The sequence below is a fragment of the Anopheles ziemanni genome, chromosome 2 (assembly GCF_943734765.1).
Source record: "Anopheles ziemanni chromosome 2, idAnoZiCoDA_A2_x.2, whole genome shotgun sequence".
NCBI lineage: Eukaryota > Metazoa > Arthropoda > Insecta > Diptera > Culicidae > Anopheles > Anopheles ziemanni.
The window spans coordinates 47,392,673-47,451,725 of NC_080705.1; the positions used below are offsets into that span (position 1 = coordinate 47,392,673).

A 59,053-nucleotide genomic window follows, 5' to 3' on the forward strand; every position below is an offset into this window, starting at 1 on the left:
AATAGCATGTTTCTTCAAGCATGTTTGATTGAACACACAGTCTCAGATACAAGACACAGTCAGACAAACGTGTCTAGCCTTAACACACTATCTCATTTATTCAGTAAAGCGTGCGATGGTACAGTCGAGATCAGAGGTCGGTAAAGTCCCATACTTTCCTGCACAATATTAATTAATTAGAAAATTAATCTCAAATTCTCATTGATTTACCTGAAGCTATACTTACAGATGTACTAATTTGTAAAAATGTTTGTCATTTTGAATTAGTATTTTTATATCCGTCATTTTAGGTTATAAAATTGATTTGACAAATTTAGTTTGATAGAAGCAAAATGTAATATGTTGCTTTATATTGGAACATTTAACAAAATCTGCCAGCACCGAAGGATAGCCAAATTTTGTCGGCTTCTGATCTAGAACATCGGGTGCTCGTGCCCAGAAAAGCTAATACATGCATAACAGAAACACTCTATTGCTGACATCGGACGCGACGACAATGCTTCGCATTTTGTGTTTACGTTTGACGCTGTCTGGTATGAAAATAGAATATTTTTGATCGTAATGCTACGGGTGTATCCGGGAAATTAGTGTGCGTATCTTGTGCCCTTACATCACAATACTATATAATACAAAAAATTCATTCAGATCTGTGAGATAGTGTCTGTTTGTTGATTACATGTTTGGTCACTTGACAATTAGGATGAAGTTCTGCAATGAGAAGCCGTTTAGAAAACAAATTAAATTGTTTTTCCAACTTCTTTCCGTGAACAGATATTATGTTAGCTATGAAATATATTTGTCAACTGTTACAACTATTATTTGTTTTATTAAAATAAATTTTATACTTTTTTAAATTGATTCTGATTGTATTAGTATTGTATTTGTATAACAAATGACAATGTTCAGGCACTATCACGTATGAAGTGATAAAGTTTTTCCAGTGACCATTAGCACTGTGAAATGGAGTATTGTTTGGATCTCTGAGATCACATGCCGAGGACAAGTATGCCATATTAAAACAATAACTAAAACAATCGCAAGACTGTGATCCAGGACACCGGACGGTCAAACTGCGATTACAACCCGCTTCATGACTGCTATCTGCGGCACTTATCTACACTATCAGACAACGAAAAGGGAAAAGCCTTGTACATCTTTAAAAAGGTCTCATGTGGAAATGTTCAACCTCGATTTTTGATGAAATCATCGGGGCTTTGTAAAAGAATGATTTTGGAAGTACAATTTTTCCACTTGTGCATGGGGCATGCTTACTGTAACTCCTTATATCGCGCTAAGAATAGTGAAAATGTGACTCATTGTCGACTGAAGTGTTCGGCATGAAGATTATACATGATTCAACTCAAGCCCTTATGATATATTGTATACCTTTCCAATCAATAAATGATTATTAAAAGGACTCTGCACAGTCAGTGGTATAATTTGAAATTTTACACGATCTTCAAGACTATTATATATTTATAACATAAAGATTCGTCTAGGTTCAAAATATGCTAATTTATCATGATAATGAGATTAATTCATCAACATCGATAAAAATAATGCCCTTTCAAATGCATAGTTTAACAACCACATCTGTTTGTAAATATTTGTCCTCGAACGATCATTTAAAAGAAGTCCGTTGCTCTTTGGAGTCTCGTGTATTTTTGAGCAAAGCGATGAAGAACGTATACCACCGGTAGATTGTTACCTGACCCATTCCGTAAATAACAATTCGTCATCCTGAAGTCTTGTCGTTTCAGTTTGAGGCAAAATTTATGACACTTCGAAGTGCTCATCTTGGTAAGAACAGAAAAAAAACATATACGGCGAGGTTAAATACCTGATGTGTCAAACATACATTCTACGGACGAATTGTGAAATCCTGTATGCGTGAAATTTGATATTCACAATGACATTCAATCAATAATGTTGCGAGTTGCTGCTATTTTCTATACAGTATATATGTTTTTAAAGAAATAATGTCAATGTTGATATAGTTCAAGTGTTAAATAGTTCCAAAAACCTTTGTTTTCATGTTTCATATTTTTTTAATTATAATTGGACAGCATGTACAATACCACATTGATACAACCACAAATTATAATAACCTTTAACGAATGCTCAAAACTAAGTGCAGCGTAGGCATTTCCTCTGGGAATCTATGGTTGTATAGCTGCTAGAAGACGAATACAATGATAATATATATAAAGAATAAGAATCACTGTAATGAAGTAAAATTTGACTTCAGCTGAAAATGACAGTCGTCGCAATATTTCGATGCTTAACCAGCCTGGTTAGATCTCTGCAATATTGCAATGAAATGCGCGTAGTAAAACTGCGATGACTTTCATTTTCAGAAGAAGTTTCAAATTTTATTTCATTGCAGTGAAACATTGCATTTGTCTTCTAGTACCATAACGCTATCCCGGGTTTACTCGGTGGGGAAAACGGTTCGTTATTTCTTTTTTAAAAAAGGTCATTGCCATACCAAAAGTATTCGTTCAATTCAAGTTTGACAAAGTACTTCAAATGTCATTGAAATGGTGGAAAGAAACTGTTGGATTTATTCAATGACTTTATGACACATCCAGTCTGGGTGTGATAATTGAAAGTAAATTATTCTAATACACCTAAGGTATGTTTGCACGTGCTTACGTTTTCCTTGGGAAGGAAAAGCTGTTGAACGGGAGAGAATCCCACACGGGTTGACGACGACAAACCAACACCAACGCGTTATTTCGATGTCGCTGTTACACCGTCGTTGTCATTTTTGGCAAGAATCTGGTGTCATCAGCTACATGTACTTGGCACGCCAACGAGCGCCCCGAAGACAATCTAAAAATATCGAACTCTGCGCACACATGCACTCGTGAGTTTTAGGTAATGTTAGTACATTTTGAGAGTGGTAGCCGAAACGGCCTGATCTCCCTTGCAGATGCCACGTCACTATAGATCTGGGATGACATGTGGTGATCGAGTCGGGCAGCACCTCGTTTTGGCATCCATCGCATCGTTCTGAAGTTCACATTCACACACACGATGCCATGTCCACGTGGTGGCAGTTTCAGTATCATCTGTCGCCAACCGTAGTGCTTGTGGTGAAAATGATTTGTTGCTGGAGACTGTAATGATGATAATCACGATGATACAGACCCGTGAAATTCGTTTCCGCACCATTTATGGTGAAGAAAGGCTTAAATTTGTACTAAATTGTACGTTATTATACAGGGTAGATGAAAGAAAGTAGGAAAAATTGGACACAATTTTTTTTCATGAGCTCTATAGCCAACCGGGTATTTGGTTAATCTTACCTTATGTCAGTCCTTCCCAGTCATCGGACATGCACATTTTGTGCAAAATTCTACTAAATAAATCTCGTTATAGAAACCTTACAATTGTAGTGCGATTTTTATTTTTAAATCATCCAACAGTAACACTTTCAAGAACTTGTAGCACCAGCGTACTAATAATGTCCCATGGACATATTCTAGGCATCCTCCTCTCGCCTTAGTTAAACATGGATGATGGTCGAAAAATGTTCGTCTAATCATCAATTTCCTCTTCCTTCAGTATACCAAGTCTCCGAGCGACACTTTTAACGTTTGATATTACTTCTTCCTGCACTAGATTGAAGCTCATAGCCAGGAGTGCAATACCAAACAGCAGATACAGTGAGCAGAGAGCTATCGAGATTTCTGAATCATTTTTAACCCCCTGTGCCGGTACGAAATCGCCAAAGCCTGTAAAAGAAGATTACAAGTATGATAAAAGAATTTAGTAAACATATTTTTACAATAAAAAAAAATAGGGTAGTTTACATGGTTACGCTTCAAATGTGAATGGAGCAGTTTTGGAAATATAATACTAGAAGGATTGGGTGATGTAATTTCATTTTGCATAATAGAAGCAGTTTTTCAATTATTTCTACCAAAAGTGCGTCAATTTTAAAACAACAACCACCACTAGGATTGTTATTTCATGACAACTGACTTGCGGAAACAATAAAAAAATGGTCTGAGATTCGTTAGGTTAAGTGAAAATAGATCACTGCTTACCGATAGTGGTGAGGGTAATAAAACAAAAGTAGGCTGAATCGAGAAAACTCCAATCTTCCCACTCAGAAAACATGAATGCCCCAGCAATGATGTAGCTGACGACCAGGAAAACGCATAGCCATATTGGCACGGGTCGGACGATTGATGGTGGCGGCAACTCTCCGCTCTGCATATCCCATTCATCATCATAGAGCGAGTTATCGTCCATCACGTTTTGAAGATGCCGGGCCTGACGATGAACTGCAAATCCCATCGGTGACATTATGCGTGGCGATGGCGCTGGTACTGTAGCAGTGGGTACGAGAGAGATTTTAAAAGAAACAGGTAATTAACGGTGAGTTATGACCCATGCGAAGTGTTGCTTTGATTTAATTTTAATTTTTTTTTTAATCAGGGATGTGTTGGATTTTATATAGTGTTTCGTGCCAATACAGTGCTTTGAAAACTGATCGTCTGAATTCGTGGAAATAAAATAGTTACACTTGGGTAACATCAACAAGCAACATTTTAGAACAGAAGAGCAAAAACGCATTGATAAATTTTGTCTAAACGCATTGATAAATTTTGAATATGTGTACTATTCTTCGCATAATTTTGCGAAGAATTTATGATCGTATCACACGCAGAGATCGCCACTGCATAGATAAATAGTGGGAATAGCAGAAATAGCAGAAGATGATAGATGAAGCAGATATCACTTACAAGGGCGGGGCTCTCGGCGTCTTGGGGCTGATTTGCGAACTGTTTGTATTTCCGCCAACTCGTTGTCTTCCGTGTAATACGGCATTCGGTCTGGCATCAGACTATCCCCGTAGCGTGCCTGTCGTGGCATCGATTGGCTACGTGGATTAGGACGCGTTGGACGACCTACCTCGTCCACCTCATCGATGGCATACTTGTTGCAAAGAATTGGTGTCTTACACGGAGACTCATCGTCCATGTCAATCATTTGTGAATCTTGCCGAAACATGCGCCGATCGAGCGATTGAGCCCTCATGCCTGTGGAATTAAAACATGTTCATATTGAACCAACCTTTCAACTGAATCAAATTTCAAAGTAAAATGTGGAAATATGCTTCGATACAAACGACTGACCACCAAGCTGCAAGTTAGTTTCCTCAAGATGGTTACAGAAACTTTCCTCAAAGAGAGACTAAGTCCTTCTTGGTTTGTCGTTTCACACTAAAAAAAAACTTGCCACTACAAATTACTGCCCTACTAGTGTTAAAACTTGGCGATAAGCAGCATGGTTACAAATAATTATTTCTTAGTTTTTGACATCATCATACCTGGCGATTTTCGATACGACGCATCGTTTGGACGAGGCTTCTGTAGCGATCGTTGTGAGTGATCGAGGCCCATAGTTTCTGCTCGTGATTGTGCTGGTGGTCTTTTCATCTGCTGGTGACCAGATTGATAACCGTCGTTCAAGATTTCCTCCTGATTGTGAGGGCCACGCATTTTCTGTCGCATTCCGCCAGGACCGTTGGAACTCGGCGGATCGTACTTTAATGGTGCTTGTCTCATGCTTCTATCATTATCTGGGTAGTAATGGTCTTCTAAGTTTGAATTATACCTGTGAACCATACAAATTCTAGTTAATGCTATACTCTACAATGATGTGAGTGTTATTTATTTGGACTTTACTTTTACCGTTTTTGATCCATCTATCCTAACCATAATATTTCTAATTTCTTACCTACAATCTGACTCGGAATACGAATGGGATAACCCTGGTTCGTAATACGGATCAAATCCAGAATCTGCAGAGCGTTGTGAATTCCGTACGGATCGTCTTAAATTTGTTCCAGGACCTTGATTGGATCGCAGCGAGCTTCTTCTGGAAGAACATGGAAGTATTATATATATTGGCACACGTGATCAATAGTGTGCTGGTCTTATAAAATGAATCTCCATGAAACAACAACAGATTAAAATTATTTGTATTATAAATAATGTATTAAAACCTAAAAATCTGAAGTTTGTTGTGTTCAACTCACCCCTGTCTGATAGTTCCTCGACTTCTTCCGCGCCGAGTATTTGATCGTTTGGGTTCGCGTGTACAAACATAGCAGCATACACGCCAGTAAAGAAACCTGTGTAAGTATATTTCAATTACAACGGAAACTGGACATAAGGGATTCAGTTTTGTTACCTGAACGAGCTCGCCATGATATCACCTATGTTCGAAAGACAAAGCAGCATAAGCGGAATACCCAGGATAGCATAAAAGATGGTTGATACTTTCCCCCATTGTGTTTTTGGTGCTATGTGACCGTATCCTGGGCAGCAAATAAAAAATAAATATTTCAAATTTCATCCATTATTTAATCACTACAATGGTTTGTCCATGTTTGCACAAGACTTTCGAAATGTTAATTTAAAGTGCAACTATATTGTCTCTTACATGTAAAAGATTTCATCGCGGTGTTCGAAGAGTAATAAATTTACCTTTGATATTTATTAACTGTAGACTATCAAGAAATGGTAGGGGATCGTGTTAATTGCTATCCTTTTGATAGACGTTAACCACAATTCCCTGTTTTGTAGAATATGTCTGATGCGTATAAAATTATCGATAGAATTTTAGCATCCTATGTAAAAGAGCCTGGAGAGTACCTTAAGAAAACTTTGACAATCAGAGTTACGTTTATTTACTGGGACGAAATCATCAATGGCAATTTCGTAATACTGTGTTTGTCGATCATTAACGCAACGATACGCTACAAAAAGCATAACATTTTCGGTTAATTGAACATTTGCTTCGCAACTGCCGTTGAATAACCGTAGTTCCTATTCCATGTTAATCATGTGTTTGAACACGCAGTGGGACGAACGAAGATGCGGTATAAAGCCAAACGGGCATGTAAGGAAAATGGGGTAAGAAGCATCTTAAGAAAAGAAGGTTTTTAATTATCGCAAATAAATGTTGATACTTTTTGACATTAACATACTAAACCGATGCAACGCAATAGCTCAACCAGATCACAGTTTAGCCTTTAAATTCAACAAGCAAACGGTAAGCCTGCATGTATTTTTTATATCCGATTTTTCCATTAATCTATTTATATAGTAAAGCGGCACACTAATTGGAAGACTTATTGCCCCGATTGTCCCTAACACAGATAATATTAAATAACCGTTAAAAGGAAACAACTTTTCGCTCCAATGACAGCGCAAATTGATTTCAAATCAATCGAGGATGTTGTTGATGGATGTAACAGCATCTCAACCTGGTTTTGGCGGAGTATAATTTGTACAAATTTAATAAAACATTACATTGTGCTGTACATTTTCTATTACATTGTACTGAAACTTGCGAAACAGTGGCATTTGTTATGAAATTATATTTTAACGAAATGCGAACGATTTAGAATAAGATCATAAGAATACGCTATTATGACACAATGTCGTGATATCGGCCAGCGTAAAAGTATTAATTACGCTAATATTTCAGCCATGGTTTCAAGCTGAAATTGTTTTCCTACAGAATTTTGTCCAACGAATTGTCGTCTGATGAATAACTGCTTTATCCGTTTTAATCGACTTCACAAGCATCTTCCCATATTTGTACACGAGGTAAAAGAAGAATGGCCAGAATAACGAATTTATCACCACAAGGGGGCCCGAAAACTTGTGTGCGAAAAACGTGCGAAGGTTAGCGGAAACCAACTGCAGCGACGAGTCATCGCGGCGTTGATGGACCCGTGAAAAAAAAAGAAAAAAAAGACTCCGATGGTGTATAGACCTCGTGAACCGCCAACGGCGGACGCGTGTGGGATTCAACAAGCAGCGGTAGATAACCTTAACCTACATCTGGCCACCTTGCGGATACAAAACTGACTAAGATGACTGGGACACCTTAATGGTGTTTCTTTTATCCTATCCGAATCCATTCTACAATAGTTTGTAGGAAAAAGAAAATCTTTAAAATGTATTTCAAAAGACAAGCCAGCTTTTCTTGGATCATTCATTCCTTCGTTTTATTTTTTTTAACATATGTCTATAACACTATCTAATATATTATGGGAAGCAAAACCATGTAATTCAAGAGTTAATTAAGTGAATAAATAAGAAATAATGTGATCGAACATGAACACGTTAAATACTATCTAATGAACTAAACTTCTCAAAAACAGTCAAAATTCGCGTGCTATACAACTGCCGTCGTCATAGATCATTATGTAATAATCTGAAAGGGTCGCTTTGTTGACTGGGAAATTTCTCAGGGAGAGCAAAAGTGTTCACAAGAAGAAACAAGCAACTTTGCTTTAAATCTGCGCACAACTCGAGATGGTGACCACTGTTAGGCTTGTGGAAGATTTTTCCTTTTGTTTGACTTCGTTTGTCCGAAGCTCCATGCATTGACAGCTTCCTCTCTCTGAGTCGTGACAGCTATGGTAGCTGTGTCGTTGGTTGGTATCTTTTGTTTAAGACAGAGGCGGCGTTTGCACTGGACAAAGGCAGCATGGAGCAGTATGAATGACTGTGAAATGAAATTTTGGAGCTGAGACTTGATCTTTGAGGCTGTTACGCTTGAAAAAGGCGTTATGCATCACTCCGAACAGTCTATGCCGTGCTTGTTAAACAGCGCATGTTGGTGTGCGTTTAGCGGGGAGACTATAAGAGAAGTAAATTTGTAAAAGCTACCACCTAGTATCGCGTCGACTTCGGTAGTAATCGGCTAACAGAAAAACGCCTCAAAGAAAGGTACCGAATTAAGTTGAAAAGTGAATTTAAAAACAAATTATGATAAAGTGATACAAAAAACTGTGATACGTGAACTACTGAAATAGTGCGTTTGAAATTATAGTTTTATTGAATAATGTAATATATTCAGTTTGTGCTTTTTAAAATGATGAGTCAAATATAAAGTAACTAAAATTAATGTCAAATTCGAAAAAAAGGTTCCAAATGAAACACTGAATTGTGTTTCCAAAATGTTTCACATAGCACAGATCTAGACAATTAAATAATATGTTGTGGAAACATTGCACAATTTGCATCAAATAATAGAATATAACCAATTCAGTTTTTTCATGATTTCGTTGTACATTCGACGTCTCTATTTCGTCATCAATGAATAGTACTCGACATCAATATATAGGGTAAATATTTCGCGAATCAATGTGAAGGTGAACTTAAAGTGGTTTGTAGCCATATCTGTAAAGAGCTATCCCCACGCAGTGACGCGAGTGATTGAAATAATACTGGAAATACCAAATATTGAAAGTGGAAGTTTTAAGAAAGAGTGTTTTTTATTTGCCATGGTTTTTTATTTTGATCTCAGACGCACCAGTGTTATTCTTTTGACCGAGTCCATTTATATTTCTGATAGTTTATGCTTTTATTCTGCGTGGTCATTCAACGAGCCGTTTGTTCTTGGCATCTCTCCCTTCATTTGAATAATCACTCTAATTGGATTTTTTTTAAGGATGCTGATTAACAGACTTGCTATAGATAAAACGAGAGATATCATCACAGATTGTTAGTTAGAGGACATAATGTCTGACAATGTGACTGAACTAAACAAACAAACAGTTTTTTGCGCATTGTGCAAAAATAAAATGGCACAGTGAAGTTGCAGACATGCGTTCAACAGAATGACTATCGGCGGTGATGCTACCTCATTGTGAATAGAAAATATTTAGAAAATGTTTATGTTTGGCATAATTGCCTATCCGTTATCAAACATAAACCATAATATATAAATGTAACGAACTATGTGATAAATTATTACACAGCGACTCTACACGCAGTGTAATAAGTCAATTGATGGAAATCTCCCAACCAAAGCATTTATTACGTCGCTCTTAATTTTAAATATAATTTATCTTGTACTATATTGTCCGCTTTCCTTTTATTTATTCGGCAGCATATGTAGCGTGGGAGGACAAACTTTCATAGATATTTCCGGCAGAAATTTGTGAATTAGTGAAAAGAGCACCATACCCTTTCGTCATTAATTACATGCTGTCTTTTATTACGCGCTGTGCAACAAAACTCTGAACGGAACCTCGGCCCACCATTAAACGTTTGTGTAGTGGGTAAATTTGGATGCGTTTTGGAGCGTGGTCGCTGTCTGCCCCAATGTCAACGGCCAAATAAAACAAGATTTAGGTCAACAAAGGCGGAGATACGCTGTATCAACTAAATTAAAACATGGTTCAATGTACGTAGCCCAACATTAATTAAAGTATGTATTTTATCGATAAACTTTACTATTTAAGCAGTGTAATGGCTTTACTATGAATACGATTAACTGAGGATCGGTAGAGTGTGAGATATAAATTTATTCGAAACAAACTTGAAAATTTACTTTGTGTTTTGGCAATATAGTATATATAAATATAGAAATAAAATACTTGTTGACAAACAAGTTGAACAAGCAATATTTTGCTAGATATTAAAATTATTAGCGTAAGTTTTTTTATCGTGCTAGTGAACTTAAAATGACATGATATTTTGATCACTTTTTACAAATATGCTATAGATCAATTAATACCAATCTATTTTTCTCCTCTACATGCACTCGCTCTATGGATAGCTCATTTTTCTTTGCTGGTGGTTTCGCTTCTATTTGTGCTAACGAATGCCCAGGAGCGTTGGTCTTGGTCTGGCGGGGTAAGCAATGCCGGGAAAAATCCAGAAACAGGTCAAGACAAATTCAACGTGCGTAGCGATGTGCTTGCATTCCAGGGTCAGCAAGTGACTTCAGATAGGAAGCGGGCCACCTTTTCTGAGCGGTAAACACTAGTCTTAAGTATAGAATCAGAGAAATCAACGATCTAAACATTTTCTTAACTGCCTTGATGGTCTCAGTCAGGGACGGTACGAAGTAAAGGAAACTACGACAAAACGACCCGGGTTTTCACGACCCCAGAATGACGAGTTTTCGGGCGAGTTTGGCGAAGGAAATCAAGCCAATGATTTCGGGTAAGTTCGAGTAGCAATGTCAAGAGTTAACTGAAGTGTCATGTGGTTGGAGCTATTTTTGTTAGCATCAACCAGAAGTTTGGAGGCGGCGGCGGTTTTCCCGGCCCTATCAACGGACAGTTCGGACCAAACCCCTACGGAGTTAACCTGGCCTATCCCGGTGGCGGGGCGTTCCCGTTCCAAGGAGGCAATCCACTGGGCGGCGGATACTACCCTGGACCGCAGATCGGAGGAGGATACGGCGGTGGGCTAGGAGGCTATGGAGCTGGCGGAAACGGCGTTCTTGTGGGACCCGGTGGACCAACCGGAATCATCGGACGACCGTACCCGCGTTTTCCCCATAACGGAGCTGGCTACCATCCCGGTGGGAGCCCGTATCCCTATGGTGGTGGGTTTGGAAATCCGGCCTTCGGTGGACAGACTGGAGGATTCTTCCCATCGGGAGGTTATGTCCCTGGAGGCTTCTATCAGCAGCAACAACCGTTCGGTCCAAGGCCACTAGGTGGATTCGGAGGAGGGCCACAGTTTGGACCACAGTTTGATCAAGCACGACAGACGAATAAAAAGGTTGAAAAACGGGCAAACTAGCATCCTTCGGCCAAAAGCAATCAATGTTTCCACGAGGTTGAGATTTGCACGGAAATGTTTAGTTTGGTTTTTCATTCCCTGCGGTGCGTTTAAGGTACATGTTAAATCGTTTTCGTGAAGTTTTTGTTACTCACCAATTGTTGTTATGACAATGATAGAATAAAACAGTGCCCCAAAAAAGGTCCACTGAAGTTGGTCTTCTTCCTCATTTCCATCCCATCCACTCTTTTTCATGGCATCGTATATGTTTACCTCGAAAGCCTATAGAATGAACAGAGAGGAGGTTGTTGGCTGCTCTTTGGAATAACAATTATTTTGTTTAAGCTAATGCACTGCAAATGAATATTTTTTAACAAGACACTACGAGGTTTTTCAAAGGTTACTTACTTTTAAATGAGCTATAGCAGATGTGGTCCAATTCTGCTGGTGTAATACCGGTCTATCATTCGTCATCTGCCAAATGGCGTCCGTGAGATTAACACGAATTGCACGGATACTTTTTTTAACCTACACAAAGGTACGCATTTACAAAGCAAGTTTGTTTTTTGACAATAAGAAAAGTAATAAAAAATACGTGAATTTCTTATCGCAAACGGAAAATATGTTATTAAATACAACGAAATAGTTGGTATTGTAAAACCGAAAAATATCTTACGATTTTTTCGTTTTCCGACTCGAGACGTTCAAAGGTAAACGCACCGAGAAAACAGTACGCAACAACTGTCGCAACCAGCGTCACATGTGAGAAAATGCACGTAAACACTTTCCACATGCAACACACAAAAGACATACATTTGCTGCGTTGTTTTTTTTCCGGTTCGCCATAGGAAATGGACAATTGCGGCTGCAACTGCTGCATCGGCGGAGGACCAGCTCGACGAGTTGACATCACGCTTGCTACACACGATAAGAGGAAAAGAAAATAAACAATTTAAATACAGGATTAACATGAACGACAAGCTTCTCTCGAGGATCTTTGGATAACGGCTTCGCAAAATTATGGGTTTCAATGCAACATTTTGGAACTCAAACTTATTTTTCAAACTTTGTTTACTATATCTGCTTATAGTGAGAATTGCATAAATTATTTTAACCGTATTTCAAATGTCGATAACGCAAATTTACATAACGTATTTGCAACAAGGTATTGTTATTGATTTTAAGTATTCCATCAGGTTATGGTAAGTTCACTCCGTTATTATTACTATTTTTGAGCTTCGAATCCAGCGAGATACTTGACATCTCTACTGCATGGGGCAATTAGTATAAATGGCCTTGAACAAATGGTCGAGGTTTTTTATATGTATTTTACACAACCACAGATAATGAATGCCTGTGTGAATTGAATGCTTTTGTAAAAGATTTCTTTAGAAAAATGGTAAGTTAGAAGTATAAAGCTTATAGACGGTAACTATAAGCGGAAGCGTCTTAGCACATCAGAATAGAGCAACTGTGCGAAAATAAGCTCTAGCTCTATCTATCGAATCATCTCCTCTTTCTTCTTCTCTTTTTGAGGGGAAATACACAGGACTGATATTTCTATAGAAACTTCTTCTACCATGTACAAGGTATATTTTTCTTTCAAGATAAAAGAATTTTGTCTCAATCTTCTTACCCAGAAGAAGATTGGATTGATATTTGTTAGGTAATAATCATTCTTAAGACAACTCCGATCAAATAAATTCTCAATCATGTGCCTCATGGATTTTATCACTAAGTAACGTCACTGTTGGATACATACTACGCTAGCTCTGAATTCGTTGTTGCAAACCAACATATTTGAATTATGTTATCGTATCCAAATTATGTTGTTTGCAACTTTCAAGCCCCCTGTCGGAATAAAAAAAGATCGGATAGGATAAATCACCTCACAGGGTCACCTCTGCCTGCGATCAGCTGATAAAGAGGAATAACCGTGGTCGGCTAGCGATCGACGGTCGGGTTTGTAAATACCTGAGGCAAAAAATATAAAGAGGATCCAAGAAGGAAGAGAGCTTTCTCTTGGCTCGGAAACGGAGGAAGAATAAAGTGAAAGTTTTTTTAATAACAGATTCGTTACAAATTCTCTGTGGTACTTAAGCTAGGACTTTGTGTTGGCTAATCCGAAAACCATTGTTTCGATACTTTGCTTACGTGAATTGCAGTGTTTATTTTCAGCTATTGTATCTTCATTAAATTGAATCGAAAAGGTGTTCACAAGTTCCATGTAGCCTTGAGATCGATTAGTTTTCCATCTTAATGAAAAATCTACCATTAATATGTGACTTCCTCTTCCGAACTGCAAATGCACTTGTAGATTTTGGGAACAAATAAATCACCTGGAGATGTAAGGGGAAAAGCAACGATGCTTCTGATGCTAAGAAACTCAACAGAAAAGGTTATGCCTACAACCTTTATGATCTACTTAAGCAAAGTAAAAAAGAACAGATAGGAGCAAGGCAGGTCCAAAAAGTATTAAACTAAAATTTCTAAGAAACCCCATATTTCGAAGCACAAACATTTAATTTAAACGGGCATGTGCGGTAGAGAATTGGTCAATTCTTATGAATTATTCAAATTTTAATGTATCAAAGTCAAATGCATTTATTATGAACGCAAAAAGTATTCGTCTATTTTAAATTCTTGTTCTAGTTTCGAAAAAACTAGAGTAAGGAGGAAAGATTTTATATTCTGGAGGATATCTCTGTGATTTAATGGCACTTTTTAGTCTATGTGGCATGGAATTGACTAAATTTTCCGTGACGGTGGGTTGAATTCTGTCCCATTCTTCTTGCAATGCCCGTTTCAATTAATCCTTGTTAGAGATTGTCCGTTTACGAATAGAATCATCTAACATGTTCTATCAGGTTTATATCTGGACTCTATGGGGACGATTGGAGTTATTTTAGGATATTACAAAGGCGCCATAGTGGGGTCCGCGACAGCCGAGCGGTAGCGCCAGTTAGAAAATCGGCTCATGAGCGCCGGGGCTCACCACCTCGACGGCGTGGGTTCGAATCCCAACCGAGACCAGACCCTCCCCTGTACGAGAGGAGTGACTATCCACGTACAACAGGGAAACAAGTCTCGTAAGCCCTTAACGGGCAGGCATGACCAAGAGGTCGTTACGCCAAGAAGAAGAAGAAAGGCGCCATAGCTTGAAATTTAGGGCTATGTGCTTATGATCGTTATCCAGTTGGAATATGTATCTTCCTTGTAGTCCTAATTTCTCGAAATTGTTTTTACAATTGTCTTTCAAAATTTGAATGTAGGCCCCCATCCATTACATCATCTTGGAAGTAAAACTACCCCCACTCTTGCTGCACTCACTTTGGATTTAGTTTGATTGCCCTGATTAAATACCGCTTATCTTATTTGGTTTAATTTCGTGGATAACCTTATCGCTTATTTTTATTTTTTTAGAAACGGAAAATCGAAAACCTTTTGAACTATAGAACGGAGTCTCTCCACAAGTTTCTCGTAAGATGACTTGCATTGATTATGCAATCGTGCATAATTAGTTTTCTTTCTTAAAGGGTTGTCTCTGAATGTTTTCGACGCATGATGCGAACTAACTAGATATTCTAAGCTTAAACTACAGGCTACTATCATTTTCAGTGCTTTACGTTCTGCCAGTAATTCGTCACAAAAATTGACGGTTATTTTTGAAAAATGCAGTGAAATTGCCCTAAATCCCACCGATGTTTGAATTTATGGGTGCGGAAATTCGTATCGCCGTGTACAGACACGGACTGATGAATGTTTTCTTCTTGAACATTTTTCTAAGCTGGCTGTGCATCAGTTTTGAGCTGTCATTGGTGTTTTCATTTGGTAAAGCGACTGTGCATCGTGCGGACTTGTTCAACGTAAATAAAAGATGATAATGTTTATTAATCACACATGTTTTCACGGAATAACAAGAAAAGCGGTAAGAGAAGCCTTTTTACGGAAACATATTTAGCATCATCATCAACGCGGGTCGAATGTAGGTGTTCAATGAAAAAACGTCAACAAACCAGAGGTTTGTATCAAAACTTGTTGACACGCAGGAGTGAATAAATTACAACCGTTGAAGGAAGTTTTGTTTAAAATGTTCCATCTCTTGAACTTGATATACGATACAGGGTTTTTTGAGAAGTAGAACTTCGCATAACGAACTAGGTGGCTTCGGAAGTTCTCTACAAACTTGCAACAAACAAGGGGAATGTGCTGAAGAACGATGTGATCGCCATCGTCAGTTCGCTGCTGCAATAGTGCAACCAGCGGGTATTCGACGAAAAGGTGCTGATAGCTTTCGAATTGCTGATGGAATCGATTCAAAACGAGATGTCCCTGGGTAACATAAAGCTACTGCATGAGCTGCTGCGGAATCGGATGTTTAACTTCCATATCTGGGCGAAATTCTGGGCACATACAATATCAGTACGATTATCAAGGACGGTCGGAACCACCAAAAGAACGTAGCCCAATTGCCCCCTGGCATACGATCTAGTGGTGCTGGATCTGGACGAGAATGACTTGAAAAAGTGTTCTATGAAGCTACACGACGGAGTAATTTCGCTGCACTGTCATGGTACTCCTGCAGAGCATCAGCAATGACTGGACTGAAATGTCCCACCTGCGTCTCGGTCTGCGAATAAAATATTTCCACATCTCTCTCGATTCAGCCGTTTGCACTGCCCCAAAACAACATTATGGTTCAAAGATAAACAGGGATGCGACTTTAAATTTTCTCGATTAGAAGGCGAATTAAACAGCGAGTGGATCAACAGTATGAAAGCCAGCAAACACGTTTACCCAGGGCCAAGCAAAATTGTAATGAGGCAGTTTATCGATCTTGGTAAGTTTATTGATTTATTTGCGTTACTGCTTCGGCACTCGATAATTCTCATTTGGAAGTTAGTAAATTGTTATTTACAACCGTCCAGCAGGTTTCAACAACAAAAGCTTGAAGATTCCTGCATTGCTCGTATTGATTGTAGTGGAGCGCTTGCTCCTATGATTTCTGAAATGAGATAGGACGTACAAGCCAAAATAATGCTGGAAGGCCAGAGTTGTCCAATATTTCCAGTGACTGTATCGACGAGGGATGGGCTTTATGCAATGATAATGCAATGATAATGGAACATTCGAGTTCGTCGGGGAAGATTATCCTGTTTGCAAGCAAGGTAAATGTAAAAACTGCTGAGATTGTTAAAATTCTTCTTCTTATTCTTTCGCTATGCGAGTCGGGGTATATCCTCCTACGCTAAGTCGAACGTTTGTTTCCTTACTCGTAATCAGAGGCGTACCGACTCTGTCCGAACTCCTATGAAGGGGCTCGTCCTTTAGGACCGGCTATAAAAGCCATATGTCCACCGGCCGTCCACGGGAGGGATAATTCCTTCCGTTGTCAGGACACAAGAACTCGTGGTCCGCTTGATTGACTCAAACAGCACGAGATGTGCGGCAGCTAGGATTTGTCTGAACTGAGCTCCAGCTCGGCGTGACCACGCGGTCGTGCCGTAACCTTACTTTTCCGCTAACCCTTTCAGGAAACTTGTACACTGCTAACCTCCGCTCTGATTCACTACCGAACTGGAACTGGATTGTTAAAACAAATCGTCTGTTTGAATTTGTTTTGATTTGATGGATTTGAGCTGTCAGTTCCGGAGAAGGGTTCAATTTATAATGGAAAGGATCGGATCAGGGCGCCCACGCTGGGTTCATTTTTCACGCACACACTTGCAATTTTGGTTTAATAAGACAGCTATTAATCTTCTATGCAGCCCCCTACTAAGCCTGGCGAAAGTTATCTAAATCGTGTTTTCTGTCACTTGGGAGCAGTGCTTGCGCATTCAAACATAGCTTGCCGATACAAAACAATGCAAACAATTGGCAAAACAAAGCTTTTGTGAAAATTTTGTTCGTTTCCAGATACCTTCTAACAAAAGGTTTGAGCAACGCAAACCGACGATATTCTTTTGAGAAACGAAAGTTATTGTCGTTCTGGATAACCTGCCCACGGAACACTGCACGAAGTAAAGCAAGCCAAATTCCCCAAGCACCACCGCGCCTTGTAAAACGCGGTCGGTACGAGGCCGACCCACGGAACACTGCACGAAGTAAAGCAAGCCAAATTGAGGCTCAATCGGGATCCGAATAGTCGGATCACCCTACAAACGCAAGCTTCGGGCTGAGGCTGGAATTCAATGGGTAAGAGCGAGATGGTGATAGCCTTGTCTCTTTCACACCAACGCAGAAATTTCCCAATCTCGCCACCGCCAGAAATCTCTCCCTACCGCGCCCATCTGTTGCCGCAACAGCGATCCGAACTGAAAAATCGAGGTTTGTGATTGGCTAGCCGAACCCTAATGTGTGAAACCCTCAAAGTACGCAATACGATACGAAGTTTAAATGCCCCGCTTTGGTTGAGCACGCACTCTGGCACGCGAGAGCAACCCGCAATACTTGGAGCGTAATAGTGACGAGCGTCCATATGCCCCGCTCTTGGTTATGGAGCTAACGATGCATTCCCATACAGTCCTTACAAACGGCTACGCAGTAGATATACACCCGTTTTCACTTAGGGTGGAAGCGCGCCCGCCTTCTGTGCAATGGCGCGCTATAACGGTGGAAACGCGAGTATCAACGGTGGTACGCGGCGCATGATGACTGAATCTCGCTTGCCTACTGTTGAAACGCGGACGCGGTCTGTTGGAGGGACGCAAATTTTGACGGCCGCACAAGATCTGTGAAGTGAGAGGTCTGCTCATACCATGATATAGCAAAACCTGTCAAACTACCGTATAATCAACAAACTGACCTTCTTTAAATGATGATACTGTACGGATGCAAAGCAGTATTTGTTACACTATTCAAAAACATCTAATTTTCCACCCGCTAGCTTTATTGAGAGCAATTCCTGACGCACTATTCAAATCATACGCGACCTCTCACTTTTATAGACCTTGTACAATTCTGACGGCCGGTATATTTCTGCACAAGATCTGTAAAAGTGAGAGGTCGCGTATGTTTTGAATAGTGCGTCAGGAATTGCTCTCAATAAAGCTAGCGGGTGGAAAATAAGATATTTTTAAATATTGTAACAAATACTGCTTTGCATCCGTACAGTATCATCATTTAGAGCAGGTCAGTTTGTTGATTATGCGGTAGTTTGACAGGTTTTGCTATATCATGGTATGAGCAGAACTCTCACTTCACAGATCTTGTGCGGCCGTCAAAATTTGCGTCCCTCCAACAGACCGCGTCCGCGTTTCAACAGTAGGCAAGCGAGATTCAGTCATCATGCGCCGCGTACCACCGTTGATACTCGCGTTTCCACCGTTATAGCGCGCCATTGCACAGAAGGCGGGCGCGCTTCCACCCTAAGTGAAAACGGGTGTATATTGCGCCTTTAGCACACCATTCTCAACAAAGAGCGACGGTTTTGTTGGTGAGCACGGTTTTGCTTCGGTTTAGGGGGCCGACAAATCTGAAAATTTGAATAAAAGTCGGCCTCGTACCGACCGCGTTTTACAAGGCGCGGTGGCGCATGGGTGGTCCATGAGCACCGTGGCTCACCACCTCCACGGCGTGGGTTCGAATCCCAACCGAGACCCGGACCCTCCCCTGTACGAGAGCCCTTAAACAAGCCCTCGTAAGCCCTTAAACGGGCAGGTATGACCAAGTGGTCGTTACGCCGCCAAGAAGAAGTCGTTTATTTCAATTTAAATTCGGTAACAATATGTTTAAACTTAAGGTTTACATCTCCGTGTAAAATCCGGGAGATGCCTTTTCCATCGGCTGTACCGCTCTGCGTCCGGATCAGCTTAGCGTCAGAATGCCGGGATATAAGATTCGGGGGATGACTTCTTCATTGGCTGCAGCTGTTGAGAGGCCTCTTGTTCAGCACAGCGCCAGAATGCCGGGATATCTTCTTCTTGGCGTAACGACCTCTTGGTCATGCCTGCCCGTCAAGGGCTTACGAGACTTGTTTCCCTGTTGTACGTGGATAGTCAGTCCTCTCGTACAGGGGAGGATCCGGTCTCGGTTGGGATTCGAACCCACGCCGTCGAGGTGGTGAGCCCCGGCGCTCATGGGCCGATTTTCTAACCGGCGCTACCGCTCGGCTGTCGCGGACCCCCGCCGGGATATGTGCATATTAAATACGGACAATGCATTCTCTACCGGCTGCAACGGTTGAGAGTCATCCGGAACAGCAAAGCGCTAAAATGGCGGGAAAGGTGATCCGGGAGCTGCCTTCTAGAACATCAACGGCAAAGGCGGCTGTTATATCATTATTCCATCTGTTTCACATAAATAACAGCACTGATAACGAAAAGACACTAAATTACAGTTTAAACATTGAAATTACTCAGAAACATGTTTAAGGGTCACAACGTGGGCAAATATGGCTTCTCGTGTAATGCCCACATTGAAAGCTCCTCTTGCACTGAATTCGTCGCCGTCCCATGTACACATTCAAACATTGACACTCCGCAATGGGCGGGGATATGCCTTCTACTCGCCCTCGCCTATGTTTTGACAGATATTACTGCTTGGGAATATTCGGATCCCGATTGATCCACAATTTGGCTTGCTTACTTCGTGCCGTGTTCCGTGGGTGCCTACCATAAGTGCGACTCTCACTTCCGCTGCAGACAAGATTTTCTGTTACTGTTGGAGGAGCAGGAAAGAAATGAGTATTACAATCGTTTCTTTTAATTTGTCACCAATTGCTAGAGCCCCTAATAGGCTCCTTCCTTGGAAGGTTGCTGTTCTCATCTGACGGTGTATAGCAAACTTGTGATTGGCCACTCGTACTCCTGTTTGTCTCAAGTTGCAAGTCTGCCCTATTTACATTTGACTTTCAGAGAACTTTTTGTATGAGCACGAAACGCCTCACACAAAACGAGACTAACGCTAGAGCAAAATGGCTTAATCAATTTTTTTCTGATTCTGATTTTCTGATAAAGGTACCGTATGGTCGGTAACTGTTGAGCAATATAAACGTGTTTTATTTCCTGGTTCGACTGTTTTTTCGTTATTTCATTGAATTTAAACGTTTATTGCGAATTTTTGTTTTGATCATCCTGAATTGCAAGATTGCATTATTTTTGCCAGTTATTTCGTTGCGGCTTTTTTCCAGGCAGGCTTTGTTTTTGCTAAGCTAAGGTTTTTTCGCTAAGGTAATATAAACGTAAGAACTTTATCACTTTGACTGCCATGTCACCCAATTTTGGGTGACAGTAACATTTCTCTCCATGCCATGTCTCCCTCTCTTTGGGTGACAGCGAAACTGCTTGCTCTCTCGCGTGCGAAAGACACTAATACCATGAACATGCTACTGTTTGTACTGTGTTATATGCGCAAAACGGTTTGCATTGAATAAAGAAATAAGTTTGATTAGTTCACAAAATTCATTCGTTATTAAGTTTATTATAAAATTAATTCTTGTGTACAATGTCGAAACAAATTAAACACATCAGTGATTGGTTCAGGCAACTTGCACAATATGTAGTAACTTTTTTTACATTAGCGCGAGACTTCGACCGGTCCATGCTGTTACTTCGTATATAAAAAAAGTATAATAATTTATAAAATAATAAAATAATAAAATAGAGAATAATATCGCAAAGCATGTGAGTAGGTTATCAATGAGCGAAGCGCTTCCCACAAATACATATGAGTAAGCGACTCCCTCTCTGAAGCGATTTTCTTGGCCTGTCGGTGAAATGCGCTCAAAAAGGCTTGGCAGTCAACGTGTTATTCCGCTAGTCTCGGTATTCGTCGCTGTCAAAATCCCGTTTGATAAAGAAAACCGAGGCCGTCCTGTAGTTTCGATTACTTGTAGCGACGATAAATATAAATAAATACAAATACAAATTATCCCTGGCGTATGGAGCACTATGTAGGGGCAGCATAGGGTCAGCCGTGGTGGTGTTATGGGTGGTGGTGGGATGTGGATGAAAATATCCATCAGTAAGCTGGGATCATAAGCATCTCAATCGACCAATCAGTCAATAGAAGCAGGGATATCCGTTTTTAAGGATGGAATGTTTCTGTCAAACCCCCGACGGTATATTTCTAGACACGGATGCTAGTAAAAACCCCAAGAATCATAGGGGTATGATTCTGTCTAAAACTTGCCAACTTTATCTATTAACACGACTGCCACTTTTGATAACCAGTCAAGTTTCCTAGGGTGCCATATTGGTCATATCTAGTGTTGGGTTGGGGGTCCGCGACAGCCGAGCGGTAGCGCCAGTTAGAAAAATCGGCCAATGAGCGCCAATGGGCTCACCACCTCGACGGCGTGGGTTCGAATCCCAACCGAGACCGGACCCTCCCCTGTACGAGAGGACTGACTATCCACGTACTACAACAGGGAAACAAGTCTCGTAAGCCCTTGACGGGCATGCATGACCAAGAGGTCGTTACGCCAAGAAGAAGAAGAAGAAGTGTTGGGTCGTCTGTTACTGTGCTACCCAACACACACAGTACAGTACAGTGTGGCACTAGACACGAAACAGAAAAAATTGTGATACTACAGTAAAGTTTTATACCGTTAAACCAATAAAATTGTATGAACCGTTCGTTGGTTCCTTAATATACCAATTCCATAGGAATGGAAAGTGTAAATGGCTAAAGCCCTTATCGATCAAGCAAAATGCATATACTGCAGATACTTTAGCATCCTTTTGTGATTTGTTTTGCGCGCAAAGTTACAACACTCAGCACACACTTGTTAAATTGAACATTTTGCACGTACTGACCATTTTGAATCGAGAAGATGTTGCTGAATAAATAGACAAGTTGTATAACTGTATGACACTTCACTGTGCTACCACAATTCACAACACAGCAAATTGTGTGTGGTACCACATTACGGCACATCAAAAGTGTTACTTGACCCTCTAGTCATATCAATTTGTTAAAAAGTGTCACGAAAAAGCAAAAAGGAATTTTAAAATATTTTTACACCGATATCAATCATCGTCTGCACAAAATAATCACAAAGATACAGCTTAAGTATAAAGTGTACGCTGAAACATCTCAAGTAGAAAACTGAAGGCAAGAGACCAAAGAAGGTCGCTTTACCGAGGAGCCACACGTAAGCGAACGAACGCGTATAACGAATTTTTTGGCCCGAGCTTTTTGCGGCAATCGCTGTATACCATATTTATAACAGTTGGTCTGTTTTTTTTACCCGTACATGGAAGGGGAAGAATGCCCAAAAAATTCGCTCGACTTTTTCTGTGCGCTAGCGAACGTTCGCTCGAATTCTGAGCACCGAACGTGAACCGAAGGAAGGAAAGAGAAATCTATCATTAGAGCGAGAGGGATTGCTGACACACGGTAAGCTCCAGCCGCTCGAAAAAACGTTCGTTCGGTGTAAAAAGCTTCACGTGTGGCTCCTCGGTTATAATGCTAGTGACAAAGATCCTATAAGGCCGTATTTAGCAGTCGTATTTCAAGCAACAATTAATGTTGGAAACAGTTCGGACCCATAAGTTCGAACTCGCTCCAACAGCACCTGTCAGACGAAAAGGAAACGATATTAGCGTGAGAAAACCGATAAAAGATGTGGAAAAGCGAGAAAAAGGACTTACTCTGTTACAAGCACAACCAACGGAAATAAAGAGTAAATTTTTGGCTTTTCTTTGCCACATTAGAAATTCCTAAGAATTCTTTTAATTTCTAACGTGTTTGCAAGTGTTTGCAACAATTAAAGTTGCTGATAACAAACTGTTTTTTCGATACAAATAAAAAGAAAAACCATTAACAGATTGTATCTCGCACAAACTAAAATATTATGTGTTTCGTTTCTTCACGTTTGTGTATGTAATCCTCCGCGACAACGTTGCGCTGATGGTTAAAATGATTTTCAATATTAATATTAAAGTCGTTTTAATGTGATGATCTGTGCATATATAGACTAGTTACGTTATAGATTATGTTCAGTGTAGCTATCATACATAAAAACATAGACAAGTTGTAACCAACTGTTGACACTTACCTGTCTACGTACTTCAAAAGACTATTTCAAACCGTTTTCAAAATAGTGTGCTTTTTACAGCTTATTTGCATCCCTATATTTCTCTCGGGTTTCTCAGGCGCGTTGGACAAGGTGTATCCATCCATATAGTTCTGAATTTATTTTTGGATCAAAACCACCACATTGTAAAACACTTTCTCACACACAAACACACATACTGGGCATATTAAAAAATATCCTATCCCGCAAGTTAATTTTCAATTTACAATAACGATTCTAAACGTATTCTACGGAAAGTACAAAATGTTTGCAAACAAAAATAAAGCATTTGCTTGATTATCATGAATTGAAGCTTGAAGTCATTGACATGCAGCCAAGACACCTATGTTGCCACCATGTAACTCATCCGAAAATGATTCGCGAACGTGATCTGATTCGTCCAGATATTGCCACAACTTCTAAAATGCAGAATACTATTAGCAACTGGGATTGAAGAAAATGGCCTTTTTGTGTGTTTCTACGATCACCGTCACTCTTTGGCAGAGCAATGAACATTTGCTCATACCAATCACACTAATCGCACGAGGAAAACTGGGCAGGAAAATTTCAATAGAATTGTGAAAACATGCGTTTATTACACACACATTCGTGAATGTACAGCATTCATACAACAGCCTAACACTAGCCTTTTTCACATGCCATGCAGACATGTGTGTGTATAAATACTATGCCAAACAATCTTGCTGTTTCACGAGTTTCCCGGCATCTTGCATGGACCGATTCGATCGTACGTGATGTAGTATGTGGAGTTTCCTTCCTGTATATAAGTTCTGTATACATCAAATCGGTAGTAGTGTTGGTGCATAAAGCATTTTCCACAGAGTTTTAAAACGATCAGTTGGATTTCTGTATTCCATTGAAGAAGCGCTAACATAGCTCCGATCGGTAACAGCACGCCAATCAAAAGGGTGTACGAAGGCCAGAATGATTTTTCAAGAAAATTCTTATCAGCCAATATTCGCTGACGAATTTCAACAGCGAGAACAGAGCAATAAAAAGTTAAGGGAAATAATAAAATAAAATAAACACAAAACAATTCACACTATAATTTTTGTTGGAACTACTGTTAATATTTGTTAGTTGATTTTAAATAAGCATTGATAGGTTATTTTTATCGTGTCCTAGGTTAGAAATATTATGCATTTTTCGATTAAATGAGAATAATAAAACGTGTGTTCGAAGCTCACCATTTTTTCCTATTTGGAAACCGTCTATTGATCGGCCAAATTTTAAATACGGACTTAAGCATAATTATTAATTAATTGCCATTTTGAGTCAAACTGAATTTTAAAGATCTCCATCTTCTCCATCTTCTAGTTTAGCTATTTGATGGCTTTGATGACATCCTCCAAAGATCTATGAAATAAAGCTGGGAGTTACATATTAATCTGTACAGATGTTTGACGTCTACAGCTTTTCCTTTGCTCTTTCCAACATCCCTCGAGATATTCGGGATATTTGGAGGGATGTTGATGACAGACGATGGCGAGGCGAAAACAAAGGAAAGCTGTAGACGTCAAAGATCTGCACAGATTAATATGTGACGTCTACAGCCAGTTTAAGTGACTTATCACTTGACCTGAATAGCTTGAATAGTTGCATCGTTGTGGTGAACGTGAATCTATTGAGTAAATACTTCATTTAAGTCATTATTAAAGTGTAATGAACTTTATACTATACAAGCTGACCCAACGAACTTCGCCTCGTCCAATAATAATAATACACTAATATTGTAATACACCAGTTTTTCCCAATTCCCAATTCCCAAGGTGGGAATTTTTAAATTTTCTTATTTCCTAAACCTTCCTTGAGTAAAAAGAAACAAATCATAAGAAGACGTCGTCAAGATTGGTCCAGCCGATTTTGAGTTTTAGCATCACGAACATACAAACATTCATTTTTATAGATATAGAGAAGAAGATGAAGAACGTTCCTTTACAGCGTTTGAATCAAAACGATTAGATATGAGCAAGCTGATGCAACAATCTGACAATTAAAAAAAGATATAAACAAATTAGTTAATTGTATTCTACTCGGTAAAAAATACTCACCGTCATCAAAAGACTTTTATCCAAATTGAAATAGCCGTAAAGGTTAGTATCATCATGAATACGGCCGACAATCAAAAACAGGATGGACACCTTTAGAAAGCAACGGAAAAAAGAATTGTTGAAAGTAACAGTACAATAAGTTTTTTTAGTCATAGATTAAGGAAACACTAACACATTCACCAATTTCTCGATCTGAATTTTTATATCGTCGGAAAATATGTCCTCCTCTGTAGATTCCTTTATATAGGAAATTCAGTTTGTCCAGTGTGTCCAGCTGCAACTGAAATGGCGTAATAACGTAGTAACACAGTAGTGCAATAAACTAAACCGCCTAAGATCTGTTTGAACGAAACTAAGCAGATAGCAAAGCAATTTTGATTGCGAAAGTTATAATGCGTGAATAAAGCAAACCATTGGATATGTTTTAGGGGTGTCAGGACAGCCTGGTATATATTACAATATTTACACAAAAAAAACTGTTCTTTCACAACATTCAAATAGAAATGTTTAAATTATTCCATTTTAAAATATTAGAATATGTTTTTCTTCTTCTTCTTGGCGTAACGACCTTGTTGGTCATGCCTGCCCTGTAAAGGGCTTACGAGACTTTTTACCCTATGTGTACGTGGATAGTCAGTCCTCTCGTACAGGGGAGGGTCCGGTCTCGGTTGGGATTCGAACCCACGCCGTCGAGGTGGTGAGCCCCGGCGCTCATGGGCCGATTTTCTAACCGGCGCAACCGCTCGGCTGTCGCGGAAGAATATGTTAAATAAACTTTTTTAGACTCAACGTTGCTGTACCGAAAATGTTTATTCATCTGTTAATCATTAACACGTTAAGCGCTAAGTCGGTCCCGTTTCTACGAATCGCTTGCAGAACGAAAAGAAGTGTAATTTGCGCATAGCGCTTAACGCGTTGAAAAGTTTAATACGATTGTGCTGTTGCCAGTTGGCAGACCTACGGAAAATACGGCCCTGAATAATGCACGAAGACTAAAACGACTCAGATAAAGTTCCTGCAGGAACCTCCATGTCCATGGACAATGTACAACCAATAAACTACTCTAACCATACTCTGTGAATTCCATTCAGTGCACGTTAAAGGATATTTATCAAAAAATCATGTTTGGTGCTGATTTTGTAATAGTCGAGAATCAATCAAGGGCAAAGGAGCTTACCTTCTGATGAAAGCTTGCCGTGGTGTCTACTACGAATATGATCTGAACAGCACTAGAAACAACCGATAACAGCGACAAAAATATATGCCCAAGGTGCTCGGCACATACTGTGTCACTAGTGTTACCGGACATTCCACGATAGCTCAAGTATAGCTATGGAAATACCATAATAAATGATATGTAAAAGTTAGTGTACGTATCTAAAGTTTGGGCTTTGAATGAAAACAAAGAACCAGGTATAATGAATGAATTTACGGATTTATGCTAGATCTAGTGCATCAAACGAAAAAAAGGTCAATAAATAAGAATCAACTATAATAGTTTCAAATTACAGTTTGCAAAATAAAAATAAAATATTAGATAATTAAAAAAAATAACATTTCAATCTGGAAAGCACATAGTTGAAATATTATTTGAGATGCTTGAAAACTGTAGATTATATCACACAAAGCAAGATGAAGTAAAGTGCCAAAAAAACTTGAAATTAAAATATAGTAAATCATATAACAATATTAAACATATTACATTATATGAAAACGAAATTGTTTACCTGTAGCGTAAATAGAACGAAGTGGATTCCTATAATCAGGAGTAGAATCGGTGAGTAAAACTCCAAAAGAGATAAGGCTGTGTCGCCAATCTTATCGTAAAGCATGATGAGGTTTCGAAATTCGCCAACACGGGTGCTTGTGGTTGATTCAATCATTCGAAAATTGGTTGCCTGTGGCGAGGTAGTCGGTATGGTCGTTGTGTCGCCGTCCGGAGTAAAATGAACGATGTTATCGAGGGTTCGGTTCAGAGTGGTTAATGAAAGGGCTACAAATGAAAAATTTATCGCCATTTCGGCCGAAACCAGCACACACACGACTGCTGGCAGTATCGAAGCTATCGATGCAATTGATTTGCCAATACGATTATCGACACCATCATTGTCCAGCGTGCCACTGAACGGTCTCAAATTTAACCATAACAACCCTAGAGCGACCAGCTCAAACGTTTGCTTTGCAATCAACCGTCCATACTGGTCCCAAGGTTTTAGCCATCGTAAAGCATCTAGTGGTCCTGGATGGCTATGGTATAGTGTTTTGAATTTCCAATTTAAATCATGTACCACCGACTTGTACTTCCAGCGATGTAGATAAGTGCCAAATGTCAACATCAACAGCAGTAAGAACGAAACAAATGCCTCAATACCAATTATTCTCTTTGATTTGCCGTGGTCCTGATTGCTATCGATAGTAGATGCTTTGACCAACATTAGCGACATGTCACCAGACCAGTTCCAATAGCTGATGAACCCAACTGATGACAGTAATACCACTAGCACCATCACAAAAAACCGTTGGACAAAATTTTCATTTGCAGTCTTTGGTTGTGGTTTTCTCCCACATTGTCCGCAACCGGAAATGCAGGAATCATGCCAAATCGCTAATCCTTGTTTAGACGTAAAGGTAACCGATACCAAACCCAATGCAACCTGCAATACGAATGCTACCACGGTTGCATTCCACGTCCACCACTTTTGAGCCCACTCCATACGAATGCCTGGAGCTACTGTTTCAGAATGTTGCTTGAGGTACAATGCATTCTAGTTCTTTTTGCATGTTGGTATGAGCCACTGGGAGCACACCTTAATAACCCTGGGTGAAAGCATCGAGGTCTAATTTGATTTATGGTACCATTCATTCTTTCATAATTAATCCGCCAATAACGATTAGCTTATCTTTTATTCAAGATGTTTTCTTTTTCTCTTAGGATAAATTCCTCAATAGCTATGCATAAATAAACAAATTCTAATATTAGCTTATTTCAAATTTGTTAAAATTAGTCATTTGAAAAATACAAAAATGAGGAATTTTTTGTTGCGTGAGTGAGCGCAGAGGAGTTTTGAGCGAAACTGTTAGGAAATGTCTAGTGAGCATGTGTTACACGAGTGCTAGATTACAGCGATGATTAAATATTAGCTGTTGCTGCACCAACGATGTGCTCGAGTCGCATGTAGATTGCGGCTCATCAAACAAACCGAAATTAGAATCTTTCGGAACCAAATGTGAACCTTTTGGGATCAGGTACAATCGTGAGCCCAAATACAGCCTTTTACGATGGATAGCATAAGTTGAAAAGCGTTGAACGCCTTTGTAAACTCCGTTATCGCGTCTGGAAACCGGAATATGACATCTTGCAATCCTTCATCGCGTTTGTCACCTTCATGTAATGATTCTTTAAACTCGAATATGATATCCTTAAACTTCATTATCGCCCTGTCAGATTGGAGGCCGGTTTGTTTTGGGTTTCATAGATGCAAATTGTGTACACATACATATATAGTCAACCATTCGAAAAATACGTTACTGTTCACAAATTGTATCCACGCTGTGAATCAATTATTTTAAACGATTGAACGGTTCTATCAAATCATTAATGAAGGTGACAAACGCGATGAAGGATTGCAAAATGTCATATTCCGGTTTCCAGACGCGATAACGGAGTTTACAAAGGCGTTCAACGCTTTTCAACTTATGCTATCCATCGTAAAAGGCTGTATCGCCCTGTCAGATTGGAGGTCGGTTTGTTATGGGTTTCATAGACGCAAATTATGTACACATACATAAATAGTCAACCATTTGAAAAATACGATACTGGTTATGTATTCCGGGTACACGATCCAATACCGGAGTTCACAGAGGCGATCAGCTTGCTGTATGCATAAAAAAGTCTGTACTTTAGGCAATTGGTATAGCTGGCTATATAATAATAATTTATTAATCCAAGAATTAACACGGTGTGTGTTATTTGTGAAAAGTAACGTATTTTTTAATGTTTAGTTTAAGGATATCATATTCGAGTGTATAGAATCATTAACGAAGATCACAGATGCTATAAAGGATTGCAAGAGATCCAGTTTCAAGATTCGATAACGCAGTTCTCAAAGGCGATCAACGCGTTTCAGCTTACTCTTCTTTCGCGGGACCTACTTGGTTAGATGTGCGGTAACATCAGCATTATTCATCAAAGTCATCCTTATACGCTTTTTTTTACGCAAAAAAGTAGTTAGAACAAAAAAAGATCTGCTTCTTTGATAGGAAAACTAGAATAAACAAATTTTCTAAATTAAAACTGTAGTTCTTATCCTCTTGTCCTGGTCTAACTGTGTTTCAAGCACAGTTTTCTAATACTTGCTTCTATTAATTAGTTTTAATCCGAAGCACAGGAAAGGGAGGGGAGCTAAGTTGGATACCGCAGAAGCACCATACTTGGCGCGGGTCCAAACTTGGCGCACTATCTAATATTTTCTTCGATATTAGACTATTTCCAAATAATTTCAGCCTAAAATATGCAGTCAAATATTTGTTTATGTTTGTACAATACATCCGCATCAAAACATGTTATTGGTTTTTAGTTATTGAATGTATATATAATCAAATGAAAAATTCCATCTCACAAGTGCGCCAATTTTTACTCGCGTTAGCAACGCTGCTAAGGAGTGGGTTCAACTGTTTCCAATAATTTATACGCAAAGGAAACATTATTAGGGATTTTATTTATCAGAAACTGTTAAAAAGTAAGTATTTTCAATGAATCGTGGTTAGATTCGGCGCTTTTTGAGATTTTTATGCTAATTTTGAAGCGAACAATTTTGCGCCAAGCTTGGCTCACAGTGTTCCTAATTATTCACCGTGGAGAATATATCTGTTTGCGCTGCTAGATATTTTTGAATCATAGAAGGCTTTGATGAATGAGATTATAAAAGTTAGCGATGAGATAGTTTTATTTCCACGAGAGAAGCCAAAGTCCGCTGCAAAAAAAAGCTAAATTGTTTTTTAAATTGCTGTTGAAAAGTGTTTCTATTGTTTTAAGTTGACTTTTGAATATAGCTGTTGAATTCAATGAACTACATCCATTTTGTTTTAAGTGCGCCAAATTAGGAACACATCGCGCCAAGTAAGGAACATTGCAAAAACCATGCGCCATGTTAGGAACATAATAATGCCACACAAAGAGTTTCTGAAACTTGAAGAAATAACAATTTAAGAGTTTCTCACTTATTTTTCTTATATTCTATGATAGTTAGGCTAGCACTGTGCAAAAAATGGTATGATTTGACCGAACATTTTTTTTTGTTATTCAACTTTTTATGCAGAATTTCCTTAACTGCGCCAAATATGGTACATCTACGGTAATTAATGTAAATTATATGTAAAAATGATTTGCTGTCGGCTTAAGGTAATACTAATAAATTGCATTTTTCGCTGATTTCAAAAATGGTAAAATTGAAAAGTGTAAAACCCAAGAAACTGAATGAAAACAGTCTTTCGTCTGAGATTTATTTATTCTCGGATGGGTAAATCAGCTGGTAAGTTTTAATGGTTTGTGTTGTTATCAATGTATATTCTACAAGGAAAAATCGTTTAAATTAAGAAAATAATTTATTCAACTTTTTTCTCGTATAATTTCTCAACAAATATCATATTTAAAAAAAACTAAAGCAAGTGTTCAAAAGATCAAAATAAACACGCTATTTGTTTGTTCTAAACGCTAACAAATTACTTTCATCTGTTTTGTCTCGTGTTGCTTTGTAGGCCTCCCGTTCTTGGTCGGGATATTTCGTGGGAAGATTCGGAGAGTGAAGGTTAGCTTTAGCCGGGTAGCGAATACCTGCAATTTCTACTTCATAGTCTCCACTGAGGACGTACTCGTTGGTGACTGGAAGCGCTCGGCCACTTCGATGAAGATTTTTTACAAAACCAAGGCATATCTGTAATAGTTTGAAAAACATAAATCACAAAATTACATATTATTCCATGTTTTAAACAGTTTATTGGTGGAACACACTTGTTTTTTGAATGTGAATCCATATGCAGTCGTTGTGGTTTGTCCGGAATAAACACCGTTACGATAAATCGGCTCTCCACCCCAGCTCCAAAGATCAACGTCTGGATCGTGATCGTTGATTAATAATTGGATGTACATTCGTTCAACACCCTTTTCTCGCTGCTGAAGCAACGCTTCTTTACCTATGAAGTCAACAGCTTTCTATTTAAAGAAAGGTGAATAGCACGAAGCATAAAAAATAATTTAATTTAAGTGAGTCAAATAGATCGGAGTATATACTTACGTCAAACTTCACACGCCACATTCGACCACATTCCAACGGGGTAGTAAATGTATCTAGATCCTGACCCCAAAATGCGAAAAACTTTTCCACTCGTAACGTTCTCATGGCGTAATATCCGCAGTGTCGGATGCCATACTTCTGGCCTGCTTCCATTATTTTCGTATATACATGAAGTGCAAATTCATTCGGTATGTACAGAACATACCCAAGTTCACCCGTGTGCGTTAGGTTTAAAGCACGAATTCCATTCGCGAGACCAACATCCAATTCCTACATTCCAGAAATAAGAGATATTGCAACATTATATGGAACACGATAAAACCAAATCGATATACTAACTTTACACGTGAAGAAGGGAAAATTTTTCGGCGAAAGATCGGTGTCTGTCAATTCGGAAAGCATAATGCGAGTGAAAGGGCCCATTATGCAGATTGCTGTATACATGGACGTAACATCCGATACGCTAACTCGGCCTCCTGGTGGTAGATGTCTTTCAATCCACGCCTTGCATCGTGCCTGTTGTACCGTTGGTGCGATCATCATATAACTATGGTGAAGTTTAACAATAAAGATTAATTTTCCAATTGGCTATACGAAAACATTCAATTGTTTCAACAACACTAAATTAATCATTCAAGCATTAAGGAATTTAGCATTGTATTGAATATTTCTAAATCGAAAAGATGGTCAAAATAATAAAAGAATGCACACTAGCCAAGCATATAGCCAACCTAAGTAATCGGTACTTTGAAATACTTGAAATTTTATCCTATTGTTTGTAATTATTTTATGTGAGTATTCCTTTTGCGTTACATCGGGGGCTTAATATAAATAAAGTAAAAGCTGGTTTTACTATTTTGAATTATCCAACAGGTTATCAATCCGGATGTTGATAGTTTTAATCTAATTGTAGCAAACACTTTATACTTACTGATTCTCTGATAAACGTGCTAAGGAGCAATCATTCTCGTACCCTCCATGGCGGTTGTGCATACCCGTATGAATTATGGATCCAACTGGTTGATCAACGTCGTTAGAGCAAAGGTACTGTAACAAATCGATCACCTCGCCACCCTTTGACCATAAATCAATTTTTGTAAACGTGCTGTAGTCGCTCATCCCTATTCGCTCACGACAGTTTTCATACTCGCTTTGCACATGCTCGAACCAATGAGGCTTCCCAAACCCGTGTGTCGTAGCAATGCGAAACTTTGGGCTTCCCTTTTCATCCTGCGAATGCTTCCTGTCGAACCAGGCTGGGCGTTCGTACCCCATGACTTGACTGAACACGGCACCTGCCTCCTTAAGGGCAGGGAAAATAGGCGACATGCGTAAGTTTCTTCCAGTTCGAAACTCATGAAAGGGATAGCTCAGATCATAATGCATCCCAGGTACTTCCCGAACACGATCACGAAGAAACTTTCGATTGTTGTGCAACCCTAAGAATCGAGAAATATCTAGCTCATGCAAATCGACGGTCGAGTAGCCTGCCAATATGTAAAAAATTATAAACGAATATAAATAGTTTAATCTATTAAAACATTAATTGACCTAATATCACAAAGCTTAAGACTTACCCTGCGTTATAATATCTGCTATGGCACGACCTACGCCTCCTGCGGCAGACATGCCGACAGTTTTCATACCTGCTGCAACCAAATAGTTTTGGATCTATGTAATGTAATAATAAAAATAACATTTTTGAACGCATCTACACCTCATAAAACCATACTAACTAACCTCTGGTGCCTCTCCAAGGATCCATTTGCAGTCTGGTGAAAAAGCCTCCGGACAGTTGGACAGTCTATCTAGTGGAACATCTTTCAGTTGTGGACATCGCATTAATAGTTCTTCGAGTAATGGATGGAAATGGTCCCAATCAGGAATTAATTTTCGTTCTGATGTTGAAACCGGTATTTCACCATCTTCAAACGCAGGTTTAGCTTTCATCTCGAATCCGCCAGCCAGCAAGCACCCCTCGTTTTCGCGAAAATAAATGTGCCCATCCAGATCACGCACCACCGGAAACTGTGTACTGATTCCAGGTACCGGTTTGGTATGAAGATAATAATGTTCCGCGGCATGCAGGGGTACTTTTACATATGGTTCTGACATTTGCCCAACTTGCCGAGCCCAGAATCCAGCACAATTGACGAAATATACACATTCTACAGTGCCTTTGCTCGTTTCAACGGCCTTAACACGGCCATCTTTTTGAATAACTTTAACTACCGAACAACTTTCCGCTACTGTTACTCCTTTTTCCAGAGATTCTTGTACCAAACTGTGACAGAAAGCATTAGGATTGCCAACTCCGTCATTTGGAATCCATAAACCTCCGACTATATCGCTGATTTCTATCAATGGGCAAAGTTCTTTGCATTTTTCTGGCGAAACTATTTCACACTGAACATTCCACGCCCTATTAAAATAAAGAGATAGGTGAATCGTGTCTTGTTAATTATCTTGCTACATGGTATACATGGCTCATTCTTACACGCTTTGGGATTTCATCCGACGAAACATAGTCATACGATCGCGAGTTCGTGCCAGATTTAAAGACCCAGTTTGCTTCCAGCCTGTCGGAAGACCTTTCGCATCCAGATCCCGAATCAACTCAAGCGATGTTTGCGCAAGCAACACTTGCGAATGGCTTTGTTTAAGTTCTCCCAGAAGTCCGCTAAAATGCCATGGATTGCCTTCCCCGATGCGCCCTCGTTCTATTAACACTGTATGTTGTCCCCATCCACGTTGGGCAAGCTGATATGCAACTGCTGCTCCCATAATACCACCGCCACAAATGACGACACGGGCATCTTTAGGCGGTGTGTTACTAAAATCCGAAGGCAGACCATCATCCCAGCGTTCTGCTGTGGCAATCGTAGAGTAGCAACAGTGCACCGAGGATGTTTGTTGGCTCTTCAGGAGTTCTGTTTTCACGTAATTTGTACCACAGACATGTCTGAAACGGTGCAAAAATCGGGGATAGTTTAGACGTGTAAATTTTACTATTATGTTTCGATGCATATTTATTAGTGTTGGCAGAATCGGGACTCGGAAGATTCGAAGATTCGATCCCTAGAGGGATTCTAAAGATTCGAATCCCATTTGACGGATTCGAATCCCAATTGACGGATTCTAAAGATTCGAATCCCTTTTGACGGATTCTAAAGATTTGATTCGATTGGGACTCGAATCAGATTTGATTTGTTTGGGATTCGAATCTGTTTTGATTTGTTTGGGATTCGAATCTGATTTGATTTGTTTAGGACTCGAATCTGTTTTGATTTGTTTGGGATTCGAATCTGATTTGATTTGTTTAGGACTCGAATCTATTTTGATTTGTTTGGGACTCGAATCTTATTTGATTTGTTTGGGACTCGAATCAAATTTGATTTGTTTGGGACTTGATTCGATAAATTGTACTGAGTTTTTCGCGCGCTGTATCTTAGGACTCGAGCACGTGTGTGTCGCAGAATAACGTGAATAAAAAAAAGAGGAAAAATTGTTTGAACATTTTTGTTTTAAAAAATTAATTCAAAACTAGCAAATATGTTTATCTTTTAACCACATGCATTATTAACTCCTTTTCTTCAGGGAGTGTTGCTCCCATCATCTATACTGGACTATTTTCTTTAGTTGCTACTATCTAATAAAAACAAAAATTCTCAAAATTCTCCCTACCGTACACAGAGGTCGCGACAAGTCGGGGTGTCCGAATTAAATATTAATTAATTAATAACATGTCAGCAATAAACATGTATTTCGTTTTTAACGTTGTTTTTCAATATAAAAAGTCTGTTTTTAATTTCTATTTATTTTTGATATATTTATCGTTTTACTTTTTTTTATTTTGGTAAACAGTGATGTTTCCTTGGAGGCCATGGCTATAATTTTTGATAGCCAGATCGTTCTATGAAACATGGTACCGGATTCCAATCTATGGAAAATGGCTTGGCCTGCAGGGAAGTACGACCTAAATAAGGGTGGGAGGCAGCATTGTAATCTGTCTGATGTTGCATGTTTTCCTCTTATATATTAAATATGGAACGATTCAAGTGTTTCTCTTTCTTCTTCATTTTGTCCTCCTGCACCGTTTATCATATTTTGGCTTCTGCATAACGAAGGTTGTTTGCGATCTAAATTATTTCAAAATTTCTATAAAGTCAAACCAAGGAAAGCAATCGATTTTCCAGTTATCATATTAAGCATTACGTTGGACACGTGGGACCAGCAGCGTTCTTTCCCGTATGCCGGCATCGGTCCGCTCGAACCGACAGAGCCCGTTAGGTAGGCCGTCGTTTCTACGATTCGCCGGCAGAACGGAAACCAGTGCAACTTGCGCATGATGAAAAATTCACTGTACTTTATTATTGAGCATCTACATAGAGCAGAGTGTTAAAAACGCATCATTTTCATCGTAACAGGTCAACAGTTTCAGGGAAGAATTAATTGGTTTAAGCCTGGGGTCTCCAAACTACGGCCCGCGGGCCGTATGCGGCCGGGATTGTCCAACTGGCAGAATTTGAATACTCGGTAGCAAACGATGTACGCTTCAAAACCTTCATGGAAAAAGCTGTTTAAATTCCGTTCAAAGCGCTTTCGCTCCGTTTCCGGAGCATTAGAATTCATCCGAATATGAAGCAGCGTTCTATGTAAAAACGAATTCGTTGCTTCCAGTTCAAGAACGGGTAGTATAAATATAAGTGAAAAATTGAAGACCAATTTTAGTTTCGAAGTCGATTCCACCTGAAGCGGTTGTGTTGATACATTTCGTCAAGTGTTTCAAATTAAGTAAAATCTCGTATTTGAAAATTGAAATGGTGTATCGTCAGCATACATTGGTGTATCGATTAGTGTCATAAAGTTCACGGACAAGCTGTTTGTACTCCACTCAACTAGTTCGCAGGGTTGAGATTAAATCGGAATATGTACTTCTTGGTGATTGAAAAAAGCATAATATACATATAAGCGAAAAATTTAAGTTAAAAACGACTTATTCTCTGCTTCAAGTGATGTGTTGAAATGTTTGAAATTGAGTATAGCACAAGTTCTCATTGGAAAATTGAAACGGTCCATCGTTGAAATACATTTACGTATCGATCAAAGTGGCATAGATTTTTAAGATCGAACCTATTATATCGTGCTGCATCGATAGAATACCTTTTCGTGTCGAACAGTTTTTAAGGTACTTCGAGCGTTATATATGTGAAATAATAAAAAAGATAAAATATATGTGATTTGGACGTTACAGCCAATAGTGGATCAGTATCGTTTGGTGAGATCGAACTTATTTCATCGTAGTGCATCGAAACAAGACATTGCCGTATCGTTTGTAGCAGCAACTTGATACTGTTCAATAATACATTTAGAGTGAGTATTACCTTTTTTATTTGTTTATATATTTTATTTCGGTACTTTGATTATAACTCATTTTGATGCGGAACGTATATTTCTTTCTGAATTATAGAGTGTTCTACAATTATAAAAATGCCTCGAACTAATTCGGAGATTTGGAACCATTTCACGGCCGACGAAAAACATGCATTATGTAAATATTGTAAAAAAAAAATAGCGAACTCGGTACTTTCAAACATGTGGCGACACATTAAAAACTGTCACTTCGAATGCCTTCCAAAAAAAACAAATCATACTAGTAATAATCAACAGTTAGAACCTACTACAGAAATAGTTGAGGGTCAATCTTCTTCAAGAAATATTACTCAACCTCGAATTAACCAATTTTTTTCAACAAATGCACCAATTTCAGTAAGCGCAAAGCAAGAAATAGACAAAATAGTTTTAACAATGATATGTCGTGAATATTTACCATTTTCTCTCGTAGAAGCCAAAACATTTAAACAATTATTAAAAAAACTAAATCCTAACTATTGTCTACCAAGCCGTAAAACCGTCTCAAATAGTCTTCTACCTACACTTTATAACGAAACTGTAACTGAAGTAAAAAATAAGTTGGCTTCTGCTAAGGCAATTGCGTTAACTTCAGACGGATGGGTTAATATTAATATGACCTCATTTTACGCCGTAACTGCTCATTTCATTAATGACAACTTTGAATTGTCATCATATTTGTTGCAATGTGAAGAATTTAAATTACAACATACGGCAGAAAACATAGCCGAGTGGCTTAAAACAGTTTTAGATAAATTTGAAATAGGAAACAAAATTAAGGGTCTAACAACCGATAACGCTGCAAATATGAAACCAGTTGCAACTAAATTAAACATTCCACATTTTGCTTGTTTTGCTCACACACTAAATCTTGTTGTTCAGGGAGCCATACAAAATAGCATTAAACCAACAGTTGAAGAAGTTAAACAAATAGTGATGCATTTCAAAAAAAGTTCTGCTGCTACAGGAAAATTATTAGAAGTACAAAAAAGCTATAACATGGAGATACTCAAGTTGAAACAAGACGTGTCAACACGTTGGAATTCAACATTTGACATGCTCAATAGGTTTTCTAAAAATAAAGTGGCTTTGATGGTATGCATAGATGCTTTAAAAATTAAAAATAAGCTACAAAATGAAAATTGGACTACAATCGAACAATCTGTTTCAATCCTTAGCCATTTTAATGAAGCAACAGTTACAGTTTCTGCAGAAAAATCAGTATCTCTATCTAAAGCCGGCCTTCTTGTAAAAATTTTAAAAGATAAAATGTCTTCAATGAATAATCAAGATTTTACAGAAGAATGTAAACTGCTGGTTAGTGGCCTTAAGAAAGGAATAGACGAAAGATTTCAAGCGACTCGTAGCAACGAAATTTACAAGGAAGCGATGCTACTAGATCCTCGCATAAAAAATATTCCGTTTAAAAACGATGAAATTGGTTATAGAATGCTCAAACAAACGGTTATAAGTAAAATGGCATACATATATCAACAGGAAAGCAATAATTCAATTACTGACATAGTACCTTGTCCAGAGCAACCACCTCCTTCAACATCAATATTTGCCGATTTTGTAAAAGAAGTTAATGAATCACGAGACATAGTAAATCCAAAGGCAGCAGCAATAAATGAGTTTGATCAGTATATCAAGGCAACTCCGTTAAACTTTAATGAAAATCCTTTAGAGTGGTGGAAGAAGGAGCATATGAGGTATCCCAAAATATATACATTGGCTCAAAACAGATTAACTATTCCCGCAACCTCTGTTCCTTGCGAACGAATTTTCTCGAAGGCGGGCCAAATTTACACAGAACGAAGAAACAGGCTCGAGCCAAAAAAGTTAAATGAAATTTTATTTCTACAACATAATTTAAGTCTAGAGGAGGATTCTTGATTTGGCCCACATTATACGTGAACTTATGTAAATCGTTTGAATAATGAAATTATGATAATAAATTAAAAATACAACTGTTTCACACAAAGAGACCAATTTGAAGTATTTGATTTGTTAATTACATATAACGCAAAACCCAGGAAAGAAAAAATATCACTGTGTGACTAATCATAAGTAGTTTAAGCACGGTCGTGAGCCAAAATATACCTTATCCTCTTCAGACAATCGAGCAACCGAAAGACTTGGTTGCTCGATTGCCGGAAGGGTCTTTGCAGAAATAAAAAACGAACTTTTGACAACTAACAGTGCAAAAAACCGTTGATTCACAGCAATATAAAAAAAACCGTTGATTGACTGCAATATAATCACTCTGACAGTGTGGGAATGAAAGTACAGTATTTGTATTCTCGTCTTCTAGAGGTACTAATTATTCATCACAAACATCGGAAGGTTGGATGTGAATACAGACAATATGAAAATGCTTGCAAATAAACTTACAACTCACTTTTCCAGTTGAAGAACATACAGTTGCGAGTATTGCTGCATTATTCGGATAACCCTCACAACCGTCTGTTTTTTACAGAAAAGTGGTATTTTGCCAAGGTGAATAAATATAGATCTAATTTATATACCTTGGAATTTTGCTCGGACTGATGACATGTGACGGATTGGGATTCGGATTCGGAGATTCGAATCCCTGTAGGGATTCGATTCGAAAGATTCGAATCCCTACAGGGATTCAAATTTCTCATCACTAATATTTATTAAAGACTGACAGCTGTTCAGAACCAGAATTAGATTTCTGAAGCAAAGGTTTAGCAGTTTTGTTGTTTACCATATGCAAAACAGAACTGTCATAATGACAAATTCCAAATATGAAAATTTAGGCTGTGGTTAAACTACCGCTAGACATTTCTAAATGGTTTCGCTAACCGCGTGACTACATTAGGCGTACCATACCAAAAAACTGCCCGGTTGACAAAAATTCAAATTTTTTGCAGCTGTCATGTAGTACCAGCAAGTTTTTCCATGGCAGATTGCTGGGACTCTTGCTGGAACTACATAGTTCCAGCAACAATGTCAATTTCTGTCAACCGGGTACATAACTTCCCGGTTGACAGAAATTGACATTGTTGCTGGTACTATGTAGTTCCAGCAAGAGTCCCAGCAATCTGCCATGGAAAAACTTGCTGGTACTACATGACAGCTGCAAAAAATTTGAATTTTTGTCAACCGGGTTCTTTCAAAACGAAATAGTTGTTGGATTAAGAACTATGACCAACAGAACGGGTAGAAAAATTTTAAGCAAATACATCGTATCAATTATTTTAAAAGAAAAAAAACGATGAAAAGAGAACGAGTGTTTTTGTTTGTTAACGCCTGGTTGGAACGACTAAGGAGGAGGAGGGGGGGCGGTGGGAGGGGGAGGGGGTATCGGAAAAGGATTAGGCTTTTGACATAACTCTTCTCAAATATGACCCCCCTCCCAAAGCGACATACAGTCACCTTCTATATTTATACACCTTGGGTCCCGGTCTGAATCATTCCCGGTTGACAGAAATTGACATTGTTGCTCGTACTATGTAGTTCCAGCAAGAGTCCCAGCAATCTGCCATGGAAAAACTTGCTGGTACTACATGACAGCTGCAAAAAATTTGAATTTTTGTCAACCGGGTTGTCCTCACTCCATGGGCAACATGTAACTCAGGGTCCACACTACAGCACGACGTCCCGTTTCAAAAGTAGCCCAGTTTCGACAGAACAACCGTGCAAGCCAAGCGCGACTGAGTTAGGGGAGTATGTGGAAATATGTATCACATTGGGGCGCAAACTCGGGGAAATTTTTTGTTGAATTTTGACGTAGTAATGCATGTTGTTTGTTTAGCTACGTATTTTATACATCCTTAGTGAGTTTGGCGCTTCTACATTTGAAATTCACTGAGAAAATAAACTAAAACAAACATCTACGATATTTTGCCCCATCGTAGAAGGTATATATTTCTCCGTCATCTCCTGCTTGTTGAAGAGCAGTTTGTTTACGTTTCGGCACCCGAAAAAACTTTGGTAAAAATATCAATTAAAACGGAGTTTGATAACTGAATTACATTTGTGAAGCCTAAAAATAAGTAGTACAACGAAAAATCCGATGTTTCGTGGAGAATATTGCTCGTTTTGTTCGCGTTTGTGATTCGGTTTGTCTATGTTTTGTCTAGTTGTCGGTTTGTTTTCGTTTCGAATTGACATTTGACAAGAGCTAGCGCGACGTCGCGTTTTTCGCTCTTTCCACACTAGCGATTTGTGCGACATTTTTTTTGTATGGAGTTCGGCCGCCTGTTAGGCGACGTCGCGTTTCGTGACGGGACGTGGCGCTGTAGTGTGGACCCCGAGTATGGAGTTCAGCTCCTGTCAGGCGACGTCGCGCTGTAGTGTGGACCCCGAGTATGGAGTACGGCCGCCTTTCAGGCGACGTCGCGTTTCGTGACGGAACGTCGCGCTATAGTGTGGACCCCGAGTCAGCCGGGGAATCCAATGGAGTCCTTGGGACTCAAACAAATCAAATCGTATTCGATTCCCCACAGAAGTCAAATGGGATTCGAATCTTTGGAATTTAGGGATCGAGTCTTCGAATCTTCCGAATCCCAATTCCGCCAACACTAGTCAATACTGTTGTTTTGAGTCAAAACAACCACATTCGTCGCAGAGTAGTGAAACAAAGTTTCGGGGAAATAAAATCATTGTCGAACAAGCGTCGCTTGCAGCATGTAAAAAATCGCGTGGTGTAGTGTACCAAACAAAACTTTTCTTGCTAAAAAGATAATCTTAGCTTGAATCGGTTAAGTTCAGCGTTCAATATAAACTTATTTGTAAGTATAGTTTGCGAATCGGCACAATTTGAACGATCTCACACGGGACTATTGATAATGAACACATTCACATTTTTTTGTTTGATATAATTTTAGGAAAAAGAAAAGCCTGACTTGAGTCAGGATTGCCTGATTTTTGTGCTGTTTTTCGCGCCCGGCTATTAAAAAAAGCGTGTGCAGTATTTTTCCTTCAAATCTAACACCACTCGAGTAGGGAAATTTGCTTCTCCCGTAAAAAATGGCAAGCACATCAAACCTCTCAGCCGACTCTTCAGAAGAGCAAGAATCCTTGTCGAACGATTCTCATGCTTATGGCAAGCGCAAAAACACTAGCGATTCGGATTCTGATAACATGGATGAGAAAAAAATTCGAACTGTTCCTGCGGCAGTAGGGACATCCTTATCTTTCGGACAATTTTCCGAAAAATCGGTACGCATGATGCAGCAGATGGGATACAAGGCCGGTACTGGTCTAGGAAAATCAGGTCAAGGCCGAGTTGATCTGATCGAAACCTCCTCCCAAAAAGGCAGAAGCGGTTTAGGTATGTCGTTTACATGGTGCGATAATTGTTAAAGCCAATTATTTATCTAACTCACTATCCTTTTAATTTGCTGTTCATAGGTATGAAGCTTAATGAGTTGAATTCTGCTGCAGATCAGTGGGATGCTCTAACTGAGGAGTTAGAAATTCCCGAAAAAGTACAGTGGCTCCATAACAGCAATCCTCAAGTGAATGAACCTGGTATCACCAGGGAACAGCTGGATGCTTGGATAAAGGTGGGACCTCGGAAGATGATCATCGAAGATGAAGATAAGTACTGTTCCAGAGAAATATTGCTACAGATATTGGATAGCAAATCAGTGTTTAATAATCTCGGAGCTGACGATATGCGAAAGGCACGTTCTAAATCGAATCCTTTCGAGCTTATAAAAAGCAATATTTTCATTAATCGTGCGGCGGTGAAAATGGCCAACATGGATGCATTGTTTGATTTCATGTTCACCAAGCCAGTTGACATGAAAGGTAGCCCGCTAGTTAGAGATAACGATTTGTTCTATTTTGCCGACGTGTGCGCCGGGCCGGGAGGCTTTTCTGAGTATGTGTTATGGAGGAACAAGTGGCGTGCCAAAGGCTTCGGGTTTACGTTGAAAGGCGCGAATGACTTCCGTTTGGATGATTTTTCAGCTGGTGCACCAGAAACATTTGATACCTACTACGGCCCGAAAGACAATGGCAACATATTTGATCCGGCGAATATAGAGGGCTTCACTGACTATGTGATGACACAGACTGAAACAGGAGTCCATGTCATGATGGCAGACGGTGGCTTTTCCGTCGAAGGTCAAGAAAATCTGCAAGAAATACTTTCTAAGCAGCTCTACTTATGCCAGGTCATTGTAGCGCTAGCGATTGTGCGCACCGATGGGCATTTCGTTATGAAATTCTTCGACATTTTTACCCCCTTCAGTGTTGGACTGCTTTACTTGGTGTACAAATGTTTCAAGCAAATTTCCATCTGCAAACCAAACAGCAGTCGTCCGGCCAATTCCGAACGCTATCTGGTCTGTAAATGGAAGAAACCTAATACAGATCTGATACAGAGACACTTGGAGGATGTGAATAGGCAGATGTTTAATAATAAGAACGAAAAGATAGACACGCTGGAACTGGTGTCGGAAGAGGTATTGCTAAGTGACAATGCATTTTTCGAGTATTTGCAACAAAGTAATAATGAAATCGGACGCAATCAGATCAACGCACTTCTGAAAATAGCAGCGTTCTGTAAAAACAGCGAACTTACGGAGACACGCCAGTTGGAGGTGAAACAAAATTGTTTGGCGCTCTGGAAACTGCCGGATGCAATAAGAAAGTTCTCCAACAAAGGTGACCCCGATCAGTATATTGTTAAATTCTACAACGAATGGAATGGAATGGTGAAAGAAGTATGTCAAACTGAGAAAAAAGTTAATTCGGAGTTACGAAGCTCCTTTCCGTCAGCCTATGATTGGTACTTCGTTCCTATCGGCAATGCTGAAAACAAGGGAAAAAACATTCGCACAATCTTATTGGGCAAAGGAGGAAAAGAAGTGTATCAGTTTGATGCAAAGCAGTGTTCCTGGATACCACTTAAAGACATAGCAATCGAACTTTCCCCCGAAACAATTATTTACGCCGAAATAGTACGTGAATTGCAGGGCGAAGGTAAATCTCAGATCGTGATCAACACCCTACACATCATCGATGGATTAGTGTTGGGTGGGGAAGATATACGGAAGCTGCCACTGTCACAGAGAATTGCCAAGTGCCAGCAATTTGCCAAAGCGCTGAACAAACCGATCAAGAGTGTCTCAAACGAGACCTCCAATTGCACTGTGGCTGTACAAGTACGAGCAAAAAAACTATATCAAGCTTTTGAGTTAGAATCATTTTTCAACTCGCTTGAGCTATACAAATTGAAAACCGGTCCACCTCGTTTGGGTTATCAGGTGCGTAACCTAGTTAATACCGATCGATTCTACATACCCTACGGTTTATTGTTTCTTAAAGAAGTAAAACCGGACTACATGAAAACGATGTCAAAAAAGAGAAGGATGTTTTACTACTTCCACATAAAGACAAAAGAATCGAAATATCCGGAGCAGTTTGAAAACCAGGAGTTAGAAACTTTGGCGACTTTCGAGGAAACGTTCTACTCTCGTCAACTGTGGAAGTGGGAAACGGTGCATCAAGTTGAGGCTAATTTCGTTGGGACAAAAGACTCGGACAGTGTGTATCGCGTCGATTTTAGTTCTTATTTCCAAGCATTTTATTCAGATTAGTAAAAGACAGTCGTAAGAGAAGCAGAGAGAATATAAATTAAATAATAAGCGTCCAACAGGCATGCCATGCAGCAGCAAAAAATAATTGTTGTAAACATTCACAATGATTTTAAATAAAATCAACCATACTCAATATTTACATCGGCCAAGATTAGTTTTTTATTTTAGATCAATGCTGAAATGTAACAGTTTTCGAGAAATTAAAAATTTAGTCAGATTAAGCTATCGCTCATAGCGAGTTTAGAAAAATAATAAATAAGAACGTGTGTACAATAAATCCCCAAGAATCGTTTACAATTTATTTAGTAATCGTTTACAATCATTTTAGGTTCTTTACTTATACTTTTTGAATTAACATCGTCAAATACAGTCGATATCCGACATACGCGGATAATGGGGACCAGAGAAATCCACGTATCTCGAATACTGCTTGACATATAGCTTATACTAGGAGTTAAGAGATCGAGTTCTTGTGTACATGTATCATAGAATATTCAAAATTTTACTTTGTCCGTTAATATTAATGGAATGCAAGCGTATTTAAACAACATACATTGCCATAAACGAAATAAAAAGCGTAAGTTATGCAAATGTGTAATTTACATATTTATTCGTGTGGTAGATTTCAGGAATTTACGACTGAATCTCGCTTGCCTACTGTTGAAACGCGGACGCGGTCTGTTGGAGTGACGCAAATTTTGACGGCCGCACAAGATCTGTGAAGTGAGAGGTCTGCTCATACCATGGTATAGCAAAACCTGTCAAACTACCGCATAATCAACAAACTGACCTTCTTTAAATGATGATACTGTACGGATGCAAAGCAGTATTTGTTACAATATTTAAAAATATCTAATTTTCCACCCGCTAGCTTTATTGAGAGCAATTATCACAGTACAAGTATCATCATTTAAAGCAGATCAGTATGTTGATTATGCGGTAGTTTGACAGGTTTTGCTATACCATGGTATGAGCAGACCTCTCACTTCACAGATCTTGTGCGGCCGTCAAAATTTGCGTCACTCCAACAGACCGCGTCCGCGTTTCAACAGTAGGCAAGCGAGATTCAGTCATCATGCGCCGCGTACCACCGTAGATACTCGCGTTTCCACCGTTATAGCGCGCCATTGCACAGAAGGCGGGCGCGCTTCCACCCTAAGTGGAAACGGGTGTATATACACACATATACAAGTATAATAGTCTTTCCTTTCCTGCTCCTCCAACAGTAACAGAAAAAACTGCCAACAGCGGGAATAGGAACTCCGAAAACCCGACCATTTTCTTATCCTGTCGCTGTTCTGGTCAGACCCAAGCAACAAAAACCACAAAATCAGCCCTAGTCTGAGAAGTCTGATAGACTGATACTCGCGTGTCCCTTAATATTCCTACCCTTAAATAGTGCATGAAGTTTTGGAATTCTGTTTCTTTCCACTACCCTAAACATCCCCCCCCCCCCTCCAAATTCTCCACCACAAGTATTTAAAGAAAATGACGTGTCGGCACTGCATGTGCAAAATTAGACCGCTTGCTGGATGCAAGTATTCCGCGAGCATCACTTCGCGTTCGATCGTCTTTTGAATTTAAGCCCCTGGAAAATGTGCAGGAGCTGGAACAGTTTAATGCTGCTCTAGGGAACCACGAGGAGTATGCGCGTCAGATGGAAACCTGGCTGCTCAGTGTAAATAGTGAAGTTGACTGTCACGTTCGGCTCAATGGTGCCGTAGAATCACTGTTTGAGAAAAACTGCCAAGCCCAGCTTAGCTGGACAGGAGCTTTAAATGGAAAGCTTTAAAAATGTTTTAATATTATTAGAAAAAGTAGCTAGTAACAATAGTTTAAGTGTACATAGATCATTTATCGCTACTCATTTTAAATCTAAACTTAAAAACGCGCCGGCCAGACTGCATCATAACGACATAACAAATCCTGTTGCTCGCCGTTTGAGGGAGTAAGTTCGGTGTAGATATGTTTATTTATATGAGCCCCGCTACACGACCCGCAAACTCAAAAACTTTTCGGCGAGAAGAGGCGAACAACCGAGAAGTTTACGTCAAAAACTTTTCAGCTCCGTGAGCTGAAAACTGCACCCGCGAAGTTTTTGGCAGCTAACCGAAAACTCAAATGCGTCAGAAGAAGAAGACGAAAAAGAAATAAATGTAAACATAACAAATCTCAAAAACAAAATAAACGAACATATGGTGATAAATTTACGTGTTTCTTTTGTAGTTACGGTAATATTTTGTCATTTTATAGCTAGAATATCAATTATAAATTCACTATAGATCAGGGGTTCGCAAAGTCCGGCCCACCAACTGATTCCAAAATCTAAAAGTTTCAAAAAGTTTAATGATAAAGATTAAAATATTTTATTCTACCACTTTTTATGTAACTTGAGAACATCAAAATCTTCCTTCTTCATGCGAAGAAAGTTAATTATAGTTTCATTTGCTTGCTCTGCTACAGTATTGTCCAGCAAACGGTTGCCATCTTCTTGCCTCCGCACAATACGCCTGTTGCGTTGTTGCAAGTTTTGGGTACTCAACTCGATGACCCGCGATAGAGTAGTTAGCCATACTTCACTCATCAACAGATTATCCATCTTTTACTTTTTGTGTGAATTGAAATAAGATCTTGTTTGCTTTGAAGGAAGATGTTTGAGTTAACTGAAAAATCAAAAACACAAACCTCGTTGCGCCGCAAAGTTTTTGAGTTTGCGGCTCGTGTAGCGTGGCTCACAGAATTGGTACCACAAAACGCGGCTACACGAACCGAAAAGATTTTGACGTAAACTTATACGGTTTTTGAGTTCTCGGTTGGAGTTTGCGGTTCGTGTAGCGGCCCGGTATAGTTGATAAGTTTTTTTATTCAATGAAATTATTCTGTACATATTTCTGCAATATTTAAAATGATTCATGTATATATTTAACTTTATTTTTCCATCACGAAATAAAACTACTCGTTTCATTTAATTCAATTCAATGTTTTCTTTCAATAACAATAAAACAAAAAGTGTGCTAATATAACAAATAAACAAAAATGATGCTATCTCTGCTGTCCCATTAACGACTTGTTCTAAGCTCTTCTATCCTGATCGGAGCTTGCGTTTCAACGTTTGCATGTAGCTTTCAAACCGATAGGATGAAATGGTTTCAAGGTTGCCAAACTTTAAAACGTCATTGACTACATGCAACAGTTGATGAACATTGCTTGATATACGGCCAGGTCCGTACACGGTATCAAACTCAACGCTCAAGTAATGGTCCCGCAAGCCGCCAATGTTGACTATGAACGTTTGACGAAAACAGAATAATGGCACAAAAGTACAGCATAAAGTGGTCGTACGCTTTATGATCTAAATTGTCCCTCAATATTCCTACCCTTAAATAGTGCATGAAGTTTTGGAATTCTGTTTCTTTCCAATACCCTAAACATTCCAAGGATCAATAACGAATCTCGATTCACTTCGGATGGTAACTTTATCTGATCTAATTTTTTGTTGGTCGCTTCTTTCTGCGGTGGAGTTCAGCGAGCTCAGAGCCAAGTCGTCCATTATACCATCCCATCGGAAGTATTTTCATGATGTCGTGATCCAGCAAATTTAACCTGTCTGCTATGATTATGTCCTCTATCATATCCAGGTTTTTGATGTCTAGCACCGTATTTTTTCACAGTATTCCATTACAAATTCTTCATCCCTATCAAACTCGTCCATTTCGTCATCTGAAACGATGGACCGCAAAATATTCCCCGTCTCCGGAAGCTCTGGTGGCGCTAAAACAATATTAAGCAAAATAAAGTTATCCACTGTTTACTAACACTAATATCTCAGAAACGTTTAATATTTACTTGCAGGTCGAACTCTTGTACTAGCTTCTGGTTGATCAGCACGGTCTTCACTTTCCATTTGTGGACTATTACATTGTGGCATCTTTGCACGATCTTTGTACAAAGAGCCGGTTTGTTTGATGCGTTGAGAAAACTGTGGTTTTTTTTCTCAGGCATTTTTAAATCTTTGTGAATGAAAACTAAATTCGTTGATTAATTAATGTCGACAGTGTTCCAACGTTTAACTATATGTACACGTATCATTTCACTCGCATTAAACTCTGCTTCTGTATTGATGCATCCAAACACCGGATAAACAAAACAAGACTCCACGAGCTGACAACTATAGAAATCGAAGGAGGAAAAATATGGCGCCACCTTGGATTTAAAAATAATGCATCAGTTGCGTACTGTTAATGCGTTATTTTATAGTTATAAATTAAATTTATCGCTAAATTATCGTAAAAATTTTAATTACGTAATTGAAATGCGATATTTTCTCCAGCAAAGCATGATATTTTCTCATTTGTGATTGGAAATGTTAGGCTGCTAATAGACGGCGCGCGTCCGACGCGTCCGCGTCCCCAATGTTTACGAACATAAGTCAAAATGGGGTCTAGTTGACGTTTAACGAATTGTCCTTTACCCGCGTGCGACGCGCATCGTCTAGGTGACCACCCGCCATTTTGAACGCGCGTCGCCAGCTTAAAAATATTTTATTTTAAGTATTCAACAAGAAAAACTCATTCTTTCTTAGCGTGGCAGGTGTAATGTGTGTTTTCATACAACATCCACTCAACGAATTAACTATAACGGAACATTTATATTGAAACGTCAATGGACGCGCTAGCGCGTGGAACGCAGAGTTGCTTGCTCGAAGCAACTCTGCGTCCAGGCAGGCGCGTCCGCTAGCGCGTGCCGAAAGTGTCCTAAAAGATGTCAGTTTGACAGATTGTAGATAACATTCGGAACACGGACGCGTCGGACGCGCGCCGTCTATTTTCGGCCTTAAATGTTTTTTTCAATCCTGACGAAATTGGCATAGCTCATACTGAAGACCACCAGATGACGCTACTGTTGGGACAAAATCCAGCAACTCCAACAACAACACCATACAAAATTTCGCGATAGTTCTAACTCGGGGTCCACACTGCAGCGCGACGTCCCGTTTCAAAAGTAGCCCAGTTTCGGCAGAACAATCGCGCAAGCCAAGCGCGACAGAGGTAGGAGAGTATGTGGAAATATGTATCACATTGGGGCGCAAACTCGGCTAAAATTTTTTATTGAATTTTGAGGTAGTAATGCATGATATTTGTTTAGCTACGTATTTTATGCACCCTGAGAGTGTTTGGCGCTTCCACATTTGAAATTCACTGAGAAAACAAACTTAAACAGACAACGACGATATTTTGGCCCGCCGTAGGAAGTATATATTTCCACATCATCTCCTACTTGTTGAAGAGCAGTTTGTTTACGTTTCGGCACCCGAAAAAACTTTGGTAAAAATATCAATTAAAACGGAGTTTGATAACTGAATTACATTTGTGAAGCCTAAAAATAAGTGGTACACCGAAAAATCCGATGTTTCGTGAAGAATATTGCTGGTTTTGTTCGCGTTTGTGATTCAGTTTGTTTACGTTTTGTCCAGCTGTCGGTTTGTTTACTTTTCGAATTGACATTTGACAAGAGCTAGCGTGACGTCGCGTTTTTCGCTGTTTCTACTCTAGCGCGATTTGTGCGACATTTTTTTTGTATGGAGTTCGGCCGCCTGTCAGGCGACGTCGCGTTTCGTGACGGAACGTCGCGCTGTCGTGTGGACCCCGAGTAAAACCGGTTCAGTTTGCTGTCTGGGAAGTGCGCAATACGATACGAAGTTTAAATGCGTTACTCGGGGTCCACACTACAGCGCCACGTCCCGTCATGAATCGCGACGTCGCCTGACAGGCGGCCGAACTCCATACAAAAAAAATGTCACACAAATCGCGCTAGTGTAGAAAGAGCGAAAAACGCGACGTCACGCTAGCTCTTGTCAAATGTCAATTCGAAACGTAAACAAACCGACAGCTGGACAAAACGTAAACAAACCGAATCACAAACGCGAACAAAACGAGCAATATTCTTCACGAAACATCGGATTTTTCGGTGTACCACTTATTTTTAGGCTTGACAAATGTAATTCAGTTATCAAACTCCGTTTTAATTGATATTTTTACCAAAGTTTTTTCGGGTGCTGAAACGTAAACAAACTGCTCTTCAACAAGTAGGAGATGATGTGGAAATATATACTTCCTACGGCGGGCCAAAATATCGTCGTTGTTTGTTTAGGTTTGTTTTCTCAGTGAATTTCAAATGTGGAAGCGCCAAACACTCTCAGGGTGCATAAAATACGTAGCTAAACAAATATCATGCATTACTACCTCAAAATTCAATAAAAAATTTTAGCCGAGTTTGCGCCCCAATGTGATACATATTTCCACATACTTTCCTACCTCTGTCGCGCTTGGCTTGCGCGATTGTTCTGCCGAAACTGGGTTACTTTTGAAACGGGACGTCGCGCTGCAGTGTGGACCCCGAGTTACGAGTTAAAAACGGGGACTTTTGTTGAGCCACAATCTGCCACGTGAGAGCAACCCGCAATGCTCGGAGCGTAACAGTGACGAGCTCCCATATGCCCCGCTCTTGGTTGCGGTGTTAGCGAGCGCTTACGATGCATTCCCATACAGCCCATACAAACGGCTACGCAGTAGATATATATTGCACCTTCAGCACACAATTCTCAACAAAGAGCGACGGTAGGTGAGCATTGACCGGAGTGGAAACAACGCGGCTCAAGTCCGCGTAACAGCTCGAGACATGAGAATGTTTAGAAGGAAGAGAAGAGAAAAAGAGCGAGGGCCCCGAAAGGGGCCTCCATTTTTCGTTTTTGTCGTGGCAACTTCGGTTTTACTCCGGCATGCCAAATTTGCAATTTTCAATCAAATCTTTCTGACTATTCGTGTCCCGATTGAGCCACAATTTGGCTGGCTTTACTTCGTGCAGTGTTTCGGGGGTATCTATGTAGGGTTCTGTTTTTCTACGGGTTCTAGATGTAGAGTTCTGTGATTCTATATTTAGAAATGTTACTTCAGGTTTGTGAAAAGTTTCTAGGGGTAGCCGTTCTACCAGTAAGTCTACGGAACAGTTGCATGCGGCGCGCTCTAAGTTGTTCATAAAAACACTGGATCGTGCAATCACACTTTTTTCCTCAGCTTGTTTACATTTCTCTCACATTTCTATATTGCTCCATTTTTTCTCTCATAGCGTTTGGCGTAGCTTTCGGCAATTGTTTTAACCATGAAAGCATGCATTTCGGTTCTAAGCGTCCGTGCGCGTGGATTCAAATATTTGATTACTCAGTCAATGTAAATTCATACAAAATTATAATATCATAAAATTTTCAATAATTTAAAATATTGTTTTAAATTTTTTTTTTATATAATTTACCGTATGCGTGATAATGTTTGCACCATCTATTTTTAATGGTTCCTGTTTTCTCTGGGCATACAAATCCTTGGCTTTCTTAGAATCCACTTAATCCTTAACTCGTACCTAAATAGGTTGTGAACAAAAACCACGTTTTACTTAGTTTAGCACTTGCACCATGACCAAGTAGCAGTGTATTCGCGATTTGTCTCATGCGCAACTATCTCAAAAACATATTGTAGATGCCATAGGAATATCCCGGTGGACCGTTGAAAAGGTCTTGGACAGGGATAAGGTTAGATAACTATCTATGGAGCTCAGCCTTATCCCACGAAACGCACCTAAAACTAGAAGCAGGAATAGCTTATGTTCTGGTCGAAATATATATGGCCACCATGCTGGATTCCGGGTTAGTCAAAATGGCGCTGAAGGTCAAGGCTTAAGCAACCCGTAGACGTTGCGAACTTGTACGCGCGAACAATTTGACAACCTGGCATTGCCTATGTTAAGGAAAGGAAAGGAAGATTTCCTCTGATATCTTCCTTTCCTTTCCTTAACACTTAAATAGCCATTTTTGAAGCAAAAAATAATTATTTAAGTGTTTAATGTTACAGCCAATAGTTGGCGACGAGGAAAAAAGCGAAAAAAGTCAAGTCAAGTCAAGTCGAGTCAAAATGTCTTTGATTGGAAAGATTGAGCCCTTTGTAATGGGAGAAAGTATTAAGGAGTATTTGGAGAGGATGGATATCTTCTTCGATGTAAATGAAGTTGAGTCCGGGAAGAAAACAGTGATGCTGTTAACGCTGGGAGGAGCATCACTGTACAGTTTGATCTCAAAAATGGTGCTACCGGAGAAAATAGTTGGCGAAAATGGCTGTAACATTAAACACTTAAATAATTATTTTTTGCTTCAAAAATGAGTTACAATTTTTAAAAACATCTTCTATTATATCTTCTTCTTGGCGTAACGACCATCTTGGTCATGGCTGCCCTCGCTGATATGGTATAGATGGCTAAAGATATGGTATAGATTACAAAGAGGTTATAAACGTATGTAAAATCTGCGGCTACCAGTGTAGCAAAGTGGATTCGACGGATTTTGCTCTACTCCTAACGAATATTTGACTGTTGAATAATTAAATATATCGTAAAAACTATATTATAACAAGCTGGCCCAAAGTTCTTGGGTCGTCCCATATTAAGTCTATTAACAACTCAAGGGAAGCCCCACAGATTCAATGCATGCAGATGTCGACAGATAACAACAATAGACCCATCTTTAAATCGCGGCATATCAGAAAAATGCCAAGAATGTTTTGAAATTCCTCTAAACTATTCATGGCATCGCCTTCATTTACTACACACTGAAACAATTAATGAGCGCAACAGTCCAGTTGGAGTTATTGGTGTAGGCTTTTTATGTAGCAAAAATAAAAAAAAAGTTTTTTATATAGCAAAAAAAATCCCTTGGATGAAAAATTTTCGTAATTTGATCTGGTGGAATCTTCTTTCATAAAAAATGTGTACGTACAGCAAACTTCTTTTTTGCCACTCAACAAAATACATCCAACACCTATCATTATTTGATCTAGACGTACGCTTTTTGATTAACCAACATTCAATAATTCGATCATCTGTGAATTTGACCTCGTGATTTGTGACAATTTTGAAGAAAAAAAGGAAGATATCGCCGGGAGACTCCGTTGAGATAAGTCAAGCCATATTCGTTTTCGTTATAGATGGTAAATTTTTTTCTTGTATATGGAAAAACGAAAACATTTAAACGAATTTTCCTTGGGAATTTTCGAATTCTCTGTTTTCCTAATCCTTATTTGGGTAAAAGGAACAAGTCATACGAAGAAATCGTCTAGATTGGTTTTGGTTTGAGTGTTAGCGTCACGAACAAACAAACATTCATTTTTGTAGATATAGAATAGATATAATATACAGATTATACTACCATTGTAAAATAATATAGTGATTGTAATCTACGGATCGGAATTCAGTCCATTCGAGAAGGAAGGAAAACTGGCAAAAGAACTCGGTGTAAATAATTGTACGGTAAGAAAGATCATAAAGTAAGGTTGTGGGGCGAAGTCAAGGTCTCAAAAAGCATTCTCACATAATGACCAACCGCATCATGGTTGAGCAATGCAAGAAAATTTTGAAGTTCTCAAGACGAAAAAATCTCGTCATCCCCTTTACTGACAAATGTTGGTAAACAAACGTTCCAGTATTTAATTCCGGAACCGACCAGTTCATTAGTTTTCTCGCAGTAAAAGACATACTCGACAAGTGTAAAAACGTCCATCGGACCAATTAATCTGCTCGTGTCATGATGTTTGGAATGGTTGTGAATTGACCCGTTGTTCATTCCTCATGGAGAAAAAAAAATCAACACGGAGTGTTAAAAATTTAAACATTTTAACGGGTTCAAACGTCAGCGCCAGGTTTGCCGGCAGAGGGCGATACATGTAAATTAAACGGCGAGAAAATAAAAAGAACTCACGTTCTTTCTGAACCGAACGTTCAATCTAAAACGAACCACCGGAGAGGAAAGACGTGAGTTTTAGCATACGCTAAAACAGTCTATAGTATTCAATCAAATTAAAATTTGACACGGAGGTTCACATTGAAATTTTAAATAACTATGTCTTTCGGAGGATAAATGAAGTGCGGTCAGAAGCAAAAAGTTGTATTTCAACAAGATGGAGCTCCGTACCATACGTCCAAACTCACTCAAAACTGAATGCAGGAACATCTTAAGTTCTGATCGAAAGATATGTGGCCGGCATCCTGGATACCGGGTTACTCAATATGGAGCTTTATGGGTCCTTGGCCTCCAGGGGGACTCTAACCGACAACCGAAAGTATGACAAGCCTCCTGAAAACTTCTTCTTCTTCTTCTTGGCGTAACAACCTCTTGGTCATGCCTGCCCGTTAGTTAAGGGCTTACGAGACTTATTTCCCTGTTGTACGTGGATAGTCAATCCTCTCGTACAAGGGAGGGTCTACTAAAGAAAACTACATATTGTATACGGGTAGTATGGATAATCAAGCGCCGGGACGACAAGTATTATGATTTGCTTTGCCCGACGAAGTTCCATGCAATCTACCGGCTTTACTAGTGGCTTCGTTTACGCCATCTTTCCTGCTCAGTTTGAGCCTACCACGCCTTGTCTTACCCTAGAGTTTATTGAAAATGATTTAAATTTACCATTTCGCACCATTCGATGAAGTTGTTTAACGGATGTGTTATTCTGGATAGTCAATACAAAAGAACATATATTGGAAAACAGAGTCTTGCTTTGTGTATGTAGTTCATTAGGCACCGCAATTCATGGTAGGTACTTGCCAAGTAAATTGGGGTTGGTAAATTTGCCAGAGTCATATTTCTTCAATCGAGTAAATTGATTGAATTAAAAATCATTGTTATTTCAATCCAACCATAAATTCAAAAAGCCGCAGGCAATAGCATAGGCTGCGTTTTATACCAAATTCGCTACCAATGCAGAAAAGGGAGATTTGGCTCGGCTTGTAGCATATTTTGTTGAAATCTGAGGGGCGTTAATCGAATCAGCGAGTATGGGGGGAGTTTTTTTACTAAGAATGATGCCTTCAAGCGACATCGGGACATTGGAGTTTAGTTAACCGTATAGCGAATACTGTTCTGTAGAACGAAAAAAATGGATTCACTAGGTTTAGTTTGTTATGTTTTTGATTTAATGTATACAAAAAGGAACAGAATGTTAGGTGAAATGTTCGAACTATTTGATCAGTTATTTGCTATTCCTAAGCATCCGTGCCACAAAACGTACTTTCATTCGATTCCATTTCTATATATCATACATAAGCATTTATGGTTTGTTTTATTTACCTTTGGGAATACTCCTTTAGCCTTTATTAATCCCCCCCGAACGCCGTGTGGTAGCCTATGGTCATCCCAGGTTCGATTTTTCGCTCCGTTATTGAGAAGGGTGCCAACTAATCGACCGGACGATTGGGCTGCAACCTTCGAATGGTCCGCATCTAAATGCATCATCTATTCCTCCCGGTTCTTTCGGTCTTGCCGAATTCTACCAGCTATAGAAAGACACAGAGGCATATCCAATTGTTCCGGGGTAAAACGGAGTCTAAGATCTCTTCCTTGTTGCTTTCCTATTTCGGCACCATTTTATTGTTATGGCTATTGCCTGTCCCATCAAGTACTTGTAGCAGAACGGACTGGCCGCTATTCACTTGGGGAGTGCTAACCTATCAAAACACATGGTCAATGTTTTGGGTGGATATTCGCTTCGCACATTAATGCTTGACTTCCTTTTTTATGATCGCCCTGGCTGAGTAGTCAGCACTATGGCATGATTCGTCTCAGCACTTTTCGGTGTTAAGTCCGTGACCTACAGGCCATAAACGTAACTCAAAGTGCCTAGGTGTGCCTTATTTTTTCGTGATAAGGTTGCTGGCGCAATAGAGGTAGAATAATCTGAGGATGTGGCTGAAGCTGAAACTTATTTAATTTGAAAGTTTAATTGGCTTTGAACAGGACGTAAAAGGAACAGCATGCGTCGGACGATAATGATTGAAGATCATCGTCATATCACAACACATTGTGTCCAAATCACAAACTCAATCAAAAGTTTTGTTGATAAATTTACCATTTTTTTATTGAACTCATCCATGAAATTTGTCTTTCAAGATTTATCAGCATTCTTATAGTTTAACATTTAATTATAACAGTTTTATTTTCAATTATGAGAAAATCGCATAATATGAATAAATGGTGTCTTTTTATAGTATGTTTCTAATTCAAAACACTCACCTTATCTTATTGGGGGGTCCACGACAGCCGAGTGGTAGTGCCGGTTAGAAAATCGGCCCATGAGCGCCGGGGCTCACCATCTCGACGGCGTGGGTTCGAATCCCAACCGAGACCGGACCCCCTCCTGTACGAGAGGACTGACTATCCACGTACAACAGGAACACAAGTCTCGTAAGCCCTTAACGGGCAGGCATGACCAAGAGGTCGTTACGCCAAGAAGAAGAAGACCTTATCTTAAATTCCCAACAGCAATAGCAACACGTTTCTCGTTACTCGTTCTTCACTATCGCTCATAACGTTAAGCACGCTTTAGCACTTGATCGAGAAGGGACCGGCGATGTCCGGCGCCTCGGTAATTAACCGGCTTGGCGGAAATAAGACGGCGAGATCTGCTTGCGATCAACGGTCACCCCACAAGAAATCGCTCAGAAGTCGTGTTCCGGCAAGGCCCTCGGCTTGGTTCCGTAGATGATTTACGGTTGCCGAGAGTGTCATTTTGTGTGAACGAATAATACATAATTTACTACGACGTCGATATGCCCTAGAAAAGGGAAAGTGTCACCCTCTTTCCATTGCGGGCCAAAAAGTAAGAAACCGTATGCCAGTGCAGCAGTGGCGTGAAATTATGGAGGAATTTTTCCTCGAACCTGCTTCCTTAAGCCGCTGCTTCTTGGTTTCCCCCTTTAAAGGAGCCACTTCTTTTTTTTCGTATCATAGATGAAAGAAGGACGAAGGCTTTTTACAAACGCGTTAAATTTTTCTTTGACTACCATTTTAAGCACGTGCTCGATGCGGAGGGTTGAAATCCAATAATTTATGATGATTTGTCCTTTCACCAGGGGAAACATTCTGTTTCGTTGACATCACTTGACTGAGTGACCAAAATGTGTAAATTGCCCAAGTGCTCCAGAGTAAAAAAGTGTGTGTCTTCGCGTTGAGTAACCGTTCACAATGGACCAAGTAAAAACTAATAACAAACATGCTTTCCTAGCACTAACGGATCGGTTTCTCTCTGATTACCAAAAACGGCTTTGTATTTAATTATATCGCTGTCGTAATATACAGTTAAATTTGGAAAACATATAAAAACATTGAAAGTACCAAGCTTTATTTTTGACACAGAAAATTTTCGTTACATTGAGAAAAATCCTAGAGATTCAGACACAAACACATTAACTTCGAATATCGATTGAAAAATCATCAAGTCAAATGTGTTCGCAAATGTTCTTTTCCACATTCCGAGCAGACACAATTTTGTCACTCGCCTTTGCAATGATGATTCGTTCTCGGTCGTATGTGTATCTATTCGTTTCGGATTAAAATTTAATTGGCACAATCTGGGTCGGCATTATTTATGGTCAAAACCGAATTTTAAACCAAAAATCACAGCATATTACTCCCTCCAACATACGACTACGAAATAGCTATGGGCCTTGCCAAAACGAACCCAATAATAGCAACGCTAATGCTGTAATGCACCATATGTTGGCTGCGAGTGTTGTAAAATACATACGGTACCACCAGTTTGGGGTTGCTCCGCAGAAGATGAGAAACAAGGAAGCATCCGCGCTATCATCACAAAATCTTAACATGTTCAATAAATGTTTTCTCATATTTTGCCACTGATAGGCGAAAGGCTGAACGAAACGGTTTGCTTGGTTGAAGTGATACGAGCCAATATTATTCGACCTGGGCGCACAATACCGAACGGAAAAAGGAAAGGACGAACTCAACCAACTGGTTGGGAAAGGTTCCGCTACGTCTTGGGGGCGAAAACAGCAAATAATTGATGAGTTTTCCCGGCAAAGGCAAAAGTCAGGACATTCGGAACGATATATTTGTTGCGTGTTGTGAATAAATTTCTGCACGACGCTCTCAGATAAACCTTTGTGATAAATGAAGCTACATCTTTTTTCATCTTTCTCTCGATATATGATACCGAAAGACGCCACTATTGCAAAGGTTTTTTGATCTAGAGAAGGTGCCATGATGCCACACACAAAACTGACCATT

At 39.4% G+C, this 59,053-nt stretch overlaps 4 protein-coding genes across 4 annotated transcripts; 1 reads left to right on the top strand and 3 right to left on the bottom strand.

Moving 5' to 3' along the window:
* Nucleotides 1-3,543: 3,543 nt before the first annotated feature.
* LOC131281449 (uncharacterized) lies at nt 3,544-12,468 on the bottom strand. The gene is made up of 10 exons (XM_058310781.1): nt 12,235-12,468; nt 11,967-12,086; nt 11,714-11,840; nt 6,211-6,337; nt 6,056-6,151; nt 5,755-5,895; nt 5,345-5,631; nt 4,758-5,054; nt 4,056-4,340; nt 3,544-3,740 (listed from the first exon to the last, which is right to left on the bottom strand). Exons 1-10 carry the CDS (start codon nt 12,466-12,468, stop codon nt 3,544-3,546), a joined length of 1,911 nt encoding a protein of 636 aa, XP_058166764.1.
* A 13,065-nt stretch (nt 12,469-25,533) lies between these two features.
* Nucleotides 25,534-28,363, bottom strand: LOC131293687 (uncharacterized). The gene is made up of 5 exons (XM_058321761.1): nt 28,083-28,363; nt 27,377-27,896; nt 26,827-26,979; nt 25,650-25,739; nt 25,534-25,584 (listed from the first exon to the last, which is right to left on the bottom strand). The coding sequence occupies exons 1-5, from the start codon at nt 28,361-28,363 to the stop codon at nt 25,534-25,536; spliced, it is 1,095 nt and encodes a 364-aa protein (XP_058177744.1).
* A 2,877-nt stretch (nt 28,364-31,240) lies between these two features.
* Nucleotides 31,241-39,796, bottom strand: LOC131293688 (pyruvate dehydrogenase phosphatase regulatory subunit, mitochondrial). Its single transcript, XM_058321762.1, has 9 exons — nt 39,777-39,796; nt 34,440-34,904; nt 33,683-34,364; nt 33,520-33,613; nt 32,874-33,429; nt 32,282-32,489; nt 31,943-32,212; nt 31,660-31,860; nt 31,241-31,582 (listed from the first exon to the last, which is right to left on the bottom strand). The coding sequence occupies exons 1-9, from the start codon at nt 39,794-39,796 to the stop codon at nt 31,343-31,345; spliced, it is 2,736 nt and encodes a 911-aa protein (XP_058177745.1). The 3' UTR covers nt 31,241-31,342.
* Nucleotides 39,797-42,297: 2,501 nt separating this feature from the next.
* Nucleotides 42,298-45,048, top strand: LOC131283080 (cap-specific mRNA (nucleoside-2'-O-)-methyltransferase 1). Its single transcript, XM_058312647.1, has 2 exons — nt 42,298-42,656; nt 42,737-45,048. Exons 1-2 carry the CDS (start codon nt 42,353-42,355, stop codon nt 44,932-44,934), a joined length of 2,502 nt encoding a protein of 833 aa, XP_058168630.1. The 5' UTR covers nt 42,298-42,352; the 3' UTR covers nt 44,935-45,048.
* The last annotated feature ends 14,005 nt before the right edge of the window (nt 45,049-59,053 follow it).

What these genes read in the sequence shown, in the direction of transcription:
- LOC131281449 (XM_058310781.1), bottom strand. Translation starts at nt 12,468, where the DNA reads ATGTCAACTCGTCGAGCTGGTCCTCCGCCGATGCAGCAGTTGCAGCCG. An exon ending in AGTCGGAAAACGAAAAAATC is followed by an intron (nt 12,087 to 12,234) that starts GTAAGATATTTT and finishes ACCTTTGTGTAG; the next exon opens with GTTAAAAAAAGTATCCGTGC. An exon ending in TATTACCCTCACCACTATCG is followed by an intron (nt 3,741 to 4,055) that starts GTAAGCAGTGAT and finishes CTTCTTTTACAG; the next exon opens with GCTTTGGCGATTTCGTACCG.
- LOC131293687 (XM_058321761.1), bottom strand. Translation starts at nt 28,363, where the DNA reads ATGGAGTGGGCTCAAAAGTGGTGGACGTGGAATGCAACCGTGGTAGCA. An exon ending in TCTGGTGACATGTCGCTAAT is followed by an intron (nt 27,897 to 28,082) that starts GTTGGTCAAAGC and finishes ACTATACCATAG; the next exon opens with CCATCCAGGACCACTAGATG. An exon ending in ATAAAAGTCTTTTGATGACG is followed by an intron (nt 25,585 to 25,649) that starts GTGAGTATTTTT and finishes TTTAATTGTCAG; the next exon opens with ATTGTTGCATCAGCTTGCTC.
- LOC131293688 (XM_058321762.1), bottom strand. Translation starts at nt 39,796, where the DNA reads ATGCAGCAATACTCGCAACT. An exon ending in TCCTTGGAGAGGCACCAGAG is followed by an intron (nt 33,614 to 33,682) that starts GTTAGTTAGTAT and finishes TACATTACATAG; the next exon opens with ATCCAAAACTATTTGGTTGC. An exon ending in TTCCCTTCTTCACGTGTAAA is followed by an intron (nt 32,213 to 32,281) that starts GTTAGTATATCG and finishes TCTGGAATGTAG; the next exon opens with GAATTGGATGTTGGTCTCGC.
- LOC131283080 (XM_058312647.1), top strand. Translation starts at nt 42,353, where the DNA reads ATGGCAAGCACATCAAACCTCTCAGCCGACTCTTCAGAAGAGCAAGAA. An exon ending in AAAAGGCAGAAGCGGTTTAG is followed by an intron (nt 42,657 to 42,736) that starts GTATGTCGTTTA and finishes TGCTGTTCATAG; the next exon opens with GTATGAAGCTTAATGAGTTG.